Source organism: Haliotis cracherodii, unplaced genomic scaffold, assembly GCF_022045235.1.
Source record: "Haliotis cracherodii isolate W230 unplaced genomic scaffold, xgHalCrac1.p SCAF_9, whole genome shotgun sequence".
Taxonomy (NCBI): domain Eukaryota; kingdom Metazoa; phylum Mollusca; class Gastropoda; order Lepetellida; family Haliotidae; genus Haliotis; species Haliotis cracherodii.
The window spans coordinates 41434621-41501972 of NW_027266343.1; the positions used below are offsets into that span (position 1 = coordinate 41434621).

Below are 67352 nucleotides of genomic sequence, written 5' to 3' on the forward strand. Positions count from 1 at the left end.
ACACACACAAATGTACGGCGCAATGCAAGTGATAATAATTGTGAATGGGATTTTAAGTCTCATGTCTGCTACTTCAAATAATATGATGCATATCTATCAATCAGTTAACTACAGGATCTAGACTTGGGTTGATAATGAGCAACAAACAAAAAATCCCCCCAAAATGCGTGATATCTGTGCTTTATACACAATCTTCGAAAGCAGGGACATTAATGCTTTAATGAGTACGACTACTAAGACATAAATTATCTACTGTCACATTAACCACCTGCCATCTACACGACTTTGGGATTGCCTGTAATGAAATACTGATAACAATGCGTCTGTCCTTGCTGTACTGATACGGTAATGCAATTGTTTATAACACTAAACGATCAAAGTCCAGAGTGACTGATAATCAGTGGTACGATATCCACCATGGTGAAAGGCTGCTTCCTCTTGCTCCTCTACTACACATGTCTCGCAGCAAGTTACACTAACCCGAAAGGAGCAGCTCCTCCAAACTTCATATTTATAGTGGCAGATGATCTGGGCTGGAATGATGTCGGGTTCCGGAATCCACAGATGAGAACACCGAACCTGGACCGTCTTGCCCATGAGGGTGTCATCCTGAACTCTTCCTACGTCCAGCCTGTCTGTTCTCCCTCCAGGAACTGTTTCATGACCGGGTACTTCCCCTACAGGACCGGACTCCAAGATGGCGTTGTTAATGTTGAACAGCCGAAGTTCTTGCCCCTAAATTTCACAACACTTCCCGAAGCGCTGAACCAGCTTGGATACGTGAGTCACATAGTTGGTAAGTGGCACCTGGGGTATTGTAACTGGAGCTATACACCAACGTACAGAGGTTTTCAATCATTTCTAGGGTACTATTCAGGAGCTGAAGATTATTACACCCACTGTCGTAAAGACACGTTTAATTACACTGGCCTTGATTTCCGAATGGACAAGGCGCCTTTAACTACCCGCAGAGGTGAATATTCAGCTAATATTTTCGCAAAAAAAGCAATTGACATCATCCGGTCACATAAACAAAACCAATCGTTATTCCTCTATCTGCCGTTCCAGTCTGTACACGAGCCTTTGCAGGTGCCAGGGGAGTACGAGGACAGATGTAACCACATACAAGATCTTCACAGGAGAATTTATTGTGGCATGGTAAATGCTTTAGATGAGGCTGTTGGCAACATCACGGATGCTTTAGTTGAGACTGGCTTGATGGAGAACCTGCTCATGGTGTTTACTACAGATAACGGGGGTCCAACCTATATTGCGGCCAATAATCTACCACTACGTGGTGCTAAGACAACACTATGGGAAGGGGGCACAAAGGGCACAGCATTCATCTACAGCAAGAACCTACTTAAAAAGAAGGGATATTTGAACACTGGGATGATGCATGCGGTGGACTGGTACCCTACCTTGCTACAGATTGCTGGAGGAGATCTTAGGAATATTATTGACAGAGATGGAGTAGGTCAGGCTGACATGTTGTTGAATGGTGGTCCAAGTAAAAGGGATGGTTTTGTGTATAATTATTACAGCGGAAAAAGTAATGGTTCAGCAGCGATTCGCTATGGTCACCTAAAGTTGATTCAAGGATCTCCTGGCAAATACAGTGACTGGACACCTCTGCCCAAATTAGGGCAAGAGCCACTGGTCTTGGCAGAAGAAGAATTCCCACCGTACATGCTCTTCAATATCTCTTCAGATCCTACAGAGCACTCTGATCTGTCGGCCAAATTCCCTCAGCTTGTGGAAGAGATGAAGGTTAAACTGGAAGAATGGAGAAAACGAGGAATACCCGCCCAGGATCCACCAAAAGATCCGAAGTCAAATCCAGCCAACTATGGGGGTGTATGGAGTCCTGGTTGGTGTTAGTGAAATGAACACTGTTGTTTGATACAGGGTGATTTGTGACGGCTTCAAAACATGCTCTACAGCGAATCAGGGAAAAATGTTCGATTCTGATTTGTCAAGTAGATATTTAAAGTAAGGATAAGTTTTATGGATGAACAACTTCTTTATTACAATTAGGAGCGACGTTTCAGTGTAGGTTCTAACATCGTAAGCAACACAACACATCAAGCAGGTGATGTACAGAGTATGATTGACAAGTACTAGTATATATACAGGTAGGAGGCAGTGTTTACACAGTAGAGTATAGGCCTCTTGAAACCCGAATTAAAGAACATCAAAGCTCTGCCTCCAACGATAACTCCAAAATAGCTCTATCAGACCATATCCGTGAAAAAGAAAGACAAAGCATCCAATGGGATGAAGTCCCAGCCCTCACCACCAACCTCAAAGACTTCAAGATCAGAAAACTACAGGAAGCAATCAACATAAAATAAAAATCAACCGTGATCAGGGCTATTACATACCCCCGGCGTACCATCAACTCATCAAAGATCCCAATCAAGCATTGTTTATGTTACTGACTTCGCCGGTCAATATGTTTACTACCTTTTTTGTGTACATAACAGGTTTCTCCACTCCAGTGTAACTACATCTGATATCTACACTACTGTATAAACACTGCCTCCTACCTGTATATATACTTGTCAACCATACTCTGTACATCACATGGAATGTCAATAGGAGATGATATATATGTGCCAGGCCATAAAATATCATGTCAGTCATATTTTGTCTGTGCGTATGAATGAAAGAATTCGTTCGGTACGTTGCCCGTGTTTTGATAAACATCTCCAGGCATATTTGTAATGTTCGAATGGGTTGAACAATGTACATACAGTAGTAAATCCAATAAAACTTTGTACACAACTTCCTAAAAGTTCATTCCCCTAACACGCGTTGAGATCGCGTGTAACACGCATGTGACACGGATGCACATCGGGTTGCACACGGGTTGAGCACACATTGAACACGCGTGTGCAACCCGTTGACCACGCGTGGGTCACTCGTGTAACATGGGAGCGGGTTTCAGTTGAAGTAGGCAAATATATCAAATGAATAGTGAGATAAATCGAAACAGTGAGATGTGAATCTTGAGTTAATGAGCGGCCATTGACCTGTGTTCACCAGGCCATAAACACAAGATCGGCCCGTCTTAATTAGTGTTCGGTTGCTGGACTTTTATGGCATGAACCAATCCACGAGGGTCCAGTCTAGTCATTGTGGCTACCCGCCAGTAGTACAGTAGTGTTTGGTAGGGGAACCCCCAAGTTGACACGATTGTCGCGGGTTGGTAAATGTTCGCCATTAATGAAGTGATTGTTTGTTGATTGCGGACATATTCGTTTTACGTTTTGTCCACGTGAGTCATTCCAGGTGACTGCAAATATAACTTTTTCCGTTCGCCAAATTTAAGCTTTAGAAAGTACAACTATGATACAACAGTCACCACTACTTATGTCTTATTATTTCACATAGGAATATGTCCCATTTCCCCACACCCAACTTTCTGTTTGGTATTTTGTAAGTATAGGATAAAACACGTCCGAGGGTTGTTATGATATTTAAAACCCGCATCCCCAGGGATTTTCCGAGGGGAAAGGGTTTTAAATATCATAACAGTCCGAGGGGAAGTGTTTTATCTTACTTATAAACCGATTTTGAACCCTAAAATTATCCCCAAACTAAATTTCAACCCATTATAAGAGTACAATAAAACACACTTAAAACACGCATCCCAAGGTTAACGGTTTTAGATATCATAAAAACCCGAGGGGAAGTGTTTTATCTAACTTATGAACCGAAAAAAGACACTTAAAACAATATTTATCAACATTTTTATGTTTCGAACATACTTTCCATGAACCTTAGGAAACGGGCGTAAAATATCTGTTGCTGGCGTACGGATCTTGAAAAGGACATTCTAAAAAGCAGTGCGGCTAATAACACCTCTGTAACCTTGTGGTACACACGCTGGGCTACAAATATGACGGTTACAATTTCGATCCTTGGGAATATAAAGAAAACATTTGTCATTCGATTTTACATTTCATTGCATGTTACAATCTGAACAGAAGTTATATTAATAAAATACCCAGGACATTATATAATATCCCTGGAATATTATAACACATTATATATCAAATATGACTTGAATATCCTATAAAATCCCGGGGATATTATATAAAATCCAAGGGACATTACAACGTCACTGTTTATGAAATTTACCCCTACTGGAGAACAATAGGATGACGTCACCGGAGGTTTATAAGAATTATTAAGAGAAAGTTTTGTGTGGGACTCTAACATGTATCACTAATTCTAAGAGGATATTGGAAATGAATATGAACAGCCATGTTGTCCCACTGTTAATAGAATTTGAGATCTTCAGAATTAACCTGGTGTGACCATGTAGACACATGTAGGGTTTTTGATTTTTACATTTGCCCAATGACCATGGTGAGTATTGCTGGGGATACCAAAGGTGCCAGTTTACTATTAGATGAAATTGGTTGTGAGTACTTATACCGTGTGGGTAGGATATCTTTAGGATTTTCATCCTTTCTTTCTCTGTGGGTAATCATTTCACGTTGATGGATGGAAGTCACTCAATCAGGTCATGACAATGGTTATGCGCAAGGCTCGGGATCGCGAAAAGATCACTGGAAGAGTTGATGGAGGCTGGACGTGCAGCATACAACATTTCCAGTGTAGGCTAGCACCTTGTCTTTGTTTCACTCGGTTTAAAAAAACCTTGATATACAAGGCTACGGCCACCACGGCATTCACAGGTGCATTGGTCTATTTACAAGGAAGTTGTTTTGCGTTCCCAGCACTTAAAAATCTCTATTACTGATTACTTGTTAACTGGTCACTGCAAGTGCCTTAATTATTGCAATTTCAGTGAACTGGGTATATTCACATGTAAGCTTTCATAGGTTGTGATGGATACTTGTAAAATCCTCAGCTGAGTTTACTCACAAACTACTGTGAGCGTTTTTGCATGACTGCCTAAAGAAGCGGCGTAAAACCATGCTCACTCACAGTAACTATTCATCCTCTGCATTGTGCTGGCAAATTGGGGAAAAACCTGTGACAATCAAACTTAGTTAGAATCCTTGGTTATCTGTGGCATCTTCAAACTGGTGACATTTGAGTAAACTTGAAAAGTGATGAAGAATTTTAATATTCATAATAATTATTATTATAGTTTATCAAGTTGTCATAGCGACTGATTTACGACTACCATCGCCTGAAGTACATTTGATTCCAAAGGCTAATTACCCTGTAGCCATGACATGTATATGTCTCCATAACTTAATTGTCATTAGACCCGTGAAGATTCCGGGGTAGAATAGGTCTTCAGCAACCCATGCTTGCCGTAAAAGGCGACTTTGATTGTCGTAAAAGGCGACTAACGGGATCGGGTGGTCAGGCTCGCTGACTTGGTTGATGCATGTCATCGATCCCAATTGCGTGGATCGATGCTCATGATATTAATCACTGGATTGTCTGGTCCAGACTCGATTATTTCCAAACCGCCGTCATATAGCTTGAATATTGCTGAGTGCGGCGTTCAACAACAAACCAACCAACTAACCAACTAATTGTCATTATTAATAAGACACTAATCCCCGTTGTTAATCCTCACCAACATTTCATTGTATTTTGACTGTCAGTCTGCCTGGACTACCATATCACTTTCCGTTTACTACTGCTTTTTAAAGTATGGCATTTATTGCCTTAATAGATCATCCCCTGAACTGTGTCAGTTCATCCCGCCCATATGTCCAATGTCCAAAGCAATGTCATTGTCTCTTTGTCTGTCCATTGTTGTTCGACCCGTGAAGATTCCGGGATAGAATAGGTCTTCAGCAACCCATGCTTTCCGTAAAAGGCGACTATACTTGTCGTAAAAGGCGACTAACGGGATCGGGTGGTCAGGCTCGCTGACTTGGTTGATGCATTGCAAGCTTGGTATTCCGAGCATGGGTGTAAGGACGACTTCGAGCAGGATGTGCCGCTCATAGGAAACGTCCTGAGTTTGAGCTGGAGCTCCGGTCAGCTCAGGTATGCCTGAGCTGGAAGGTCCGGTCATCGCTGTGTTTGTGTTGTCAGAGCAGGTATTCCGCTCATTGTGCAATTGTTGTTTATTGTTTACATGTTGTGCATAAAGCTTTCCGGGACAGTGATGTCGATTTTGTCATTTATTCCCCCAAGAGCTAATTACCCGTCAACATAAGCGTTGACAAAAGTGTAAATAAAACTTTAATAAAATTGTGCGACACTCTCTCGAAAAATGTATTGTCTGTGGGTAAGTTTAATGTCACGTCACATCAGCATTGTTTAAGTTGTATTGCGGCGAAATAATTGCCAGCGTTTTGGACTGCATGTAACATGGCTGCTTTTACATTTCTTATACAGGTGCTTGACTGCCTCGGTCGTAGAATTTTTATAGTGTAAACAAATCAGTCAAGTTGGCAACAATAGATGAATAAGTTGATAAATTTGGAACGCAGCTACCGATTAACAACTTGAGACATGGAGACAAACATTATGGTCCTGTTAAGACGATTGACAGTAATTAGAACGTTGCAGTAAATGACTTTATATTGTAGGGTCAATCGCTTTTGACATGTTTAAACTCACCTGCTGCCTATGTAACTTAAACATATTTATGATCTTCAAATGCCACGGTCTGTGGCCAAACAGTTATGTGTTTTGACCTCTATTATCCCTACTGACGCTATCATAATGTTCAATTTCAGTCTGCCACGCCAAACGTGAATAAGCGTTATACACGTGTTTATAAACGACACTGACGCATATACATTTTTGAATGTATGAAACATGCTAGTTAATTGTGGAAACACTGGTCACATAAACATAACAAAACCCCGTGACCGATGAATTGTTGCCTTGATATCCAACGAGAAAGAATCTTGTTTATTTTCAGGCCATCCTGATCATCGTTTACTCCGACTACATGCATGGTTAGAGGCAAGATCAAAGGCACCGCCCAGCATTTATTTATGATTACAACAAACAGGGTTATCCGTTTCGCTTTAAACCACCATCCCCTCCCAGTCGATAGGGGTTATGCAAATAACTGTGTCCAGTCTACCCCGGGGTTTGATGCGGTGTCAGTGTCAAATGGTTTGGTGATAGCTGTGCAAATATTCCTTGTATATCGAATATTTGTGTTACTAACTATCTCTATTTGCTGAAAGAAAACGGATATTACCAACAGTAAGTCAGCCAACTGGAAGATCCACTGCCTACTACATTCCTTAAATAGGCTAAATGGTCCTAATGTGAAACCCCAAGTGATTGTTAAGATTACAAATATATCTGCAGTCAGACAACATGACAGTCTGTATGCATTTCCAAGATCCTCCAGTAAATAGTGGGTAATGTCAGAATGACACCCTCTGGAAAGATACCTCTAGCCCCCCACCAAACCTCCTCTAATTAACTTTTACCAAAAACAAACAAAAAGTGGGTTATGGGAAATGTCCAGCATTGAATATAAAGAGAACTATTTTTTTTTAACGAGTAACGGTACTTCACTAAATACCCTTTTGGACCTTCTAATATAAGAAATACCTCTTTTTGTAGGCATTTTAATTTCAACGGTTATATGCTACTGACGTTTAAATGTATCTAATTTTACCGTTAAAAAAGGTGTTGAAATATGTTAATGTGTCAAATGTATATTAATTTATCTTCACACGCAGCGCTTGGTGCATTAACATTCATATATTATCATCATCAACTTTTAGATGTTACGTCAACTTCACAGTCCTGCATTTTTTTTAAACAATATTTATTTCCACTTGGTACAGTGAAAGGGGATTGATAAACAGGCAGAGCCTAGCTATATACATATATTTCTCCGAACAAGCAGCAGTAGTATAATTATACAGTACATTATAGACTTGGTATTAAGTCACATGTGGTACATCAAGGGTAAACAGTTTTTAGTGAGATTTATATACATGTAAGAGTGCATGTTTAGACAAATCTTTTGCTCATAGAGAAGAAATAATGTACAGTGTTAACGATATTCAGCAGTATTTCTTCGTCTAGGCTGACGTTATCAAACAGGACCGTTCGTAGGTCATATCCGTTAACATAATAATAGCTTTCAGATCTAATCTAAGTATAGTAGTGTAAAGCACTTTCGTTGAAAAAAACACATGAACATTCAGCGTTATCGCTAATAAATCTTTCAAATTTGTGACCGTTCAGATCACTACATCTTAGTCTTAACTTACATTGGATTATCTGATTTACGCATGAACCAAAATTTTTAAATATGTCAGGCACTTCTGATTTAATACACTTATACGGTGTTTTAAACTGAGATAAAGAAGCGGCGTCTCTCAAAGTAGAATCTAGTACATTCCAGTCGGAGACTGTGGAAGGTAAAACTGATTTTTTTCCACAATTCAGTTCGGCAGTTAGGCTCATAGTATTCGTTTGTGTGACGTGTTTCATAATGTGGTACCATATCACATAAATAATTTGGCGTTGTCCCACTTTTCATTTTATAAAAAATGCATAATTTGTGAAAGTGTCGTCTCTCAGCCAAGGAGGATAGACTGGTTTCATTATATAAGGTTGTATGATTTGTGCTCCTCACGGCACCACATATTGTCCTGTGCATCTAGATGTAACATTTCCAGGGACAATTCTTGACCCTTTGTTCATTTATTTCATATATGGTCACAGTAATCAAACAAGAGTTATATGAATGAACAATAGAGCGTATGTAGACTGTGTCTGTTCAAAAAAAAATTCAGACTACGAAAGCAATTTATCAATGGGCTAACCTTGGCAGTTAGATTTTCAGTATGTCTATGACAATGCTCAGCACTTTGTTAACTTAGCCCGAAATGTTTGTGGCTATTAACATTCTTTATTTTTACATCATTCATGAACAGATCAAGCAAGACAGTGACGTTACGTTTTCTTGAAAATTGAATTGATTCTGGTTTATCGGGATTAAATTTTACTTTCCAAGTTTTAACCCATTGAGAAATTCGTTCCAAATCACGATTAATTGAAATACTTGTTGGGGGGTTCTTGACGTTTGAAGATAGTCTTTAATTAGTCGCCACCAAGTGTTCTTACCTTGTGTAGTATTTACAATATCGTCAATTTTGGAATTAAATTCAGATTTGCATTTTCGAATTTCAGAGATGACTAAATTACGCGCTTTAAATTATTGCTCCCAGTGACCTGCTACATTTGTACCTTTTGGCTTCTTGTGAATCCTATTCCGCTTCATTATAAATTTTCGAATATATCCGTTCATCCAGGGTGCATCTGTTGGGCGCATTCGTAAATCTTGTTTGGTATACACTGTTTAAATATTGTCCTAAAAATTGTCCTGTTGTATAAAATTCCAAGAAATTTAAGAAAATGCAAACTTTGTAAATTAGACTGTGTTGAAACCGAGTACCACTTCCTGCTTATTTGCCCATCGTATGTCAAGTCACGGAAACTATATCTCAAAGCAAAGTTCTATTGTCATCCTAACATTCATAAATTTAACATGCTTCTGTCATCAGCAGATACATATATTATTACAAATCTAGCCTGTAACCTGAACCCAAACCGCTTCATGACCTGGCAAGTTAGTCCTGCGCAATAAGTGTAAAGTATCCCTACGTATACTGCAACTCCACTTCCTCTAGTAGGGCGGTCCTTATGTAGAGGAAGATGGTAACCAGGTAGTGGAATATCCTCGTCTCTAATGCCACTATTCAGCCATGTTTCGGAAATACATACAATATCATAAGTTAGGCCCTGATTAAATCGACTTTACCTGGTAGGTTACAGACATTGATATGAACAATACTTAAATCTGAATACTCAGGGCCTGGATGGGGATTATTATCTCCACAACATAATAATAATAATAATAATAATAATAATAATAATAACGCTAACTGGATGCCTCCGATGCCAAAAATACAGCATAACAAAGTAAGAATATAAGAAAAGCCATCCAATCCACATTTAGCATTACTGAGTACCTTCAGATTAAATGTCCCAATCCTTTGATGATATTATGCTATATCAACTCCCATGAGAGATTATTTCGTAGAGATTATGTTTATCTGAAAAAAGGACTGGGTGTGAAGTGGCAATGATAATTACAATGTTATTCTGCGAAAATAACTGTAAAGCCAGATTACCTGTTTGAGGTCTAACTAAACAGTCATACTCCCTGCTGCATAGATACTGATCGACCAGCGCTAAATGATCGTAAACAAATATATACTTGCTTTGTGTCTACAAAGCAAAACATAATTAAATTTACACAATATACACCTATCCAATATTGAGACAGATGAGACATCAATGTAATAATACTATTTAATAAACAGAAATTGGTCAAATCTGTATAAATATATATTGAGCATAAATTATGATAGTACATAATACGCATTTCTGTGTAATGGACACTCAGAGTATTGCTCAGTTAAGCGTTAAACAAGACACGAACCAATCAATATCATTCTACAACATGTAGCTTAAAGGGCATTTGGAGGACATACTTCGCGTGAGGAACATGGCAAACCGCTGCTTCTTGTTGCTCTTTTCCTATGCATATCTCTCAACAGTTAACTCTAGCCCCAAAGAAACATCACCACCAAATATAATATTTGTAGTGGCAGATGACCTGGGCTGGAATGATGTCGGGTTCCGGAATCCACAGATGAGAACACCGAACCTGGACCGTCTTGCCCATGAGGGTGTCATCCTGAACTCTTCCTACGTCCAGCCTGTCTGTTCTCCCTCCAGGAGCTGTTTCATGACCGGATACTTCCCCTACAGAACCGGACTCCAAGATAGCGTTATTACTGTTGACCAGCCGAAGTTCTTGCCCCTAAATTTCACAACACTTCCTGAAGCGCTGAACCAGCTTGGATACGTGAGTCACATAGTTGGTAAGTGGCACCTGGGGTATTGTAACTGGGGCTATACACCAACGTACAGAGGTTTTCAAACATTTCTAGGGTACTATTCAGGAGCTGAAGATTATTACAGTCACATTAGACATACCTCGTCTAATTACACTGGCCTGGATTTCCGAATGGACAAGAAACCACTTAAGTTTTATGATGGTGATTACTCTGCCAATGTTTTTGCAGGTAGAGCTGTTGACATCATTCGTTCGCATGACAGATCCCAATCTTTATTCCTCTATCTGCCTTTCCAGTCTGTTCACAAGCCTTTGCAGGTTCCAAAGAGGTATGAGAATATATGCAGTCACATTCCACATCGCGACCGGAGAATGTATTGTGGGATGGTAAATGCTTTGGATGAGGCTGTTGGCAACATCACGGATGCTTTAGTTGAGACTGGCTTGATGGAGAACCTGCTCATGGTGTTTACTACAGATAACGGGGGTCCAACCTACATTGCGGCCAATAATCTACCACTACGTGGTGCTAAGACAACACTATGGGAAGGGGGCACAAAGGGCACAGCGTTCATCTACAGCAAGAACCTACTTAAAAAGAAGGGATATTTGAACACTGGGATGATGCATGCGGTGGACTGGTACCCTACCTTGCTACAGATTGCTGGAGGAGATCTTGGGAATATTATTGACAGAGATGGAGTAGGTCAGGCTGACATGTTGTTGAATGGTGGTCCAAGTAAAAGGGATGGTTTTGTGTATAATTATTACAGCGGAAAAAGAAATGGTTCAGCGGCGATTCGCTATGGTCACCTAAAGTTGATTCAAGGATCCCCTGGCAAATACAGTGACTGGACACCTCTGCCCAAGTTAGGGCAAGAGCCACTGGTCTTGGAAGACGAGATAGAATTCCCACCGTACATGCTCTTCAATATCACTTCCGATCCTACAGAGCACTTTGATCTGTCGGCCAAATACCCTGAGCTTGTGGATGAGATGAAGGTTAAACTGGAAGAATGGAGGAAACGAGGAATACCCGCCCAGGATCCACCAAAAGATCCGAAGTCAAATCCAGCCAACTATGGGGGTGTATGGAGTCCTGGTTGGTGTTAGTGAAATGGGCACTGTTGTTTGATACATGGTGATTTGTGACGGCTTCAAAACATGTTCTTCAGTGAATCAGGGAAATGTTTGATTCTGATTTGTTAAAGAGATATTTAAAACCACAAAAAAACACCTTTGATTGAAAGCGCTGATAATGACTTGACGGTCACATCACCGTGGATGTTAATATGTATAGACTGCTTGAAATAAAGAGAATATGTGGAATTATAAATTACAAAATCCAGAGTTATTATTGCTACTTTCTCAATAGTATGTGAGAGTGTATTCCAAGTTATGGGATACAGGAACCTCAGGTTTGGCGCTCTTCTATATTCCGACTCTGACATCATATTGTTTTCCTCCTAGTGACGTCATGCAAAGTGCCTTTCTTTGTGTGCGCACATCATAGGCAAAGTAGTTGTGTTAAACACTCTATTGCCGGTCACATAAGCATGTATAATGTAGTAAATAGCATAGTCAGAGCAACACTTGTTTTCAAGGAAATTATATGTGTTTCATTAATTAATACAGCTCATGTATTTGACTTATGTCAGCAATGTCATTTTTTCTATATTATCAACTGACTATGTATTTCATGTCGGTGATTTCAGTACACCTACATGTATATTACATACCTGACAGTAATAGTATTTGATGGCAACGATGTCTTTCATCCTATTTTACCTAGCGTACTTGGTGATTCATATCAATGACCTTGCTGATTATGTGTTAAATTTAATCCGTTTTTGCTCTTTTCTGTGGGTAAGCTGACTTGGTAAAACCATGCAAACATGAATGGAAACTAGTCCTGGCTAAGGGCATGGTCGATTAAGGCGTTGCCCATTAGCCGTGGCAGGAATCTAGAACTTGGGTTCAAATGTGAGATTCGCTCTGATCATGGCCATAGGTTTGTCTGCACCATTCCCGCGCTTCTGGGCTTTACCAAAGTGGTAAACAGCTGCGACATGTACCTTCTGTTCGGACTTTCATCCAACATCAACATGACACGTCGTGATATAACTAAATACCTTTCAAAGTGACATTAAATCAATCTCAAACTTAACTCGCTCACTCTTCTCCTCAAACTATAAGTGTATCGGTCGCTGGAATATGAATTGGAGATGATATATATGTGCCAGGCAATAAAACATCATGACAATCATATTTTGTATGTGCGTATGAATAAAAGAATTGTTTCGGTACGTTGCTCTTGTTTTAATAAACATCTGCAGACATATTTGTAATGTATGAATGGGTTGAACAATGTACCTACAGTAGTAAATCCAATAAAGCTTTGCCTTGACGTTCATGTTGTATACGAGGGCAGGTGTTACATATATTTACATTCACACATGTTGAAAAATCTATTCAAAAAGGAGTTTCACTTATTGTGGGCTACACTTATTATTGCATTTTCTTTTTGATATATTAATAGATTACTTTCGAACAAAAAAACATAATTAGATTGACACAATATACATCTATCCAATGAAGGATTGACTGTTTACGCGGATTCTTATAAAAGTTTGCACATTGGTTTTTCGATTCATACCTCAATGAACCGAAAAAATTACACAGTCAATGCTTAAAATTAAATTTGACAACGTAATACATGTTTTATCTACACTTGTAAAACCAAAAACAGTTGTATATATCAAAACAGACAAAAATGACGAGATTGAAAACATTCAGGTGTTTGAATACATACTGTGGCGTGACATGAATCAGGTGATTATTTAATTTATGCACGTAACTTGACACGCCTACACAGTCAGGAGCCAATCAACGGAGAGCAGGATCAAAACCTTGTTCATTGGACCCGCCAATCAAGGCCAGAGGCGAGAAGAACTGCAACAGCCAGACTGTAACGAAGCGAAAGAAATATGACCGGGTGAGTGAGTGTGTGAGTTAAAGTTTAACGTCAGCAATATTTTAGCCATATCGTGACGAACAAAAATTTGAGATTGGCAATATATTTTAAACTGTATAAAATTCTGCCGACGAAGGGCAGTATAATAACTAGAATATCACCGATTTACACATAACTAGTTAGAGAGCATGTAAAAAAGTATTATCATTTTGCAACACAATATAAAAACAGGCTATAGATCGCCAACAACTGAAGGTAGATCACCACGCTAGGGTCCATGCGGACTTGCAGTACTTTTGCTACCTACATGGACCCCAGCTCGATTTACATCATCCAAAATATGTCCGGGAGTAAGGCGGCTGTTTAAAATGACATTGTCAGTCACCACCAGATTCGAACATAAGTTCCCCGATAACGGGAAAACACAGTTGGAAAATGCTAGTTAGAAATGAAACCCGAAGACATGAAAGTTGTGGAACCGAGGCGAGCAGGGAAAAAAACAGGCGAGCGAGCCTGCACGTTTGCTGTTTCATTCCTTCTCGGCCTTCGGTTTCAAATGGTAGTTTGAACAATGGATATGCATGAAAGTCGCGAAATGTCGTGTGCATGAGGATACACATGAGCAGAAAGGGAATTCCCTCGATTGTAATATTGGGATTCCCCGACATCTAGTAATAAAAGTAGTGCGCCTCGGTGGGCGTGGCTTAATCGTTTACATTCATTTGGAAATGAATGCAAGAACATGTGACCAATTCAGGTAATCAGAATGCAGGAAGTTCAATGAAGACAGCGAAAATTTAATTATTATTGAATCAGATGGGACATCACTGCAATAATAGTATGTAATAAACAGTAATTGTTCAAATCTGTACAAATATAAACTGTGCATGATACGTATTTCAGTGTGGAGGTTACTCAGAGTATTGCTCAGTGAAGCATAAAACATTTGTTTTTTTTGTTTTTTTGTTGTTTAACGCCGCACTCAGCAATATTCCAGCTATATGATGGCGGTCTGTAAATAATCGAGTCTAGACCAGACAATCATGTGATTGACATCATGAGCATCGAAGCGTAAAACAAGACACGAAACAAGCAATGTCATTCTACGATATGTAGTTTAAAGGAGATTTGGAGAACAATCTTCGCGTGAGGAAAATGGCAAAACGCTGCTTCTTGCTTGTTCATCTTTTCCTATGCATATCTCTCAACAGTTAAACACTAGCTCGAAAGAAGCATCACCAAATATAATATTTGCAGTGGCAGATGCTCTGGGCTGGAATGATGTCGGGTTCCGGAATATGTCATATGTCCAGCCTGTCTGTTCTCCCTCCAGGAGCTGTTTCATGACCGGATACTTCCCCTACAGAACTGGACTCCACGATAGCGTTATTAATGTTGAACAGTCGAAGTTCTTGCCCCTTAATTTCACTACACTTCCCGAAGCGCGGAACCAGCTTGGATACGTGAGTCACATAGTTGGTAAGTGGCATTTGGGGTATTGTAACTGGAATTAAACGTCGACGTATAGAAGTTTTCAATCATTTCTTGGATTTTACATAGGATCTGAGGATTATTACAGTCACATTAGACATAGCTCATCTTATAACACTAGCCTGGATTTCCGAATGGACAAGAAACCTCTTAAGTTTTATGACGGTGATTACTCTGTCAATGTTTACAATGTTACAAAATGCAGAGTTACGATTGCTTCAATCTTTACAGGATGTGAGACTGTATTTCAAGTCATAGGACACAGGAGCCTCTAATTTGGCACTTGTCTATATCCGGACCATAACGTGTTTTTCTTGTTCTTCTCAATCATGTCATACAAAAAACCACTCCGGTTTAGATCTAATCTTTGCGAGGATGCTTTTCTGTGTGTGCGTAACATGTGTTACGTATCTATGCCACACACTTCAAGTGCCTGTCATATTGCGAGTAAAAGTATTATGTATTACACATCATATTCAGAACCATACCTGTTCTAAAGGATATTATCTGTGTTTAATTCATTCATCCAACTCAAATATTGGACTCAATATCAATGCCTAATCACAAAATTGTTCACGTTTAATTTTGGCATGGATTGCATTGAGATAAGCATTGTGTGCGTTCAATGTGGAGATCTATTCACATTTACATTCACATTTACATTCACATTTACATTTACATTTACATTCACATTAACAATCACATTCACATTCACATTTACATTTACATTCACATTTACACTCACATTCACATTTACATTCACATTCACATTTACCCGGGGGTTGGGTTCCAAATTCAGTAAAGCGCTGTTAAATCTACAAGTAACCTAGGTCTACACTGAAAACACGTTTTTGATTATCGCCTTACCGGTTGTCTCGTCATTTATCAAACGTCAAACGTGAGGTAGTTAAACATCCTAGATATGACATATAACGCATTGTTTATTAAAAATGCTTATGACATGAACAGAGATTACTACACGAGTGTCGGTCAGATACCATTTAACTCACAGCGAGTTGTTTCAAAACGTATTAAATGACGATTGTAGTTATTCCGTGTTTGCGGGGCACGGGTGGCCCAGTCGTCTAAGGTGCTGCGAGTGCAGAGTTGCCTCCCTTGGGCTCGCCAGAAACCTATTATTTAGGGTTCGAATCCCGGATCGTCCCAATTATGTTTCAAGGTTTGTCAGCACCATACCCGTGCTCGTGGGTTTCACCGAAGTGGTAAACATTAAGTTGACACGCCGTGACATAACTGGAATGATGTTATAAGCGGCGTTAAACCCAACTCACTCACTCACTATTCCGTGTTTGCACAATCCGGTACCTTAAGTTATTGAATGATTTAGCAGAACTCTTCACTTTGCTGGTGGTGCTAGGTAGAAAGTATGTGAGTGAATGACATTTCGGCTTCATTCAACAATATTCCAGCTTTATCACTGAGGTCTGCGAATAATAACAAACCGGTAGCTGCAATTATTCATGCTACAAGCACTGATCCGTGCCGTCGACGTAGGATGACCAAGATGATACCCAGACACATAGTGTGACCATCTGAGCCTTGCTTCTGTCGAGCATTGGTTGCCGGGAACCTATATATTCTCATCCGGAATCACCACCGGTTGCTAGATTATGAGTGGGAAAGTTTGGTGTTACGCCGTTTTTAGCAATACACCAGCAGGGGACATCATAAATTGGCTTCACGCATTGCACGCATCGAGCCCGAACCAGCGAGCTTTCACTAATAGGCTACCCAGCCGCTCCAAGCCAGCTACAAAGAGGTGCCTATGAATGCATATAGATACATGGAAGACGAATTCTTGTAGCAGCAGTGTTATTTATTTAAACGATTATTACAGTGACAGAGACAGATATTGAAAATGTCCACACATTCATTTACATCGACGATCAAGGTGACGACCGATTTTAATTCTGATCTGTCGAAATCACTAATTTCAGACTGAGTTCAAACCATTGTGACGAAAAACGTCTCTTCACATGTTACATGACTTTGTATCAAGCAACAAGAAAGTTCATATTTTCATATTTATGTATAAAGTTGGTTGGTTGGTTATTTTACGCAGCACTCAGCAATATTCCAGCTATATGACGGCAGTCTGGACCAGACAATCAAGTGATAGATATCATAAGCATCGATCTACGCATTTGGGATAGATAACATGCATCAACCATGTCAACCGTTAGTCGCCTCTTACTACAAGCATAGTCGCCTTTTACAGCAAGCATGGGTTGCTGAAGACCTATTCTACCACGGATCTTCAGGGGTCTCATGTATATAGAATCACAGTGACAAAACACTATCCACAAGAATTTATGACAAGAGGGACGAATTCAACTTTCCAATGGTCAACTTTATGTCGAGCAGTATTCATGCAGCTCCAGCCCTTGGCGTCTACATTTCACAGTTTCTGAGGTACAATCGAGAATGCTCTTTCTGCCAAGATTTCAAAGAGCGTCATGCTACTCTTGGTCAGAAGTCAAGGTTACAATACTAAAGGCCTCTGCCAAAATTTCAAAACGTTTTATGGAGACATGTGGAGGACATTTCCAAATTTGTCGCATCAGTGAAAAGAATTATGTACGATGCAATTCCCTGTTTGACTTGTACCATATGTTCCTGTGTTTTTGCAGGTGGACAACTGACTTGCATTTGCATGTGGTTATGACGGGTGCAACACTTCGCGAACACTTGGTATCATTACTATTGAATAGTGATTCATAAACACAAGCTCATAATATAGTCGGACTAGTATAATCGACTCTGCTTTTTGCAGAGATTTCTTATGAATATGGAAAGGGTGTTGTCATTTTTATTTACTGTACGAGTTACCACGAACCCTACACTTGAAGAGCCAAACTTCTTGGATATATCTCATCATATATCTCTTCAAAGTAATGATACCCGTGAAGAACCGGGGTAGAATAGGTCTTCAGCAATCCATGCTTGCCATAAAAGGTGACTGTGCTTGTCGTAAAAGGCGACTAAACGGGATCGGGTGGTCAGGCTCGCTGACTTGGTTGATGCATGTCATCGATCCCAATTGCGTGGATCGATGCTCATGATATTAATCACTAGATTGTCTGGTCCAGACTCGATTATCTGCAGACCGCCGTCATATAGCTGGAATATTGCTGAGTGCAGCGTTAAACAACAAACCAACCAACCAAACCAATCAAAGTAATGATCTTAGCGCTGAGGTGGTCCCTCTCATACCTTGACAATGACTTACGACAATCGTAGCGCTGATGTAGTTTTGTACAACGGAACCAAGTATTGCAATGAACACAGAAGACATGTTGAACAAAAAACAGTAGACGAAAAAGACCCATAATATTTCAGTTATAAGTAAGCTTAAGCTTTGCAACTCATAGACATACGGCCAGTTGCTCATGATATTAATCACTGGATTGTCTGGTCCAGACTCGATTATTTGCAAACCGCCGTCATATAGCTGGAATATTGCTGAGTGCGGCGTTAAACAACAAACCAACCGACCAACATACATCATGTGTTTTTGTTACGAAGTGAATTGTTACCTTGACTTTGTATCTTATGAAATATGTTATGTAACTCCGTTGTATATGGGCCTGTGGCCTTTCATACAATAAAGAATTGAATTGAATACCCATCCCATCTTCATCTTCCCGAGGCAAGAGAGTTAACTGACTTTAAAAGTCCAGTTTCCACCCTTGTCGAACTAGGCTGGAATTCCTGGGCTCGATCGTAGCGCCACCAGTGGCTATTACGAGTAATGTCCTTTCTATGCCTCTCCTATTGACCAATCAGATTCAACCTCTCGTATCACTTGCATTTGCTTCAAACAAAACGGTGGCGCCCAGTCAAGACAATCTTATCGATAATCAAGAGCTATAGTGTTATCAAACGATTCTTACATCGCCAAGTGCATCAAATCACGTGAGCACCTTGATAAAAAACATGAAAAGATATAGAAAATATTTGTTGACAACGAGTTAGCGGTGCAAATGCTTTGCAAATCCTGCAGTCGACCGAAATCTGCATGCAGTTTCGGATTTCGATTTTGGTGCGCGATTTTGATTGGACTATGCATAGACTCGTTAGTCCAGCCAAACTGTAACTCCATAATACCAGCCTAGTTCGGCAAGGGTGGAAACTGGACTTTTATAGTCAGTTAACTCACTTGCCTCGGGAAGATGTCCCATCTTAATTAAGCACAGGGGGAGACAATATTTGAAAACAAACATATCTCAATTTCGACCAAATGTGTACTTGGCAGTGTATTCAAACAGCTCTACTATTGCTCACCGGGTACTTGTTCGGAACGTCCTTCTGTAAACACACATAGAACCAAAACACTATGTACACCTTCATGATCCGCCTGTGGACAAAGAGAAGAAAATGAAGAAGAATGACATTTCCTAAATATTATCTCCCTGTATTTTATGGAAACCGAGGCTACGGAGAAAACTGACTATAAAAGTGAGAACTACACTCTTGTTTTTCGTTATATTTTGGTCGGCCTAACGACTCCAGCATTAGGCATTTATATAACAATAAACACATGTAATGTAATGAATTTTAACTTAAAGTAAACATTTCCGGTTTGTTAGGGCGGATTGTGCAGTTCCTCTATCTGACTTAAAAGGGGGGAAGATCCGGGGTAGAAAAGGCCTTCAGCAACCTATGTTTGCTGTGGCGACTATGCTTGTCGTTAGAGGCGACTAATGGGATCGGACTGACTGACTTGGTTGATGCATGTTATCGATCCCAATTGCGTGGGTCGATGCTCATAATTTAAAGACTCGATTATTTACAGACCGCCGTCACATAGCTGGAATATTGCTCTGTGCGGCGTTAACAACAAACAAACAAAATAAAAGGTGTTATGTTAAACCCGATGGTCAGCGGTGGCCAGTGCCACTCCTAGCAAGTACTGTTACAATGTTAACTTATGTTAACCTTTGGTTTGATCAATGTTAACAAAACAATAGCAGCTTGACACAAGCTCGACAGAGTTTTCAAAGTAAATAACGTTTAAGTCCAGAGTCACGCTTCAGTATTATAATGGAAACTTACTGAAAATTAGGAAAATCGATTTCTCGAGTTTTCCACAAAATGTTTTGCAGAACCAACCAAGAACTGAATAGTTCACAGTTAAATAACGTGTGCTAATTCAACAATACCACCACGGCGTGTTCACGTCAAAACAAATGGTTCAAGCTGTAGTTATATATCCAGCAGGAAAATGAGGTCTTACAATTATCATGTTATGGATAGTGGTATTGATGCGATAGACCAGTTCGATAAACTTCCTATCACGATCCAATAAACATGCAAAAGATGTCACCAAGAGGATTGTTTGGTTTGTTGTTTAACGCCGCACTCAGCAGTATTCAAGCTATATAACGGCGGTCTGTAAATAATCGAGTCTGGACCAGACAATCAAGGTATTAATATCATGAGCATCGATCCACGCAATTGGGATCGATGACATGCATCTACCAAGTCAGCGAGCCTGACCACCCGACCCCGTTAGTCGCCTCTTACGACAAGCATAATCGCCTTTTTCACCAAGAGGAACTACTTTTAATCTCCATATATCAATTCAGTGTCTCCTTCCTCAATATACTATTTGCTAACGTTCCCACTAAATTTAATCTAAGGTGACCTCTGAATTGATTATTATGTAGACAAACATGCACAAACAAAAATATCATATCATTGATACAGTGAGTAAATGAGTAAGTATAGTTTTACGCCACTTTGAGCAATATTCCAGCAATATCGCAGCGGGGTGCACCAGAAATGGGCTTTACACATTGTACCCATGTGGGGAATCGTCTTCGGCGTGACGAGCATACACCTTACCCACTCTGCTACCCACTCTGCTACCCACCCTCCCGTATTAAGAATACAAATTGTATTATACGAGCTGCAAATTTGAATATGAATGCACAATATGTGTACTTACATTTTCTATGTCGCAAGACAGCTGGAACCTTTCGCCAAGTATGTAAGAACACAAGTTTATAAACCTGGTATTTAAAAAGTTAACAAAATCGCTGATTTTCACTTTACAGGAAGACTGTTTATATTTGGGCGTTTGTTTTACCCTTGATGGATATGGCATTCCGTGTCTTACCCATGTCAACGTGAATCCCAGAGTGACCATCCCGTGTCAACCATATGTTATTTTGTGATTTATCGAAGCTGATTGAAAACCTCATGGCTTTTCTCAATCCAAATTGCTGTGATTTTACTTTAAATAAAACCTTGGAATGAACATCAGACATGAGCTGTCAACGGTATTAGTTCTTAGAGTAAAGGTTGCAGTCGGGTGCATAAAGTGACTACATGTGCCACTGTCAACCTTTGTCGGGTAACGTGGTTGCATTAATGAATGGATATTGATTTGGTATTTTTAATCGACGTATTACGATTTCTCACATGATATTCGTCATGAATTTAATTTATTTTTCTCATCATTACTTTCGGGATGAACTGCCGGAAGAGTAAAGCAAATAGTTTGATATGAAGTGTGTTAAATAGCATTAACTATAGCACTGCTTCAAAGTTATTCAAATTCCGCGGTGCAATTTTGACAGATTTCTGTTCTGGTGAGGTGAACTGGGGTGTAAAGTTGCGTTTAAGATTGTTTGCACTACTATGGCGTGTGTGTGTGCGTGCGTGCGTGCGTGCGTGCGTACGTGGTATAATTTATTAAAGTTGCAGAAGTTAAACATACAAACTCACTTGTAAATCATAAAGTCACAAGGTATGTTTAACAATCTGCCATGTATAATGCCTTATGATAATATATTATACATAGTGAGACAATGGGGACAAAAACAATTAAAAGAACAGTTGACGTCTAAATTATATGTTTTCTATTTTAATTTGGGTTGGTTGATTATCACTAAATACTTTAACATTATGTTCTCTTATGTCAGAAATACCATAAATTGCATAAAATTGTTATAGTATGTCAGATCTTTAAAAATGTTAAACGAAAATGCATTTCTCTTTCCACTATTCCACTAATGCAAAAACGGCACAACCTGTGCTCTAGCGGGGTGGAGGGTATACTGTGTCTCCATGTTGGTTGGTTTGTTGTTTAACGCCACACTCAGCAATATTCCAGCTATATGACGGCGGCCTGTAAATAATTGAGTCTGTACCAGACAATCTAGGCATTGATATCCTGAGCATCGATCTACGCAATTCAGACCGATGACATGCATCAACCATGTCAGCGAGCCTGACCACCCGATCCCGTTAGTCGCCTTTTACGACAAACATAGTCGCCTTTTACTGCAAGCATGGGTTGCTGAAGACCTATTCTACCCCGGATCTTCAAGGGCAGTGTCTCCACGTGTCGGGGTAGCCATCCACAACGTAATCCGGAAAGGTCACTGACAAGGCCTCAAAATAACATAACCATTAAATGTAAGCATCACAATATTAATTGTTAGCCCAAAGCTTCTTTTGTTGTTGTTGTTGTTGAACGCCGCACTCAGCAATATCCCAGCTATATGACGGCGGTCTGTAAATAATCGAGTCAATCACTGGATGAGTATCGAGCCATGCATGGGATACGGGGGATACTGTGTAAATTACCATCAAAGACAATAAAAAGATCTTAATTGTGCACCATCCCCCCACCCCCCTTTTCAAAAAAGCTGTATCCGCCCATGGCCACGATTATGTTTCTAGGTTTGTCAGCACCATAGCCGTGCTCGTGGGTTTCACCGAAGTGGAAAACGTCAGAGACCTGCATCACTTCGGGCTTTCCTCCCACATTAAGCTGATATAACTGGAATACTGTTAAAAGCAGCGTTAAACCCAACTCACTCACTATTAGTATTTGCACATCGTTTCGGAGCTTCACGTAAGTTCCTATCTAAATAAATTACGCAACATACATCACCATATTAACCCAATTCATGTTGAGTTACTCGCGTACAAATACACGTAAAAAACAACAGTGCAACAACACTCTGCGTATTCACTGATCGAATGCAGGCATCACATACACTCCAGAACTACTCCACACAGACGAGATACTGACTTGTGATGCCATTTTCTCAGAGACTAGTGTTGTGTTTCACTTTAAGAACACTTGACACTTTAATTTCAACCTTGATGATCCGTTTTACCAAGTTTCATCTTTTTAATATGTCTCAAAGTATGCTTACAGTGTTTGGACCGATAAGGTTTCTCATATATCTATCCATGGTGACGTTTCTTTTGCGGTTCAGTATATATGTACACCCATCAGTCCTATCCCACAACACAGAATGTAACTGAACATTACACACATGCGAAGGCATGAAACAAAAACTTGTCATGCAGTGAAATCAGAAATAAAAGTCAGGTCCATTTGCTGTAAAATGCTACCTAATATTACAAGCAAAACATTAGCTTTAAATCGTAATGGTTCAAAGCTCGACAATAGTCTTGTATTTACTTTGCTCTGTAGTCAGTCTAACGTCTCACATAACTGTAGGGACTTACCCCGAACATGATGAACCAATGCATGCCTATCAATTGATCACAACGATTTGTCCTTCCGCCCATTAGATAGGAGATCCGCCGATTAAAAGGCTGACAGTTTCCTGTGTAGTCATGCTTCTACTACCTGCCTGTACTCATATTTCCAGTTTCATAAAACGGACATGTCTACTCTGAATTACCAGGTATTATTCACAGAAATATCACATACATTTGAATGACCCAAACCCTGCCTTTTCACACATTTCATTTATCCTCGTATTAGCATCATGTTTACACGCGAAGTGATGTTAAGTTCGTACGTTAGAAGTTGTGTGAATTATGACAGTCAAGGACCTGGCACGTAGTCCTGCATTCCTCAATGACATGACAAACATCACAATTACGGACGCCTTTGTTTAAAGGATTTATGTAGGGTATATTTTTACCGGATTCCAAATATTTAAACCAGCCTGCATTCAGGTCGAGCCGGCAGTTTACTGAGATTTGACAGCATGTACAACTGACGGTGAGTACAACTTAAAATTATTCGTATGTTTGTGTTGCAGTGTAAAACTCCAATCGTCATTTTGCCATTCAGCTTCTTTACGGGGATGCACGGGTTGCCCAGTCGTCTAAGGCGCCGCGATTCGCTGTGCAGAGGTGCGTCCCTTGGGCACGCCAGAAACCTATGATTGTGGGTTCGAATCCAGGTTTGCCACGATTATGTTTCTACGTTTGTCAGCACCATACCCGTGCTCGTGGGTTTCACCGATGTGGTAAACGTCTGAAACCTGCACCACTTCAGGCTTTCCTCCCACATTAAGCTGAGACCGCGATGAAAGTGGAATACTGTTAAAAGCGGCGTTAAACCCAACACACTCACTCACTCACTCTTCGCGTGCACATGTATGCTAGTCACTTCCTGTACAGACCCGTGAAGATTCCGGGGTAGAATAGGTCTTCAGCAACCCATGATTGTCGTAAAAGGTGACTATGCTTGTCGTAAGAGGCGACTAACGGGATCGGGTGGTCAGGCTCGATGACTTGGTTTGATACATGGCATCGATACCAATTGCGTGGATCGATGCTCATGATATTAATCACTGGATTGTCTGGTCTAGACTCGATTATTTACAGACCGCCGCCATATAGCTGGAATATTGCTGAGTGTGGCGTTAAACAACAAACCAACCAACCAACCAACCAACCAACCAACTTCCTGTACATGTAACCACAAGCCTCTGTTCACCATGAGCTTATCTCATGGTTCTCTACCTGTCGCCCGTCCATATATCTGTCGGTTCGCCCTGTCCCCCTTTGATACTGAATCTCACTCTAAAATATTTATGATGTGAATATCAAGTTCTTTGTGTTTGGGGGTTAAAAAGAATAGACATGCCCGCTATATTAGGAAAATGTAGCGAATACTAAAGTGAAATATTGCCTGAAACCATTGAAAGCATAAACTGTTTGATTGGTATTCTGGAAGTTGGCATAAAAAGTAAGAAAAACGTACAACTTTATGGATGACAACTTCTGGTTTATTGCATAAAGCGACGTTTTGATGTAGATTCTTATACCGTTATCAACGTCGCAATACTTTCTTACTCATTGAAAGTATTACTGTATACGACTTCCTCAAAAATGACACAAGGTTTTCATGTTGTCAAAGTAAACATAGCTGTCGTGACACATATCAACAGAGGATGCATGAAATACACAATCAGATCTTGACTACTGTGTGATTAGTCACGGGTTAGAACTGGTCTTCGGTAACCCGTGCTTGACGTAAGAGGCGACTAACGGGATCGAGTGGTCAAACTCGCTGACTTGGTTGATGTATGTCATCGTATCCAAAATTGCGTGGATCGATGCTCATGATGTCAACCACTGGAGTGTCTGGTCCAGATTCGATTATGTACAGACCGCCGTCATATAGCTGGAATACTGCTGAGTGCGGCGTTAAACAACAAACAAACAAAACGAAACTACTGTAACATATACAGGCACATCTAGTTTCGCATCGATAATAATTTTCGTCGGTTTTTTCCCGTTTCACTAAATTGTTAAATAAATGCCTGCGATCTGAATAAGCTTTGACTTTCCTCACACATCAAGCTGACATGCTCTGATATAATTGAAACTGTCGGGTACATTTAACTAAACAATTACAGACGTGGTCAAACAGTCTGAAAACAGTCGCCGAAACAATGCAACATGTATTATGATCCAAAACATATCTATGATACCCATATCAAATACAAAACATTTTTTGTTTTTGTTCAATTTTCAGCCACCATCAAACATGGGTGTGTTCATGTGTACTTTGTTTGCCCAGCAGTGTACCTACCTCACTCGCCCACTTTAAAATATGAAACCGTATAGCCCGGAAGTATTCGTCAAGATATTCGTCAATATCTGCACTCTTAGTGTAGAATAGGTCTTCAGCAACCCATCCTTGCCGTAAAAGGTGACTGTGCTTGTCGTAAAAGTCGACTATCGGGATCGGGTGGTCAGGCTCGCTGACTTGGTTGATGCATGTCATTGATCCCAATTGCGTGGATCGATGGTCATGATATTAATCACTAGATTGTCTGGTCCAGACTCGATTATTTACAGACCGCCGTCATAAAGCTGGAATATTGCTGAGTGCGGCGTTAAACAACAAACCAACCAACCAACTGTGTTTCCATCTGAAGACCACTCGGTCAATTTTGACAGTCCCAAGATTTCTCTGCAGTGAGCTCCATGGTTGTAACTCGTGTTTAACATTGCCTTCGCAGTTGCTGGAATCGTGTCATCATGCTATCCTTAGTCTCCGTTCTTTGTATAGCAAGCCGTGCCGCGTTGACTTATTTGCCACATGTCGGTATGTATAACTTTCATTCAGGTTTTACGTGCAGGCAAATATCCGTTTTGTCATGCAGTCTTGTGGAGAGGTTTTATTTTGGTGTTTTGTTTTGATTGCTTGTTTGTTTGTTTCTTTGTTGCGTAACGCCACACTCAGCAATATTCCAGCTATATGACGGCGGCCAGTAAATAATCGAGTCTGTACCAGACAATCAAGGCATTGATATCCTGAGCATCAATCAACGCAATTGAGATCGATGACATGCATTAACCAAGTCAGCGAGTCTGACCACCCGATCCCGTTAGTCGCCTCTTACGACAAGCATAGTCGCCTTTAACTGCAAGCATGGGTTGCTGATCATGAAGACCTATGTATTGTTTTGAAGGCTCAAAGCAAGTATATATTTGTTCTACGAACATTTAGCTCTTGTCAATCAGTTTCAATGCAGCAGGGAGAATGCATTTTTAGGTAGACCTCAAACAGATAATCAGGCCTAACAGTTATATTCGCAGAATAACATTCAATTTGTCATCATTATTGCCACCTCATCCCCAGTCAAATCTTCAGACGAACATCATTTCTATGACATAATGTCTCTTTGGAGATAATATAGCACAATGTCGCCAAGACCCGTGAAGATCCGGGGTAGAACAGGTCTTCAGCAACCCATGCGTGCCGTGAAAGACAACTATGCTTGTCGTTAGAGGCGACTAACGGGATCGGGTGGTCAGGCTCCCTGACTTGAAACAAACTACTGATCCAAAACATATGTTTAACTCGTATAATGTACAGCAGATACATGTTGACACAGAATATCTGAATAACGAGGCTCTTTCCTTCAGTGTCTGCGGCAATCACTACTGCTCCTCCGTTCGTTTGCTTCAACGGCGGAGTGCGTATCGTGAATACAAATTGGTGTCAATGCTCTGATGGATACAGTGGAGAACGGTGTGAAAGTAAGTGTATATATGGCAGCGTTGGGTAAGCATTAGCTGCCAAGTCGTTGTATCTGATCAGACCCGTGGAGGCCTAACGATACAGTGGTTACAATGGCGGAGCAAGCCATGCCTACCCTTTTCGCGAATACCTGGTGTCGTTACTGATTGTCAGTGATTCATTTATATAATTTCCTTCACTATTTTGCCTTTTTGTTTGTTTCTCTGTTTGTTTATTTTTAAGGCCACCCTCAGCAATATTCCCGCTATGTGACGGTGGTCTGTAAATAATCGAGTCTGGACCAGATAATCCAGTGATTGACAACATGAGCATCGTTCTTCGCAATTGGTTGTTTAACGCCGCACTCAGCAATATTCCAGCTACATGACGGCGGTCTGTAAATAATCGAGTCTGAACCAGACAATCCAGTGATTAATAGCATGAGCATCGATCCACGCAATTGGGATCGAGGACATGCATCCACCAAGTCAGCAAGCCTGACCACCCGATCCCGTTAGTCGCCTCTTATAGTCCATGAGCCAGAGAAAATTTGACTACAAAACAGAGGGACAAATTACCAATATGATTTTCAGCTAGCTTGATGTCTCAACTGTATAATTTCATGTGATGGACATTTCAGATGCCCAGCTAAATACGATTTTTGCGGCCATTTTCCAAGATGGCGGCCATTTTTTCACTTTTTCTACAGATTTCAGAAATAAGCTTATAACACAGAATTTATTAATTTCAGACAACTTTTATTTACTGATATTGTTTCAGCACTACATTGCACACATTCTGTTATGCTTTTTGTATATCACTGAGTTATAATTCTTGAGTTAATGTTGAAATTATATAAAGATATTACCCTTTTTTAACATTTTACTTACATCTTTTCTTTCCAATGCAACGTTGTTGAGTAATAATTGACACCTTATGATAGATAAAAATTGTCTAATGTATTTTCATATATGAAATACCATTTGGAAGTTAAAACACGCTAGTGCATAAACATAAGCAGCCATTTTTAAATATAGTGCACCTTTTCACAGATAATTAAAAAATTAAGAAAGTCATTACATATTGCAACCAAAACTTGTTTTTATATTTCCTAGCTAAATTTCCAAGAATCTAAAGTGTTTAAAGTTAAAATATACACATTGTGATATTACATTTATATGTGTTTAATAATAACATCCAATGTATACATATAAACAAAATTCCACTTTCATTCCAACATGACCCTTCTGCAATTAAATATAACTTGTTCATAATTCAAAAGCCACCACTGTCCTTCTATTTCACAAATCTTCTACTTCTTAACAATCAGCATCTAGTAATATCAACTCACCATATTAAACAGGAGACAGTTTGCTTGAGTTTTATGCCGTTGACATTAACATTGTAACACAATTTAGCATGAATATGGCCAGTACTTGTAACAGTTTCAAGAAGATGAGGATGTCTTATATTCCGTCCCAAAACCAGCTGTGTGATACACATCCAACTGTCAAATTCAGTCATCTTCATCGCTTGAGTCTTCTGCATCTTGATCTCTTCATCATTGTCATCCATGTTGGAGCAGGGTGACAACTTGCAGGCAGAGGTACATTTAAGACCATTTAATGTACATGTGCACTCACGTGGTCAACAAGTACGAGAACATCTGCATGACATCAAAACCAAGGACCACTTCTGGACTGCCAGATTTCCTGTGTCGTTTATTTCCCAACCATGGCCTGCAGAGGGATCTGGTAAGTCTGGAGAATTTTCAAGGCTCCTCCTGCAAAATGCTGACTGGTAATTGGCACGAAGGGTGTGCTGGAAAAGCACATCTTTACATGGTGGGAGCTGTTCAGATTCAACATCCCCGCCTCTACCTTCTTAAACACTTCAGGAGAAAGATGCCACTCAGTACCAAGATCTCCAAAAGCCTTTCTGAAAGTTTCATCTCTTAGAAGCAGTTTTAGAGCCCTCAGATTGCCGTCGCCAGCCAATGCACTCAGAGAGTCACATTCAGTCCATGCATGTAGCCCCAATAATGCTGTGCAAGCCTCACTCTCTAAAGCTTCAGCAAGTTTTGTTATGTCCACAAGCCTCAAACGAGCTTTTGTACCTCGTCTGATAATGATTCTCCTGTTGATCTTTGTGCTGAGAGCAAGACAGATAACTAGCACATCTGTGTCATCTGTGACAAGAACCAGATCTGAATGCACATACTTCCATGTGTAACAAACATAGTTTTGTTACCGAGCTGTTCACGTCACCTTAGCTCTTTCCAACTCTGTGCCAGAAATCTAGTGAGGTTGTTCTTACTCTCGGTACATGCAAGAAGTCGTCTCCAGTTTTTCAGTTTGTGTCCTTCTCTTATCTGCGTGAAGATAATGCCTTCAGTTGAACCCCGATTCAGACGCTCAGCTGACTTGATCACCACATCAATTCTGTTACATCCCCGACCAGCGTGCAACATCTGGGCAAACACTCGATCAGACAGCTCATCAAATGTGTGATTTACGCCGTGGATTTTCTGAATGATGGCCATAGCATCAAGAAGAGCAGCACTTTGGGTGGGGTACCATCTGCATACGACACTTTAGTCTCCAAGTGTTTTGCCAGAGCAGATTTATTTGTCTTTTCATTGTGCCAGACCATTTGCAAGATACCAGGGTAGTGGTCCAAAATGGTTGCTCAGCACATCACGCATGTCTAACTTTCTGTTCTGGGCAATGAGAACCATATTTGCAAACACTCTTCTGTCAGCTTTTAGGATGATTTCTGTGATTGTACACTTGCTTGTTTTCTTGTTAATGTACGTAAATGATTTCAAATTCATCTTCTTCACGGTGCTGTAGAATCCTTCACCCTTCTGATTGGAACACCTGATAAGCTTTCTCTCCCTTTTGCCTTGATGTCAAAAGATCGGCAGAAACTTCAGGGGAGCCACTGCTTCAATGGATATGCAAACAAAATCTGAGTCTTCAGAAAGCGGGTTTGTCCCGTTCTCTAATGTATCAACTAATGATCTGATGTCAGATTCATCCCTACGAATGCGTGGCCTGTCCAGTTCTGAATGGCTAAGGGAAGGTGACTGGACTGAAATTTGTTCACGTAGTTGTCTCAATGCAGCTGCTCTGTGTTCAGCAGTGAGATAGTAGCGTGACACGGTCCCTGGCTTGAGACTGAACCCTCTAGCGTGACACGGTCCCTGGCTTGAGACTGAACCCTCTAGCGTGACACGGTCCCTGGCTTGAGACTGAACCCTCATGTCCAACCAGCAGTTTGGGTGTCTTTGTTTACAGTTTCTTCTGTGGTCTGATCAACTGCAATACTGCCAAAGGGATTCATTTTCCTCAATTGGACAGAGAAACCCTTGTTGCGAAAGTGCTCATACATCCATGGACTTGTCTCCTTTAACCGAGTATCTGAGCAAAGTACACAGGAAGTAACCATGCATAGTTGGTTGTGTTCATTGCAAAGCACCAAGGTATGACATTTCTGATGCAAGCAACATGAAGATGCCAGTCTCCTTCCCTGTCAGCACGAAGTAGGCCAAGCAGAACATCCACCATGTCAATGTAAGTCATCCAAAAGGCTGAGAGTTGACCTCTTTCATGGCGCAAGACATTTAGGTGACTGTTGAACATTTCATGTCATCCATGTCATCCATGTCATCTCTTATCAGTATGTTATATCCTGTCCAAGAACTTATTGTCTGATTTGATGGATCATGCATTCTGACAAGAATCCAGAGTGAGTGTTGCTGGTGTGCACTTGCTTTTGCGACTTCAAATTCAGTAGAAAGGTCAGCTGGCACAATTGGGGGTGGACCTTCCCTTTTCCCCACAGTGTAGATAGGAAGTAGTTGACCAGAAGGCTCAATTGTGGCATACATGTCAGAGAAGTTGGCTGAACTATTATGCCACTGACACAATGTGATGTCCCTGATCCACTTAGTACTTCCTCTTGTCTGTCAATGTTGTCAAAAGCAAGTACAGTTGGAACAGACTGGTGGATGCTTGCTGGAAGAGGTACTTTATCAATGTCTACATGTTCCATCTTGTCAATACACAGCGCAGTGTCAGTCTCCTCCAAGGTGTAATATGAACAAGAGTGTCCCAAGTGATTTAAAGTTTTGATCAGCTCAACATTACCTGTCAGAGTTTTTATTACCCATGGAAGAAGAATGTGCTTTGGCGTTATTACTTTGCCAGCAGTAACAGCAGCAACAATGTCCTGGGCGATGGACCATGAAAGTCTGCTAATGTGAGTTGAGGGTGTCTCTTTGCCACCAAGTAAGACATTCAGAAACCTTATGACACTACTGGGTAAAGAAGAATATGTGGAATTCAATTCTTCAGAATGTGGAGGCCAAGGCTGTTCTTTGATTTCACTCTTTATTTGTCCACGTAAGAACATCGCTGTATCACTGACTAATGTTTCATATTTATCATCTGACTTTGTATTCAGTTTGTCCTTCAATGAAACGTAATCAGCAGCTATAGTTTCAAGCAACAAGTTGTGAGGTCTGATGTATACCCTCCGTCCCACAGTGAAAAAATGCAAAGATTCTTTAAATTCAGCCTCAAGTTTCCCACGAAGATGATATCGAAAGGACAAGTCATTGCATCAATTTTATTTCCACACAGATGCATTGTATTTATCCATTTACTGACAACAGACAGCAGTTTCAGATGTAATTGGGGAATTATATTTTTCGTTACACAATTTTAGGTCTCATTGTGAGTAATTAAACTCCATATGAAAGAAAATATTGTTCTTTTTTTTCTTGCAGGGTTTTAAATAGATAATGTTTATTTTAACTATTGTAATATCTGCAAAATTTATTTGTTTTTTGTATTTAACTGAAATGCAGAGATTTCATCACACATGAGCACTCGGAAATTTGTGTGTAAATTTGGAGAACATTTTGAGCAAGGAAAACAGGCTTTGCAGTGCAAGAAAACAATGTAATTTCTGTGATCACTTATTATTACAAATACAACAAATAGCTGTTATCAATCACAAAAGTTAAATGCTATGTAAAGTCATAACACTGAAGTAATCAATTCTTAATGTCTTTGCATTATGAAAAATATTTTAAAAAATTGATTTTTTAATATAATTTGATAACAGAGAAACATTTATTGCAGAAAACCATACAAATTGTATATCAAAATGTGTGGAATTTAGTGTCTGACACATTTCATTACACAAAAGTTGCCTAGGAATTGTAAATTCTTTTTTTCATGCTTATTTCTGAAATTTGGAGCAAATTGGAAAAAAATGGCGGCCATCTTGACAATGGCGGCCAAAATGACATTTAGCTGGACATGTGAGATGTCCATCATGTGATTTCATGAAGTGTGGACATCAGGCTATCTGAAAACCACGATGGAAATTTGTCCCTCCATTTGGTAGTCAAACATAAAAATCAGGGGTCTGGCTCATGGACTATTACGACAAGCATTGGGATCGGGTGGTCAGGTTTGCTGACTTGATTGATGCATGTCATCGTATCCTAATTGCGTAGATTGATATCATGAGCATCAATCTACGCAATTTGGAAAAGATGACATGCATCAACCAAGTCAGCAAACCTGACCACCCGATCCCGTTAGTCGCCTCTTACAAACGTGAAGATTCCGGGGTAGAATTGGTCTTCAGCAACCCATGCTTGCCGTAATAGGCGACTATGCTTGTCGTAAAAGGCGACTAACGGGATCGGGTGGTCAGGCTCGCTGACTTGGTTGATACATGTCATCGATCCCAATTGCGTGGATCGATGCTCATGATGTCAATCACTAGATTGTCTGGTCCACACTTGATTATTTTACAGACCGCCGTCATATAGCTGGAATATTACTGAGTGCGGCGTTAAACAATAAACAAACAAAATAAGCAAATCTTACGACAAGCATGGGTTGCTGAAGACCTATTCTATCCCGGATCTTCACGGGTCATTTTACCTTTTGCGTCAATGGAATCTGCGTGGGCAGTAATTGAGGCCGATTACGTTTGACAGTTATTATTAACAGAGTACCGATTTTAACCATTTTGTCGAGAGGAAATTTGATGATGTTATTAAGCTGCATTGTCTTAGGTGATGTGTCGAGTAAATGATTTAAGAAGTATCAGTGTTTTGGGGTCTATTTTCATCGAAACATACATTCGTGGACAATGAGTACATAGTTATCAATTTATTTCTTAAGAGAACTGAAAGAAGTGATTTTCGTTAAAACCGTGAGTATGGTATAAGGCCGTTATAAGCGATATCCCAACACTATCACGGCAGGGGGCACAAGTGGGAACAATGTTATAGTTGTGGGTTTGAGACGGGAACAATGTTATTGTTGTGGGTTTGAGACGGGAACAATGTTATAGTTGTGGGTTTGAGACGGGAACAATGTTATAGTTGTGAGTTTGAGACGGGAACAATGTTACAGTTGTGAGTTTGAGACGGGAACAATGTTATAGTTGTGGGTTTTAGACCGGGGCCAACCCGACTTTTTTGAAGAATAAGTTCAGCCCCTGGCAAGATAATTGTCAACGGTCCAATTGTTAACACCGTTTTTGTGGGAAGGAAAAAAATATGTATGAAATGAGTCGAGGTTCCAAATCAGGGTCTTGAGGATATTATTTATGTGTAAAACTGATTGCATAAGTAAACGAAACTGCAATGTTATGTATGCTTTTGTGGTGATTTGGTTGGTTTGTTGTTTAAAGCCGCACTCAGCAGTATTCCAGCTATATGACAGCCGTAAGTAAATAATCAAGTCTTGACCAGACAATCCAGTGATTAATACTATGCGCATCTATCCACGCAATTGGGATTGATGATATGCATCAACCAAGTCAGCGAGCCTGACCACCCGATCCCGTTAGTCGCCTTTAACGGCAAGCATTGGTTGCTGATCATGATGACCTTTGTTTTGTTTTAAAGGCTCAAAGCAAGTATATATTTGTTCTACGATCATTAAGCGCTTGTCATAAGATGCGACTAACGGGATCGGGTGGTCAGGCTCGCTGACTTGGTTGATGCATGTCATTGATCCCATTTGCGTGGATCGATGCTCATGATATCAATCACTGGATTGTCTGGTCCATACTCGATTATGTACAGGCCACCGTAAAAAAAAATGGAATATTGCTGAGTGTGGCGTTAAACAACAAACAAACAAACAAACAAACAACTGATCCAAAACATATGTTTAACTCGTATAATGTACAGCAGATACATGTTGACACAGAATATCTGAATAACGAGGCTCTTTCCTTCAGTGTCTGCGGCAATCACTACTGCTCCTCCGTTCGTTTGCTTCAACGGCGGAGTGCGTATCGTGAATACAAATTCGTGTCAATGCTCTGATGGATACAGTGGAGAACGGTGTGAAAGTAAGTGTATATATGGCAGCGTTGGGTAAGCATTAGCTGCCAAGTCGTTGTATCTGATCAGACCCATGGAGGCCTAACGATACAGTTGTTATAATGGCGGAGCAAGCCGTGCCTACCCTTTTCGCGAATACCTGGTGTCGTTACTGATTGTCAGTGATTCATTTATATAATTTCCTTCACTATTTTGCCTTTTTGTTTGTTTATTTTTAAGGCCACCCTCAGCAATATTCCAGCTATGTGACGGCGGTCTGTAAATAATCGAGTCTGGACCAGACAATCCAGTGATTGACAACATGAGCATCGATCTTCGCAGTTGGTTGTTTAACACCACACTCAGCAATATTCCAGCTACATGACGGCGGTCTGTAAATAATCGAGTCTGAACCAGACAATCCAGTGATTAATTGCATGAGCATCGATCCACGCAATTGGGATCAAGGACATGCATCAACCATGTCAGCAAGCCTGACCACCCGATCCCGTTAGTCACCTCTTACGACAAGCATTGGGATCGGGTGGTCAGGTTTGCTGACTTGATTGATGCATGTCATCGTATCCTAATTGCGTAGATTGATATCATGAGCATCAGTCTACGCAATTTGGAAAAGATGACATGCATCAACCAAGTCAGCAAACCTGACCACTCGATCCCGTTAGTCGCCTCTTACAAACGTGAAGATTCCGGGGTAGAATTGGTCTTCAGCAACCCATGCTTGCCGTAAAAGGCGACTATGCTTGTCGTAAAAGGCGACTAACGGGATCGGGTGGTCAGGCTCGCTGACTTGGTTGATACATGTCATCGATCCCAATTTCGTGGATCGATGCTCATGATGTCAATCACTGGATTGTCTGGTCCAGACTCGATTATTTTACAGACCGCCGTCATATAGCTGGAATATTACTGAGTGCGGCGTTATACAATAAACAAACAAAACAAACAAATGTTACGATAAGCATGGGTTGCTGAAGACCTATTCTATCCCGGATCTTCACGGGTCATTTTACCTTTTGCGTCAATGGAATCTGCGTGGGCAGTAATCGAGGCCGATTACGTTTGACAGTTATTATTAACAGAGTACCGATTTTAACCATTTTGTCGAGAGGAAATTTGATGATGTTATTAAACTGCATTGTCTTAGGTGATGTGTCGAGTAAAGGATTTAAGAAGTATCAGTGTTTTGGGGTCTATTTCAATCGAAACATACATTCGTGGACAATGAGCAATGAGTGCATAGTTATCAAGTTATTTCTTAAGAGAACTCAAAGAAGTGATTTTCGTAAAAAACGTGAGTATGGTATAAGGCCGTTATAAGCGATATCCCAACACTATCACGGCAGGGGGCACCAGTGGGAACAATGTTATAGTTGTGGGTTTGAGACGGGAACAATGTTATTGTTGTGGGTTTGAGACGGGAACAATGTTATAGTTGTGGGTTTGAGACGGGAACAATGTTATTGTTGTGGGTTTGAGACGGGAACAATGTTACAGTTGTGGGTTTGAGACGGGAACAATGTTATAGTTGTGGGTTTGAGACGGGAACAATGTTATAGTTGTGGGTTTGAGACGGGAACAATGTTATAGTTGTGAGTTTGAGACGGGAGCAATGTTATAGTTGTGGGTTTGAGACGGGAACAATGTTATTGTTGTGGGTTTGAGACGGGAACAATGTTATTGTTGTGGGTTTGAGACGGGAACAATGTTATAGTTGTAGGTTTGAGACGGGAACAATGTTATAGTTGGCGGTTTGAGACGGGAACTATGTTATATTTGTGGGTTTGAGACGGGAACAATGTTATTGTTGTGGGTTTGAGACGGGAACAATGTTATTGTTGTGGGTTTGAGACGGGAACAGTGTTATAGTTGTGAGTTTGAGACAGGAACAATGTTATTGTTGTAGGTTTGAGACGGGAACAATGTTATAGTTGTGGGTTTTAGACCGGGGCCAACCCGACTTTTTTGAAGAATAAGTTCAGCCCCTGGCAAGATAATTGTCAACGGTCCAATTGTTAATACCGTTTTTGTGGGAAGGAAAAAAAATATGTATAAAATGAGTCGAGGTTCCAAATCAGGGTCTTGAGGATATTATTTATGTGTAAAACTGATTGCATAAGTAAACGAAACTGCAATGTTATGTATGCTTTTGTGGTGATTTGGTTGGTTTGTTGTTTAACGCCGCACTCAGCATTATTCCAGCTATATGAGAGCCGTAAGTAAATAAACAAGTCTTGACCAGACAATCCAGAGAATAATATTATGAGCATCGATCCACGCAATTGGGATTGATGACATGCATCAACCAAGTCAGCGAGCCTAACCACCCGATCCCGTTAGTCGCCTTTTACGACAAGCATAGGTTGCTGAAGACCTATTCTACCCCGGAATCTTCACGGGTATTTTTGTGGTGAATATTTGTAAGTGTGTCACACCTCTTTTTCAGAATGCATACAATGTCACAATGCTGCTGAGTGTTCAAAAGACACCAAGAACAATACCATATGTTCCTGTTACCCCCCAACCAGCGGAGACCGCTGTGACAGTAAGTTATTTACACTGGCCTGTTGTGTATTAAGTCTTAACAGCTTCCTTGTTTATTCCTTTCCGTCTCCAAGCAACGTCCTAGCTTTGACCGTTCCTTGTAAATTATCGAATTTGGAACAGAGGAAAGCTGTGATGGATATTTAATTTTATCAAAAAATGTAATGGATGTGGTCAGTCTGTTAAAACAAAGAGTATCCCCACTTAGACATAGTCAGATACTCAAATATGTAAGTTTCTGGATTTTCTGGTTGACCGTATCTTTGTCAACTTTGGGTTTTGGTTTGGTTGGTTTGTTGTTTAACGCCGCACTCAGCAATATTCCAGCTATATGACGGCGGTCTGAAAATAATCGAGTCTGAACCAGACAATACAGTGATTAATATCACGAGCATCGATCCTCGCACTTGGGATCGATGACATGCATCAACCAAGTCAGCGAGCCTGACTACCCGATCCCGTTAGTCGCCTCTTACGGCAAGCATGGGTTGCTGAAGACCTATTCTACCCCGGAATCTTCACAGGTCCTTTGGTTTGGTTTGGTTTGGTTTGTTGTTTAACGCCGCACTCAGCAATATTCCAGCTATATGACGGCAGTCTGTAAATAATCGAATCTGGACCAGACAATCCAGTGATTAATATCACGAGCATCGATCCACGCAATTAGGACCGATGACATGCATCAACCAAGTCAGCGAACCTGACCACCCGATCCCGTTAGTCGCCTCTTACGACAAGCATAGTCACCTTTTACGGCAAGAATGGGTTGCTGAAGATCTAATCTACCACGGATCTTCACGGGTCGTTAGTGACATGATTGTCACGGGAGTTTCCCATTACGTAATGTATTAACATCTTGGTAAATAGTCACGCGAGGTACGTCAGTGGTATCTCTATTTTATGATAATTTAACGAGGATATAACTTATATTTCTCACTGGATGGGATGTAACCCTAGAATCCCCACTGGGGGGACGGGTTGAGTTGGGAGCAAATCAATCATTCTGACGAGGACAGTGCATACATTTAATATAACATTTTTACGTATTTAGATCTTTTAACCCTGTGTAGGAATTCTGTTCTTTTTCAAGCTGCCACAATTCAGGTTAAGCGGTATTCATTAATAAAATGAAGAAATCGAGCGATACTCAAAGCTGGAAGACTTAAAATAACACTTGACCTAACCATAGCTACGTCTCGATAGTATACCTAAGGAAGCCTTTTAGGGCCATTTGTTTTTCTATTTTTTTTCTTGAAATTTCAAGATGTTATGTTGAAATTTCAAGATACATAGTTAGTTGAAATTTCAAGACAATCATCTTGAAATTCCAAGATGATAACTTGTAATTTCAACTTGGTATCTTGAAATTTCAAGAAAAACATAAGTTGAAAATTCAAGATACATAAGTTGAAATTTCAAGATAATGATCTTGAAATGACAAGATACTAAGTAAAAATACCAACAAATGGCCGTAAAAGGTTTCCGTATATACCTTTTTTGAAAACCAGTGATATTACAACCAGTACAAGATCATAATTGAATCTCTCAAAACAATGGCTTAATGGTAGAAAAGCCCGTTACGGTATAAACAGTACAATGATGAAAGCTTCGTTTGGGATTAAGCAGTGCTTGGAATGAGCGCACTGTGGCTACCTATATTAGGCGATCGGCTAACTGGTTGTATTCAATGTGTAAGTCTATAAAAGTTCTTTGAAACAATTCTGGATATATTACAGGAACCACAACAAGGTCAATCTCAAGCAACATTGCCAGAAATAGGAAAGCGTTCCATTGCAGAAGCGGCGAGAATGGGACAAATTATGGCGACGATACCATCTGGACTGGCGATGTCTGCTATGATCTTCATGTGAATAATGTTATCATTATCGACCTCGGTGGACAGTATCAAGTGCAGACAGTGCATCTTAAGAAACATGGCCATCAGAATGGTAAGCTATTCTCATAGTTAGATTCTAATAGGCCGCGTTAGATTATCTCTTGAAGTTTGCACTTGATCATGCCCACATCTTTCAAGTGAGTGAGTGAGTTGGGTTTAACGCCGCTTTTAACATTATTCCAGTTATATCGCGGCGTGTCAGCTTAATGTGGGAGGAAAGCCCGAAGTAATGCAGGTCTCAGACGTTTACCACTTCGGTGAAACCCACGAGCATGGGTATGGTGCTGACAAACCTAGAAACATAATCGGGGCGAACTGGGATTCGAAACCACAATCGTGGGTTTCTGGCGTGCCCAAGGGACGCAACTCTGCACAGCGAATTGCGGCGCCTTAGACAACTGGTCCACCCGTGCCCCACATCTTTCAAGTGTATGAGTAGTCATCAGTAATATGTACGTACGCCCAATAATGTTGCCATTAATATGGGCTGCGGGGTAGCCTAGTGGTTAAAGCGCCGAAGGACCGGGCTTGATTCCCAACAAGGGTAAAATGTGTGAAGCATTTCTGGCGTCCCCTGTTGGAATATTGCTAAAAAAGGCGTAAAACCGAACTCGCATATAATATATTAATGTTTACTATTTCCAGTGGCCAAAAGCACCGTTATCAAGCCTTGTCGCGTACGTTGAGATCCTTTCGCCCCACATGTTTTGAATCATTGTAATTACGAACTGGCCAAATTGGATGATTCTTTGGTGACATAAGTTACCATCATGTCTTATAAACTTCTGCAATGTTGCTGTGGAACTGTTCATGGCAACAGAATGATTATATTGTATTCTGTGACCTGGTAGGTCAAAACTTGAGCCTTTTATGTACAAAATGAAATATAATCAAATTATAATACGTTTTCCTTAATAATTTATGTATTGACTCAATTAGTATTTAATATATCCTTACACGAACATATGTTATGCTCTCTGTCTCATGGCATTCATTCACCTCACTTGTACATATATTATGCTCTCTGCCTCGTGGCATTCATTCACCTTACATGTACATATATTATGCTCTCTGCCTCATGGCATTCATTCACCTTACATGTACATATATTATGCTCTCTGCCTCATGGCATTCATTCACCTTACATGTACATATATTATGCTCTCTGCCTCATGGCATTCATTCACCTTACATGTACATATATTATGCTCTCTGCCTCATGGCATTCATTCACCTTACATGTACATATATTATGCTCTCTGCCTCATGGCATTCATACACCTTACATGTACATACATTATGCTCTCTGCCTCATGGCATTCATTCACCTGATGAAGGAGTAACCATATACTCCAAAACGTTGTGTCCCTCATAATAAAGAAGGTGACATCCATATATTCTCTTCCTTATATGTATCACTTCTAAATGCCCTTCAATGACCCGAGATTCCGGGGTAGAATAGGTCTTCAGCAGCCCATACTTGCCATAAAAGGCGACTATGCTTGTCGTAAAAGGAGACTAACGGAATCGGGTGGTCAGGCTCGCTGACTTGGTTGATACATGTCATCGATCCCAATTGCGTGGATCGATGCTCATGCTGTCAATCACTGGACTGTGTTGTCAAAACTCGATTATTTACAGACCGCCGTCATATAGCTGGAATATTGCTAAGTGCGGTTAAACAACAAACAAACAAACAAATCAAAGACCTGGATTTATGTTCCAATGTTTGTTCACAGTTAACCTGACCATCCGAGTTGGCTTGCACCCTGCGGATCAGTGCGCCGTCATGAGAGGGGTAAGCTGCACGGCATACAACGGACACTGGCCTAACGGAACTGAGAAACCCTTACTTTGCAATAAGACGCAAAGTAAGCCAGGACGATACATTGTCATTGAGAACAACGTGCAGGCAAAATCAATCTTCTGTATCGTGAACGTGGAAGGTGTGGCTGCATCTGTTTCAAAACGCACAGGTAAACATTTGTGGAACCTTATTATCAACACAAGTTAAATTGCTTCAAAGATGCAGCAACAAACTGATATGTATTCACCCAAATACCCATAAGGTTGCAGGAATTTGACTGAATGTTGGTTAATAAAAACTGACTCAATCTTTTATTTCTCTGATCTTATGAAAATTCGACTAAAAGCAGATTCCGACTACATCATAAGTATGTTTTTAGGAATAATATCAACTAGTCATGATACCATGTGTTTGCGAAAAAGGTACGAGTGCCCTGTCCCTCCGGTGGCACCGTCACAAACACATGCAAAGGCAAGCAAAATAAAGTTTTTTAGTACGGAATCAGGACGCACTTGTCAGGCAGGCCAATGAAGCGTGGGGTGAGAAAGAAAATCTCACCCATTTTCATTCCTATTGAGCTGACGAAAACGGGAAAATGAATATAACTAGATATTTTACAATAAAGTGGGTAAATATAAAAACGCCATAGAAATCGGTCTCGAATATCTGCGCGATTTTAGGCCAAACATTAGTGATGTAAATTATACGATTAGATCACTTAAAATCAGTGATAACACCAGGAGTTCGCGAAATGGGTAAGTATATCCTGATCCAATGCTAGCAACCGCCACCCGTGTTGTTTGTATGAAAAGGTAAGTGTATGTTGCCTAACGCCGCACTCAGCAATACTGCGGCCACACGATGGCGGCCTGTAAACAGCATGGACCAGACTATCAAATGATTTGGAGTCTGGACCAGACAATCCATGGCCAGTAACGCGTTGACTGATTTTATTGAAACTAAAATTGACATATATATATACATAAATATCTACTTTTGATTACTTCTTCAGCGAATACATAGTTTGGGAAATACAATTGTAAAATTTTAATTAAAAATTAAAAAATCAAACTCTTTAGATTATTTTCATCTGCAAAGAAAAGGGTAGTTTTGAGTTATGTCCTTCAGTAGATTGATAATATCATAAAAACTGATTACATGATAACAGCTACCTTTTCAAATCTTTTACTGCAGCCATCTACACAAACGCAAACGCGATCTCACATTTCACGGCTGTCCCATCGTTCTCCACCATAAACACACAGACCAGGTTGGCATGCGCAGTATCCTGTCTCCAAGAACCAAAATGTCTGAACTTCCAGTGGACCGACCCAACCTGCTCTCTCTACGGCGGAACTACCTGGCAAGGGCTTAACAACAGAGACGTATATCGGTTGCAAAATTTCAATCAGACTTGACATTTAAACGTCAATATCTGAGCCTTGTGCTGCGGAATGAAAAGGAGTTACAATGATAAGCTGACTGATTTCTAACGGTTTTAAACATGTTTAAGGAAACCCAAGAGAATAACTCGTACCCTAGTGATATAAAGTATATGGATTTGAATTTGTTAAGTTCCCTTCTCTCTAGGAGTGAGTGAGTTACATTTAACGTCACATTGGCAATATTTCTGCCATACCGTGACGAGAACTTGGACATAATAAATATACAAATAATAATATTTATATGGCCTTAAAAGCTGTCAGCGATTGACAGTATAAAAACTAGAGCATCACAGTTTCGATTTTTAAAACAAGTTGTGAACATTTAAAAGAATACATTTTCAATCAACAATACAATATAGAAATGGACTATAGATCACCAGCAACCAAAGTTAGGCAACCTTACAAGGGACCGTGGGGACGTACGATACTTTTGCTACCCCAGCAGGATTTACACCATCCCTTCAGCTGCTGCTGAGGGTACGCAATTAAGCCATTAGTTAAAATAAACAAATATACTACGTTAAATATTGAGGTATGAATAAATGTACTTTGAATGATGTGGTCTTACATATCCTCTCAGGGGGACAATAATTTAACGCTACGTCAACCCCCTTTGAGGATACAGCCACGTCACAAGTTATACATTACCAATATAAAATATAGCTATCTACACAATTCAAAATGTATCAGTATGTTCAATTTATTTTAAGAAAAGTTAAATTAAATGAGAATAGATACTACTAAAAAGATCCTATATTGATGATGAGTTGAAATATTTATCCCTTGTGAGGAAAACCTTTCTCCTGGAACATAATGTATTGGGGACCGGTCACTTCATATTCTGGGCGGAGTGATCACGGGGTGTGTGTGGATGTCCTTAAAATATATTTTGAGAATATATATTATGTCCCCTGCTTATTCTGTATTATTTGAGTTTTATCATTAAAATATGCACTGCAACTGAGATTTTGTCGTTTAATAATGTTATTGTCATTTTGTCTTGACTGTATTTTAGTACAGCACAATACATTATCAATTTGTCGATTATTTGCTTTTCTCACTCACTACAAGCCAATTATACTTGTGTTGATTCATTTACAAATACCATTGATTGCAAATGTGTTTTTTTTAAATAATAGTTGAACTGATTTTGAATATGCCAATGGTGAACCCATATCTTATAAATGATTATACTTGATCACCAATGAAGATATTTTCAAGTGTATTCAAAGATTTTATTCCCCTTCCAGTTGTTCTGGTCATAAGCATTAGGCTTGTGTACTCAATAAGGGACCCTCCGGGGTAGACAAGACTTCAGCAACCCATGCTTGCCGTAAAAGGCGACATTGCTTGTCGTAAAAGGCGACTAACGGGATCGGGTGGTCAGGCTCGCTGACTTGGTTGATGCATGTCATCAATCCCAATTGCGACACACAATGATTTGCTGACACGTTCAAGTAACGAGTTAATACCACATGTACAGATAAGGCGACACAGACAAATATACAAGTCTCAATTATCTGCCGAATAATGCATTGGGCGTATAAGACAGAAGTGAGGTATAAATTATATGAGTGGATCACTTAAAGTCAGTGATGACACCATGTGTTCGCGAAAAGGGTAAGCATGTCCTGCTTCACCGGAAGCACATACATTGAAGACTAGTCCAACTTAAGATATGCAGAATTATCCTCAGTGATATATATTTACAACCCATTTCGTGAAGTGAGGACAGCCACCGTGGTGTAGTGGATAGAGCATCTGCTCGGAGAACGGAAGGATAGAGGACACGGGTGGCGATGTCGCTGGGTCGAGTTGCGTCCCTTGGGCACGCGAGCAACCTGATGGTTGATTCCTCCCGATTGTCAGCACCATATCCGTGCTCGAGGGTTTATACAGTGGTAAACGCCTGAGCCATGGATCACTTCGGATTTTTCTCCTGCATTAAACTTCTACGGCGTGTTATTACTAATAGATAATACTGTTCAAGCGGCGTTAAAATCCAGCTGACTGACTCACCGTTCTCTCTAGCAGCGTTATAAAATAAGACGACAAAAGATGGTACTTAATGTTACCCAGTTTGGCGCTCGGCGTCAAGGGGATAAAAGATGGACTGATCAACTCCCGAGTAAGTATAAGTGTCTGAGTGGGACATCGAATCTCGATGGGCTAGCACTATAAAACCGACATTAGTCCGGACTAATGCCATGCAGAAGTTCCTATAAACACAAACACACACAGGCACGCTCGCAACCACGCACACATTCAAGTACGCGCGTCGCTCTCTAAGTGCAAATTTTTTGAACGCCATATACATTGGGTATTTATATGCTACCGTACATACAATATCAAAAGTCTAAATTAAGTAAGAGTCAGTATTCAAGGGAAGAGGTGGAGATATTTCTGATCCTGATTTGGGCTGTGTAAGAGGTTTGAAGATATAATTCACAATCACAATGTGTTGTATATTCAAGAGAGTATACACTATGTGCAAATCTCTTTCCACCCCTGTGGTTCTGAATCGAACTCGTCTTCTAACAAGTCCAACGCCACAAAATGCAACCCATTCACTCAAACAATCACCTCCCCAATAGTAATCAAATGGATGCACCCTAACGGATCTTGTCAGAATGCCATTCTTGGGAAAATTAAATGAGACGATTCTAATTATTTATGTACTGTTTTTTTATAATTAATAATCCTGATGACTATGGGAATGCGTCGTATTCATATAGACGTCGCAGATATGCGCACCAACAAGAATTTCGGACCCGTGATTCCGGGGTAGAATAGGTCTTCAGCAACCCATGCTTGCCGTAAAAGGTGACTATGCTTGTCGTAAAAAGCGACTAACGGGATCGGGTGGTCAGGCTCGCTGGCTTGGTTGATTCATGTCATCGATCCCAATTGCGTGGATCGATGCTAATGATATCAATCACTGGATTGACTGGTCCAGACTCGATTATTTACAGACCGCCGTCATATAGCTGGAACATTGCTAAGTGCGGCGTTAAACAACAAACAAACCAACCAACCAACAAGAATTTCTGCTCTTGACTTGCTTAAACACCAGGAGGATAACATTCATAATCTAAAAAACATTAAATATGTAACTGGCCATATATTTTATTGAACAGGCTGTATGACTATCGTTAAGAAATGTTTGTTTTCCGAAAGAAAAGAAAAAATATCTTTAAGATAAGATAAGACTTTATTATCTCAAGGGAAATTCACATTTCACAGTTGATTAGCACTAAAAATGAAAATGAAAATATATGATATTAAAAGATGTACATAAGAAAATAGGACACTTACTAATATAACCACGAGTAAAAACATGCAGACAATTGAACACTAGAAAATTAAACACTATCAGAAGGAATGGTATTTTAAAATATATGTATTTATATCACAGCCAGAGTAAACGTTAATAAAAGGCACAATGACAGGATAAGATTTGTGTACAGCGAACTGTTAAAAAGTATCAAACAGATAAACATTTACTAATACTTGGTATGAATGATTTCCGGGCCCTGTTTGTTTTCAGCATCGGCATGCGCAGTCGGCGGTCGGCGAACGTAGAAAGTGATATTCGGAATGAAGGATATGACTACGGTCATTTAATATCTTACGCGGCTATTTGACAATTTGCTGCTCATAAATTTCGCCCATGTGTTGAAATTAAACGTTAAAAAGACAAAGAACACCTCCAATTTTAATTCTAGAAACCCAAAAGTCCAGAAACTCTACGGTCTTTTCCCAGTCTCGGTCAAAGGTATTTACAAAAATAAGCATGCTGTTTTCATTGGAACATACTAAGGAAGAAAAAATGAAAACAAAAAGTTAAAAAACTCAATATTTACACCATCTCACCCATGGGCGAGAATATTTTCCTTTACACAAAACTCATGTTTTTGTTTCGCAAATACTTAACTTGTATTCCATCAAGTATCATACACAAAATGTAACTCATTTTAACTTAATTCAACGATTTTATAGCGATATTGAAATAGTTCGCCCATGGGCGAGGAAAAGGTTTGGCCCATGGGCGAGAATATTTTCCATTACACAAAACTTATGTGTTTGTTTCGCAAATATATTTGCATGCATTCCTTCACGTATCATGACACAAAATGTAACTCATTTTAAGGAAATTATTATAGATTGAGCTTTTGCTTGCTTTTATTAAAATTGTATGTATATTAGACTTGTTTTGAACAGACAGGCTCACATACCAGCAGTTAACAGTTCCCGTACATATATAAATGTCACAAATGATTTGATACCATTTACAGTCACAAACTGTGGTCTGTTTACAAGAAAAGGTTCTATCCATTTAATAATTGTTGAATTAACAGACATGTCACATCATTTTTGCGCAAGCAGATGAGGCTGTATGGTATTAAAAGCAGAGGAAAAGTCAACAAACAGGATTTGTACAAATGAATAGGAAATTTCATGATGTTTGTATATATTGTCAACAGTGTAAGCGTGGCATCCCCTACTTCTCTGCCGTATCTGTAGGCAAACTGGAGAGGGTTAAGTAAATGTTCTGTCTGTCTAATACGTAAATTCTTTATAATACGTTCGAGGCATTTCATAGGTATGGATGTTAAAGCAACGGGTCGGTCATCGTTATTAACAGGATTTGGAATTTTTGGAACAGGGATAACATTAAGTTGTTTGATAGGCATTACTTAGAAGTTGACGGATGACAAGATAGACACAATTTTATGGATAACAACTTCTTTAATACTGTGAAAAGCGACGGTATAGATCCTTATAGATCCTTATACCGTTGTCAAGCAAGACTGAATGAGGGTGTAAGACCCTCATTCAGTCCTGCTTGACAACGGTATAAGGATCTATACCGAAAAGTCGCTTTCAGAATTTGTTATCCATAAAATTGTGTCTATCTTAGGATAACATTAGATGTACTCCAATGTAAAGGAATAAAGTTAGTATCGATGTAAGTTTGGAATATATTTTTGAAAATATTACAGACTTGATCACGACATTCCTTCAACACCATCCCAAACATATTATCAAGACCTGTAGCTTTGCGGACATTTTTTTTTGAAAATGATTGTAGCACATCACAGATAATTACTTCTAGCATTTCGCAATCTGATAAAGCATTTCTGAACATGTTTCTTTCTTTACTTAAGTCTGTATTGTCAAAGCGCGCGAAGAACGTATTCAACTCACTGGCAAAGTTCACGTCCTTTGAACGAGTCTTCTGAATGCATCTTACGAACGATGACCGAGTACCACATAATCCATGATGGGTGTAGTCCTAAGTAACATACGGTTGTAAACATTCACTAAAATGAATAGTATATTCAGGCTCGGTGACTTGCTTAATTCTCTGTTATTTAACACCTGTGGCGCAGGATACGCCTATCTTTTCGCGAACAGCTTGTGTCATCACGATGTGATAGTGATTAATAAACACATGCTCATGATTTGGTCAGAATCGTACCAACGACTCTGCTTTTAGCAGAGATTGTTACGGTGCTTTTGACGCTTTTATGTACATGTACATTCTTCTGGAGCAATCTGTGTGTGGAACCACAACAAAAAACACTTCTATTCTGACAGTTGGACATCATCCGACGGTATTATCCCAACTGACCTTAGTCATGCGTTCTCTGATTTTGGAATAATTTGCGATTTGATATAAACAGAATTCGACAAATAATATCAGCATTAACTACGGCCTGTTGTAGGGATAATCTAAGAACTAATCATAATATCTAGAGTTATAAGATGTACCAAAAAAAATACTTTTGCATATACCTGTACATGCATTGATACTCGTTCGTTTCAGTATGAGCTAAAGGTACTCGGTAAGGAATATAATGTATTTGCGGGATACCCTTTATTTCAAATACAAACAAATCTCATTTGCCTTTCTGTCACTCTTCAACGTCGATGTTTTTCATATCCACCAGCGTTGCCTTTGCCTTTCTCTGAATGTTTTCCACCTCATGAGACTTCAGATTATCGGCAACATTCACGAATGGGTTGGCTGGGTCAATCACTGCAGGTGGGTCACTGCAATCAAACGATGTTCGATCACAGAGCAGCTCAAAAGTTCAATGTCGGAAAAATATGTATCTGATAAAATTGTTTGTAATATTGTTCTGGTTGAGATTATTAACCCAGGAAACAATACATACTATCCAGAAGCTTAAGCTATTATCTGTCATACGAATATGTTTTTGTTTTTTTATAAATTACAATAAATAAATTATGTATATAAAAAACTGTTTGAACGTTTAATCACTCACTCTGAAATGCAAGACTAACTGAACTCTGAAATACAATAACAGTACTCTAAAATACAAGACTGACGGCACTCTGAAATTCAGGACGAACGATACTTACTGAAGAATCGGGTAATCAGACACACACTGCTCTGAAAGTGATGTCATCTTCAACGATCCAACACTGCTAAGTTTTTCCATGACTTTCCTGAATCCTGTCCTGATATCAAAGGTTTCAGGCTCCCCCCATTCTTCCCACAGTCCAATGACAATCAGCTCGACGCAGTACGATCGAATATTGACAGCTTCAATCTAAAAGAAACCATTAGAGTACTGTTTCAAACCAGGTACTTTCAAGGTGAGATTCATGATAAATGGAGGCAGTGAACTATTTAGGCTTCAAGTGAGCTCAGTGTAGCTTGGCGTGTAACGTAATATGTTATTTGGCGGGACTGCGCGATCACAATGTAATGTTCTTCTATGAATACCGTTATGTAACAATAAGCTTGTACAGTAAAGTTCCTGAGATGAAAAGTATTCATTTCCATAACATTTCGTCAAATCTAGACCCTGTTTTGTTTGACATGTCACAATTGGATTTCATCTTTCTTTTTGTGAACAGAGACTCAGTAATATTTGATTTTACGGAGCCTGACATTATTGTTGAATATCAGGGCTTTCCGTTAGGTCAGGGGGGAGAAGCCTAAAGTACATGCATGTACTGGCTGACGATGAACATCGTCAATTACCTTAAGAGCTAAATTAATTGTTTTCACCTCACCTCTTTCCAGTATTTCACAAGACGAATCAGCTCCTTCACTTGTGGTGGTTTGTGTTTCACAAAATCGATCTGATCCTGTGTGAGGCATGCTGAATAGAGAGGCCGGGTTGTTGGGGAATTTTTCATCTCCAGAAAAATACTTCTCCGGTCTAGTAGCAAGGGAATAGAAAGAATATCAGACGCTAGAATGATGTTTTGATTGTTAAAAGCAGATCAACATTCATAATGTTGTGAAACGGCATACACTTTGAATCAGACATATATACATGCACATATACGTGGAATCAATGTAAACATTGTTTGTGAACAAATGAATTTCACACGATGGCCATTTGAAAGACACTGCTCTTCTTTCGGTAGGAATACATGAGGTGAGGTGAGGTGAAATGGGGTTTAACGTCGCGTCCAAGATTATTGCACTTATATAGCGACTTGCATGCACGTGTGTGTGTGTGGCTGCTTGTACTAGACCGGACTGATGCCGGTTTATAGTGCTAGTTCACTGAAATACCATGCCGCAGTTTAACATGAATACCCCACTCAGACACAGTATACTGACTCCGAGCCGACCAGTCCTTGTTTTAGCCCCTTAATGCCGAGCGCCAGACAGGGTAACAACAAGTACCATCTTTTAACGTCTTTTGGTATGACGCGGCCGGGGAACGAACTCCGGACCTTCCGCTCTCCGGGCGGACGCTCTACCACTAGACCACAGAGGCGGTCAACATATTGAGTATCCAGGTGACTGATAGTTAATCAATGTGGCCATGATTCAAGAAACAGATGTTTTCAGCTTTTACTCGTAGTCGTTATACCCCTTGTCTCATATCAAATGAGGGAAGAGTGAGTGAATGTTGTTTCGCACTAAGCAATATTCAGCCACATCACGGAGTCGAAGATGCCGAGGACGTTTCCAACCTGTGACCCCACTGATATCTTGGTTTCTTCATAGTTTCAATCAATTAATGTTTGTTGTTCACTATTTTCAAGTATAAGATATCTAATCATAAATATTTAAAGTTAAATATACAGTATGCGCGAGACTATTCTCAACAGTACTAATACATGGCGTCACGATTGTGCCCTTAAATTATGAAAGGCTCAAAGAAAGAACCTGTTGGCATACCTTTTCCTAGATCCACCGCTGGGAGAAGATCAACATCAATCAATTCTTCTTCTTCGTGGCCAGTAATTTTGAACTGAACTGAGCGATGTGTTTTCCGGGTGAAGAATTTATCCTTTGCCCACGTTATGTCGCCATGATCTATATGCTCTTCTAACGTATCGAGTACACTGTCTATATTGTTGTCCAGCTCTTCCACCGAGTCAAAGTTGTTGATGAAGGCAACCAGATCAACGTCAAACGTGTCCTTGATATTAGTGCCCTTTTCCAGAGAACCTCCCTTGAAAAATAGAACATAGATCAAGTGTTACATGACACGGACAGACAGACACATCTTGTCCACAATATTCCAGCTGTATCGGGATCAGACAAAGTTATTGACACGTCCCACAACTTTGGTGTACGATGGAACACAGACAAGTAACTGTGCCTGACCACACGATTCTCATGCATATTCGACTCCTACGACAAGCATGAAGTTTTGGGAACCTTTTGTCACCTGGAATCTCTACACGTACGCTGTAAAAGACATATCATTTAATTGCATTTTAGACTTAGACGGTGCACAGGATTCTACGTGCTGAAGACGTACTGATATGACTGATACTGTTTAATAACGCAGCGATTAAGAGCTATAACAATGTATAAGGTATTCACTTACTTTCACAAATTTGCCAATGATGTACTTGGTGTTGTGTTGCATGAACAGCATGAGCTTCTCTACAGCCTCGTTGCATCTTTTCATCTTTTCTTGGTTTGGATGGATATACCTTACCAAGGCATCGAAACCACCACAACGACGCAATTCGGAAATAAATGCGTTTGTACTTGTGGACGAAAATCCATGACACATCCTGGTATGATTGGCACGACCAGTGTCAAGGAAAAATACCTTTGGGCATTCTGTGCACTTATAATTCATATGCTGTGCTTTCATATGAGACCTTATTTGTTTCACACCATGAAAACTGTAGCCACAGTAGAAGCATTTCTCACATTTGTGTACCTCATGGCTATATATGCCATGGTCGTTGCAGAACGTCTTACTGCAAACTCGACACGTTAAACTCATCCTGTGTAAACAATAGAAGATGCAGATGATATGTATATCAAATATGTCATCAATATCATGTCACCACATCAATGTAGTCATCAATTCAAAGATTGGCATAGTAATGAATAGCAAAGTACGTGTACTTATACTGGCTCTTACGCCAATGACTATTTGAGCCCGATTGATTGCGAATTTCCTCAACGTAGCTGAAGAGTGTTTTATAAGATGTCTGGGCGACTAATTAATCTTGGTAAGGTGTGTGGATTGGTTTTAATGACAGTCTCGGAGAGAAATGGGTACCGTTATGTGACAGTATGGACTTGGAATGCACAAACAATAATTTTTAGGAATTAAATCCAATGCCCATAAAGAAAATATGTCATCAACACATGACAAAGACAAGAACCAGTTAATGAAACACTGGCCAAAAGAAGAAAAAGGATAAATAACTCTACTAGGACAGATATTAGTTACTAAATCTTCCCTCTTCCCTAGTTCATATATTTTCTGCCCCACCTTACACCCTATAAGTATTAGAAAAATCCATTTTGACTTTTGTTTGGAGGATGATAGACATTAGGTAATGCATTAATATGTTAAAAATATCCCAAGTTTGCTGATCCGGTCCAGAATCATGTTTACGAGAACATACAAAAGTACCTCATACTTTCACTGTCGGAAGAACATTGGGGAGATATACATGCCGTGCCGAATTGAATTCAGTTTCAAATGTTACATTTAGCGCGTGTTGGATATGCAGGTATTCCAGCTGTGCATTGAAAGCGCTGTATATGCATTGTTTACATTATACAGTACATTATACTTGCAAAGATGACAGGCATTTTCAAAAAGACTGTGTTGCTTAGCGGACACCTCTGAAGCAACTGTAGCAAGCCATTCAAGTTTTTGTTCCACGTCGTACATCAAGATTATGACGTTACACTGTCCATTGTGCTACAAACATTCCGATATAGGAAAGCGCTAAATTATAAACTCTCTGCTGTCCATAAGACTTTATACACTTTCTGAGTCGTTTTATGTCATTTTGTCGCCATACTTTTCATGTAGTAATTACCGTAACACTTCCCTTAGAGTATCCCTGTATCCAGATTGCCACTTAACACACATCTCAATAGCACAAGCCCGAATTCACTTCACAAAGGCAGAACGTAAAAAAGGTGCGATTGAAGTTCAATTATTGAAACATATTAAACAAATACAAAACAATGTTTTGATGGAACATTTTACGTATACCATTACTTTTTTTCAAATGTTGAACCTGCCAAATAAGATTTTTCTGCGTCCCGCCCACCACCCTGCTGAGTCCGGAATGCCCTCCGAATAGACCCCCGAATCCCGCGTACCAGAAGGGGGGTGTCCGCCTCACACTTGCCTGTCGAATTTCGTATCAAGTAGGTATACCGCTTAATGCGGCGTTAAAGAACTAAGAAGTAAAACAGTGGCTGGACGTTATCTACCATGTGTCGTGTTCCGCTTGCACTATGTGAGTTTGCCTTCATATCAACACACGTAATACACCTACCTGTCGTTACTACAGCGGGTCCTTGTTAACATCGACGTTGATTTGAGTCGTAGTTCCATGGTAATTACATGGTAGTTTTTCCTCCAAACGTAAATCACTTTGCCTGGTGGAGTCAACAGTGCTCCGTCAGATACCCATAGAAGGATAGTGTGTTGAGGAGCCGTCATTGCTATTTTTACAAAGCCTGGTTTTTCCTTTGACGTCAATTCGCATTCAGCATAATATTGCGAGGCTTTATATGCATTTAAAGCAAAGCTTGTTCAATGTCGTACCTACTTATTTAAAAAGGGAAGCGAAATGGGTTTAACATCGCGTTCAGGATTAATTAACTCGTCCGGACTTGTGCCGGTTTTATAGTGCAGTTGGGCTGTGATATTTTTAGAGATAGGATATGTTTTGGTTCACTGCTTCAAAACACACAATTTGCCTCTCTGAAAAGAAGGGCCGGACAATATTGTTATTTCTTTTCACAACGCAGTCACGCCATCCACACAATTTATTGTTCGGTAATACCCGAGGACCCCGCATGTCAATGCCTGTTAGTTCAACGTATACCAACCCGTGAAGATCCGGGTAAGAATAGGTCTTCAGTAAACAATGCTTGCTGTAACAGGCGACTATGCTTGTCGTAAGCGGCGACAAACGGGATCGGGTGGTCAGGCTCGCTGACTTGGTTGATGCATGTCATCGTATTCAATTTCGTAGATTGATGCTCATGATGTGTCACTGGAATGTCTGGTCCAGACTCGATTATGTACAGTGCTGACATTCTTTCAACACCCCACCCATAATACATAACACAACATCATTCAGGGGCTGTTCGCCAGTTGCCATTTTTTATCGACTATCATACAACGGCGTACCACAACAAACAAACCTAAGACGACAGACAATGTCTGTGTATTTGTTAATGTCAAAAGTTGCACGTTGACTCGATTATTTACAGACCGCCGTCATATAGCTGGAATATTGCTGAGCGCGGCGTTAAACAACAAAAACAACAACCAACATATACTCTGTGTGTGTTTTTGGGTTAATCACATTGTTAATGATTACCATATTCCAATATCCACTAACTACAACTGATACTGATATATTGCCAGTCCAGGCTCCAATCTACGAATGTGAATAGATTCGCCGGTCGCAGTAATTTGTTTCGTGTTACATGTCATACATAGAAACATGTATCCTTTATCATGTGTGTAACTCCTTATGGTAATATTACGAAAAGATAACACTAAACGCTGCATAAACTACAGGGCAAAAGAAAGTATACACCCATGTTCCTAAACACTTTTTTAAAATGTTGAATCTGCGTACCAAAAACGATTTTCTGCGTTCCGCGCACTACACTGCTAAATCCAGAAGACCCTCCGAATAGACTCCCGAATCCCTCGTACCAGCATGGGCTGTCAGCCTCACACTTGCCTGTCGTTACTACACCGGGTCCTTGTTAACATTTAAGTCGATTTGATGCATATATCCTTGGAAATGACAAAGTAGACCTTCCGCAAAAAAGTTCTTACCTGGTTGCAGCAACAGTGCTTCGTTATTAGAATCCCATTACAATGATAGATAACAGTGGTTTTCACGTTGACGTCATTTCTAATTTAAGCGAGACCGGTTTTCCCTTTGACGTAATTTCTATTTTCACCGCCATCGTTTTCGCCTCGATCTCATGTCTTGTTCATCACAGAATTGCGTGCCTTCATGTGTCGATCAAGGTAGATACGTTTGTTGGAGCCTGTGCAATGTCGTGCTGAGTGTAACAGGTGGGAAGTACACAATTACAATACTGAGGTGGGGTTGAACGTCTCGTTGTAAAATATACTGTGTGGTGCTCAGTTGACCATTCTGTTTCACAAGAATCCCGAAAACAGATTTGTACTATGGGCCTGAGGCCTTTCAGTATGGAATAAAACTTATCCTATCCACAAGAATCGAGGGATATATTTTTTATATGAACCTCTTTCAACCAAATGCCAAGCGAAATATGTAGTCAACTGTGTTATTGATGTTGTAATACCGAAATCATGTTTACGAGAACATACAAAAGTACCTCATACTTTCACTGTCGGAAGAACATTGGGGAGATATACATTCCGTGCCGAATTGAATTCAGAATTGCGTGCCTTCATGTGTCGATCAAGGTAGATACGTTTGTTGGAGCCTGTGCAATGTCGTGCTGAGTGTAACAGGTGGGAAGTACACATTTACAATACTGAGGTGGGGTTGAACGTCTCGTTGTGAAATAGTTCACTCTTAATGCCTACAGTGTATACTGTGTGGTGCTCAGTTGACCATTCTGTTTCACAAGAATCGAGGGATATATTTTTTATATGAACCTCTTTCAACCAAATGCCAAGCGAAATATGTAGTCAACTGTGTTATTGATGTTGTAATACCGAAACCAGGTACAGATAGACCCAGTATGTGAGGCCCCACATTGTGCAGAGTTTCGTCTCTTGGCCGTAACATGATTCGCTGATTGCGACTACTATCCTTGTTTGTCAGCGATGTACCTGAGCTCATGTCGTCCGCTATTATATAACACCTATTATATTTTACTGCACCATTTCTGTCGTTATCTGCATGTGGTAATAGTATCGTCAGATAAAAAAACTCACTATACCAAGATTGTAAATAAAAGCGACCAAGGTCATTTCCATGTATTCATCATGAGAAATATCTACTCAAAGCATAGTCCATCTTTCTAAACAAGAGTCATCAGAAAGATGACATATCCCCCCGGCAGCTGTCTGTAAAGAAACCACAAGTAAATGTGCAATTCTGTATGTAATGAGTCAAGAGTTGAATGTTCTTTAAGAAGCATACATTGTTTACCAACAAAAGATCCACCATGGTCGCATCCATATGAAATGGAAAGTAAAACATGTGTGTTTCTGTGTTATTTTTTAAGCAAACAAATGGCAAATTACAAGAAACAATATAAATGTATAAAATTCCTAAGTAGCAAAAGGCACCAGTTCAGTATGTGCCTGGTGGACATGCAAAGTTTTTGTAAGAAAGTATTTAACAGTTTTTGAGTTACACTCCGGAAACGAACACCACCATTATAGAACCTGAGTCCAACTTGTTGCCATGTAAACGTAAAAAATAAACATTTCTAAAATTCATAAATAGCAAAAGGCACCAGTTCAGCATGAGTCTGATAGACATGCAAAGTTTTGTTAGAAAGTTTTGAATGGGTTTTGAGTTATGCTCCGGAAACGAACTCTACCCTATAGAACCTAAGTCGAACTGGTTGCCATGGAAATGTAAAAAAAATGAAAAATGAAAATTCCTAAATAGCAAAAGGCACAACTTCAGTATGTGACTGATAGATATGCCAAGTTTCGATCAAATACACTGAATGGTTTTCGATTTCTGTCCCGGAAAAGGAAATGATTACAGACGGATAGACGGACGGACAGACTGGCTGATCGCTATATCCCCCCGCATTATATGCTTGGGGGATAAAAGCTATTGAGAACAAGTTAGTTTTGATCTTGCAACGACATTAACACAATCTCTTCGAGTTTACCACGTTGTCAACACGACTAAACCGCAACAGGAATGGGACGGAATTTTGGGGCGTTTGATTGGTATTCGCAGCCTAAACAACACAGTGCTTATCGCACCAACATGTCACACCAGCAGCTGACTGTTGATTTCCGGAACAGAAGGTATGTGGTTGGGTTGGTTGCGGCCACCATTAGCTTGTCCGCAGACGACAGCGAAGGGAAGAGGAGGACCGACGCCGCGGTCAAGTCCAGCGCAAGGTTTGGGTGAGGACTTGGCTTCTACACCTTGCTGCAGGAGCTGGCACCAGAGGACATGACGGTGTTCCAGGATTTCCTGGGGATGGACCCGGGGTTGTTCCTGGAGCTGCCGGATCAGGTCGGTCCAAGGATAGAGAGGCAGGTGACCTTCATGAGGGAACCTTTGGGGCCAGCTCTACACTTGAACATCACTCACCTTGAGTCTGGGTTCAGGATGGGCAACAACACCGGATGATTGTTTGGGCGTGTATTATGCTGAGGAGTAGGATGACAATGCCGAGATAATCATCGCCATGCTCCTCGACGACCTCCTCTGCCTCCTAATGTTCCTCCTCCTCCTGGTCCCTACCCTTGCCCCTGAGACTCGTCCTGAGGGACTGTAGTTGGTCCTCGGCTGGGTCCTGGTCCTGATTCTGTGTGGTTATGGTTGTGATTCATCTCTATAAACTGGGACTGGGGGTGGGGGCCTGTCCTGAACCTGGTCCTGGCTATGTGTGGGTGACCTCTCGCTCCCCTCCTCTGCATTGTGTACATAACAGGCTTCTCCAGTCTACACCCCAATCTACTCAACTGTACAAACACCACCTCATACATGTGTATATGCTTGTCAACCATACTCATCCGTTACACCGAAACATCACTCCTAATTGTACAAAAAGCTGTTCATCCATATCTCTTATCCTTACATCATTCAGTCTCTACATCTAAACATAAACGACAACGTCTCTAAATGTGCACACGTTTACTTCATGATCACCGAAGCATGAATGACTTTTCAACCGTCACAATCATAACGCCCCTCTTTCAAAGGTAACAGTAACATACACATGCTAAATAAAGAATGCCCACCCTAACAATCAGTATGAAGAAGCACACGCGATTACTGTTATCATTACGTGACAAACTCCACTCACAGCCGTCCCCTCACATACGACATGCTAGGTCATAGTTGTTTCTATCTGAACGTAGCGGTGTTAGATGTTGTTTTTTATAAAAAAAAAATTCTAATTTGAGTATATGTTACTTATCAGTTATTTTGTGCTATGAGTATATTTCAAGTGAACAATAAAGACCTGAAGACATATATATGTTCACTTATCTTGTCTCAAAGAGCCACCTGTAGATGGGCTGGATCGTTGGGAGAAACATTCCAACCGCATGACCATTAAGTGGGGTCTCCCTACTTGCAAAAAATACATTTCGTGGTGGTAGAATGGAGATAACCCTGGAACATTTAGCGGGTTTTTTTAATCAACGATTATTCACCCCAACATTTAAAGCAGAATAGGTTTATCTTCTAAATGAATTCTAATAACAATACTAAAGAAACGAAACAGTCTCACCCTGTATCTTTTTCTGTGTTAAGATATCGGGCCCGAGTCGATTGAAAGTGCACAGTGCAAAGCTGTAAGTTCTATATTTAGCTTCACTGGGTTTTTTCGTGTGCGGTCATGTCGATTGTCTGTTTACCAGTTTTGAATTATGGGGTTAGGGTTTGTGCCCGACTTTTCACCAAGTGTCAATTTCTTGGTTTTGGTTTGTGCCGTTTAGGATTTTGGCCACTGTTTTGGAAACCACGTTTTGTTTGAAAGTTGTTAGCTGTGGTTATTGACAAAATTCGACTTTTTGTGGGGATTTAAGGCACCAACATTTTGTGAGTATGAACGGAGAATGCTTTGTTTGTAGCCAATATATTTTTTTCTGCAGCCTTCATATTGTAAAACGGTAATTTTTGTATATTTTAGGCGAACGATTTCGATCGTTGCAACTGCTTAAAATCCGGAATATCCAACAAAAATATACTTTTTTAACAATGCTGTCTGCATTATGTAGTAACAACATGTTATTTTCAAGCTATTTTCACGTCCATGTATTATGTCTTTTGTAGATTTATTTAATTTGGTTTGAGCTATATACTTATTAGGCTTTGTTCATTTTATTACAGCTGGTACCAGTCAATGTACCAGTCTCAGTCATTCAGTCAAAGTCAACTTTGTAAACCAGTGAACATTATGACGGTCGGTCTAGATCTGTCGGTCAAGTTTGTACAGTCAGGACAGTCGGTCACCAACAATATGTTGTCTGTGTTGAACTGGTCAGCCAAACTGTTTGAAAGGTGATTTGGAGTAATGTGAAAATTGTGACATTTGTCCTGTCTGTGGTCAGTCGGAATTGTGACATGGTTCGAAAAATGTGCTTAACCGCTGCGGTTGTTGAATAAATAACTGCGTACAGAAAAATTCCTTTCAATTTCCTTACACTAAAATAACAGCATGCTTGTACTGTGGCCTCGTTACACCCTACATGGGGTGTTTGATCATCGGAGAGAGGGGAGGAACATCAAGGCTATTGCCTAGCGCAAGGACCACCAGGTGCACACCGCATGCGAAACACTGCATATTGCATGTGATATACAGAATACTGCATGTGATATACAGTATATTGCCTGTGATATATTCTATAATGCGTGTGATACTGCTGTTCAAAGAGGTGATACGCCGAACTCATGCAGTCATTCCAGTGAAGTCGAATGCAGTTAGGAGAATGGAAGATCAGTACAATAGTTTATTTAAATACATAATTATGTATGTAGTCTATTCATGTTTTGTGTTATGAATAATTATTATATGCCCTAAAAAGTAGAAACAGCGACATGTAGCTCTAATGAATAAGCTACCATGGACACATTGATTTTTCTTTGATGTTTATCGCCACAATAACAGCAATATTCCAGCTCCAGAAATGAATACGACTGATCGTAACTAGACAAACCAATGACTGGTGTCATGAGTGACGACTCATGCCTTAGATGTCTCATGACCAACACTTAACAAAGTCATGACCACTCAATCCATCTATATGCGTTATAAATCAAAATAAAACTGACATGTAAGTTGCCGGTGCAGAATCTTCTATTATCTTAGGTAAGTATGAAATCCAAAAGCCTAAAGTCGTCATAACATTTCAAAAATAGAAATATACAAATAAAATAAAATACACCACTGAATAAAATACAATTCAATTAGAAAAAGAGATTAGGAATTATTAGCATGACGATTTCAAAATATAAATCTACAATATCACTATGCAAATACATGATAACTGCATGTCTATTTATAATAAACCCATTCATGTTACACGTTAGGTTACATGAACGAACGTCAAGCCCACACCACAGTGTATTAAAATTATAACAGAGTGTGAAAATATATTGTCTTTAGTTGTGTACAATAGAGCTAGAACCCAATGGACACACCAGTGGACAATAGGCTCGGGCCACAACATAAACTCATTTTAACATTCTGTTCAAGAAACCATGAAAAAGGAAACATGCACGTCCAGTGACAAAATGATTTAATATTCAAATGTCCTTCGTCTACTTCAAGGCTGCAATCGTGTTTCTGGCTTTCTCCTTGATTTCGGCAACATTCGAGATCCTGTCAGCAGTGTTCTTGAATGGGTTTGCTGGATCCATTATAATGACTTTGTCGTCTCTGTAACAATTGATAATGATGAGATGCTGATGCAGCTTTAGTCATCTTGGCACTCAGAACAAGACAAGCAAAGCCACTAGATAACTCAACTGTACTGTGTATCTGTGTTGAAGGTTGAACATAAAAATATTTTCGAAAATAGTACCTAACAATTTATTTTTGAATGACAAGGTTATATCGGTCAAAGGGGTCAAATATACTCACGGGAGTCCTCCGTACTTTGAGACATCGTAACATTCAGGCCACTCTATGACCATGGTGTCAATAGCAGCGATCTTTTGGAGGACATCTGTGAATCGTGTTTTCAGATCAAGGTTTTCCGGTTTCCACGACGTTTCGCATTCCTTGATGACAATCAGTTCGATAGAGTAGGATACCAGCTCATCAACATCTTCTGTCTGTTAAACAACGCAAAGAAAAGTATAGATCAACTTATCTGGTAATTTTAAGAATAAAATGATGTTAAATATGATGCATTGTGAATACACTGTTTATCAAGATAAAATGCAAATAAAATCATATTGTATCGTTTCCCACAAAGAACTGTATGAAGAATGCAGTGGAAAATAGACCTTCCCGAATATTATTTCCCCTCAAATGTGTCCATTCATGGTTCAGCTAATAACAGTGTCAGCAACACTCAGGTTCTGAACTCACACTTGGTAAAATACGTTTATAATTCTACATACACATTTCCAGTGTTTGACTAGTCTAATGAGGTCCTTTACTCTCGGGGGACGCGTTTTGACGAAATCTAACTGTAGTGGCCCCAGGCATACGGACATAAAACTCCGTTCGTGTTCCCCCATTTTTTCCATTTGACGGTAAACACTCCTCTCTGATCCTGTAAAGGTAGAAACATTGAAATAAACATTCGGTCAATAAGTTACGTGTTTCATGTCCATTTTCGCAATAAAACATAGCACCGTGTACACATATACGACAAAAGTGAGTTCCTGTTTCTCAATGTTACATGTGTTGCCGAGAATAAAAAACAGAAATCAACACGCACGCACGCACGCACGCACACACACAACCTACATTCCCCGAATATCGTATAATTAAGCTCTACCTGCACTAAGTACATCCACAGCAGGGAGAAGATCCACATCGTGAAGTTCATCATCAGGATGGCACTTCAGTTGGAACTGGATGCTGTGACTGGTAAACCTAGTAAATTCAATCTTTTCATCCCGGTTAGCGTCTCGGAGGAGATGTTCTTTAAGGTCCGCCAACACAGTTTTCATGTTTCTCTGCAGATCCTTTACGCTCTTGTAGTCGTTCAGGAACACAGCTATGTCGATATCATTCTTCTTTTTTATGCTGGTTCCTTTTCCCATTGAGCCTCCCTGAGGTCAGACAGATAATGCATCACTTATTAATTGAATTAATTGATAGCATATGACCAGAAATTGTAGTTATAAGTAGGATGATAATTATGGGCGATTTTCCAAAGCACAAGTCTCCACGCCAAGGAAGGATTTACATAAGGCATTATTGTAGATCAGTGGGAAAAGGAAGTGTACAACTCATTCAGCAAGTTATGCACTAAACTGTGTTGCCACCAGTCCATTCTACCCCCCGGTACCCATTTGTCAGGGATTGATATTGTGAGCAACGGGGTCACCCGATCCATACAGTCGCATAGTTTGCTTTGGACCTATTCAAATCATGGTAACCCACGGGGAACAATCATAAATAAAATAAAATAATTTTTGAGTCTAATCTTTTTAAGTGAAATGGAAATCTATTCTTATAAAAATCGTAATTCCATAGAATGTTTAGTTATCATTGTCTCAAATTTACAGAGGCTTGAATACTGAATACTGTTACCCCCCGACTCCAGCTGCAGACCCGATGCTGTTGTTTGAGAATTGGTACCGGGTTCTCACCTTGACCACTTTGGCAACATCATAAGACGTTTTGTGCTGAAGAAAGCGCATCAGATAATCAACGATCTCGTTGCATTTTGTCAGGTGACTCTGATCGGGGTAAACTTCTTGTTTCAGGAAGATTTCGAAGGTCGGGTACTTCTCCACCTCTGTAACAAAGGTTGACTGCAAACAGGATTGGGACTGGTTGTGCCTTGAGGATACATTTGTCTTGTTACTCTGATCGGGGTACACTTCTGGTTTCAGGAAGCTTTTCGTCCTTTTCGATTTGGGTTTACGTTTCCGTTGCTTCTTGACATGGGATGACATCTCCATGTGTTGCTGCAGAGACCGAGCAAGGACGAAGCCCCTGGTACATAACGTACAATTGTGAATCTTATGAGTACGCATGTGTTGTTTTGCGCCATCTCTGGATGAGGGGGTACTTCCACAATGGTGACATTCATGAAGCGTTTTCAAATGATGTTGATAAAGATCGTTGTCACTTGCAAATGACAGATTGCACTCAGTGCACGTTGTAGCCATTGTCGAATTCTGAAAATCAAATGGAGAAATGAAACGTAATGAGGTTTTTATGTCGAACTTGAAAATCCACTTCCGGAATCAACAGATTCGAGTCAAGCTGAGTCATATTACTTGTTTAGAATGCACGTTCAGAATCACAGAAGTGTCGATCCAACGCGAGAGTTGCATGCGGAGGGTCGAATGTCGTACCAAGCTGGTATATTATATACCGCTGAATGCGGCGTTAAAGAACTAAGAAGTAAAACAAATGATTGGACGTTATCTACCATGTGTCGTGTTCTGCTTGCACGATGTGAGTTTACTTCCATATCAACACACGCAATACACCTACCTGTCTTAACTACAGCGGGTCCTTGTTAACATGGACGTTGATTTGAGTTGTATTTTCATGGAAATTACATGGTAGTTTTTCGGCGAAACGGTCACGTTATCTGGTGGAGTCAACAGTGCTCCGTCAGATACCCATTGAAAGATAGTGTGGTGAGGAGCCGTCATTGCTATTTTTACAAAGCCTGGTTTTTCCTTTGACGTCAATTCGAATTCAGCATGAAATTACGAGGCTTTATATACATTTAGCAAAGCTTGTTCAATGTCGTACCTACTTATTTAAAAAGGGAAGCGAAATGGGGTTTAACGTCGCATTCGGGATTAATTCACTCATATCGTGGCATGCATACACGTGTGGCATGCATATACTATGTGTGTGTGTTTGTGGGTTAATCACATTGTTAATGATTCCCATTTCCTAAAATCCACTAACTACAACTGATACTGAGATATTGCCAGTCCAGGCTCCATTCTTCGAATGTGAATAGATTCGCCGGTCGCAGTAATTTGGTTCATGTTACCTGTCCAACGTAATAACGTCGACCTCCCTGTAGAAGAAACATATCCTTTATCATGTGTGTAACTCCTTATGGTAATAATACGAAAAGATAACACTAATAGTTAAATAAACTACAGGGCAAAAGAAAGTATACACCCATGTCTGATGGTTCCTAAACACTTTCTGCTTAATCTGCGTACCCAAATTTTTTTTGCTGCGTTCCGCGCACCACACTGCTGAGTCCCGAATACCCTCCGAATAGACCAACGAATCCCGCGTACCATAAGGGGCTGTCAGCCTCACACTCGCCTGTCGTTACTGTACCGGGTCCTTGTTAACATTGAAGTCGATTTGATGCATATATCCTTGGAAATGACAAAGTATACTTTCCGCAAAAAGTTCTTACCTGGTGGCTTCAGCAGCGCTCCGTTATCAGATTCTCACAGAATGATAGTGTGTGGTGGAGATGTCATTTCTATTTTTACCAAGCTTGGTTTTTCCTATGACGTCAATTCGTATTCAGCATGAAATTGCGAGGCTTCATGTATTGATCAAGGTTGATGCATTTAGAACAGCTTGTTCAATGTCGTACCGACTGATTTAAAAAGGGAAGTGAAATGGGGTGTAACGTCGCGTTCAGGATTTATTCACTCATATCGTGGCATGCATACACGTGTGGTATGCAGTTGTACTCGTCCGGACTTGTGCCGGTTTTATAGTGCAGTTAGGCTGTGATATTTATAGAGACAGGATGTGTTTTGGTTCACTACTTCAAAACACACAATTTTCCACTCTGGAAAGAGGAGCCGGACAATATTGTTATTTCTCTTCACAACGCAGTGACGCCATCCACACAATTTATTGTTCGGTAATACCCGAGGGCCCCACATGTCAATGCCTGTTAGTTCACCGTATACCAACCCGTGAAGGTCCGGGTTAGAAAAGGTCTTCAGTAAACAATGCTTGCTATAACAGGCGACTATGCTTGTGGTATGAGGCGACTAACGGAGTCGGGTGGTCAGGCTCGCTGACTTGGTTGATGCATGTCATCGTATTCCAATTTCGTAGAGTGATGCTTATGATGTCAATCACTGGATTGCCTGGTCCGGACTGGATTATTTACAGTCCTTCGTGACATAGCTGGAATAGTGCTGAGTGCTGACACCATATCCTTTCAACACCCCACCCATAATACTTAACACAACACCATTCAGGGGCTGTTCACCAGTTGCCATTTTTATCGACTATCAAACAACGGCGTACCACATCAAACAAACCTAACACGACAGACAATTTCTGTGTATTTGTTAATGTCAAAGTTGCACGTTGTGAGTTTGCTTCGATCTTAACACAGGCAGTACGCTTACCTTTCGTCACGTCACTTCCTTGTTCACATAGCTTTTGATTTGAGTCATATTTACTGGGAAAATACAAAGTAGGTCTTTCCGCGAAGCGGTCAGGTTGTTATTTCTATTTTAAGCCTGGTTTTCCTTTTGACGTCAATTCGAATTAAGCACAGACTTGTGAGGCTTGATATATTGAAAACAAGCTATCTTGTTATTACGCATGTACATACACATATAATATACAGCTTATGGGTGAGAGGTGAAGTGCAATGGGGTTCAACGTCACGTTAAGGATTAATTCACTCATATAGTGACATTAATATACGTATGTTTGGCTGTTTTACTGGTCCGGACTGTTTTACTGGTCTGGACTTGTGCTAGTTTTATAGTACATTTAGGCTGAACAATGAAGAACGAGGCGGGGTCTATTTCACGATAAAACATTGCTCTATCATGACTTTATTTCTAGGGAGATACGAACATACGCTCGTAACTTGATGACGTCGTAATTTGGAAGACGTCATTTTTGAGAGTGAGTGAGTGAGTAAGGTTGGGTTTAACGCCGCTTTTAACATTATCCCAGTTATATCGCTGCGTGTCAGCTTAATGTGGGAGGAAAGCCCAAAGTGATGCGGGTCTCAGACGTTTACCACTTCGTTGAAACCCACGAGCACGGTTATGGTGCTGACAAACCTAGAAACATAATTGGGGCGAACCGGGATTCGAACCCACAATCATAGGTTTCTGGCGTGCCCAAGGGACTCATCTCTGCACAGCGAATCGCGGCGCCTTAGACGACTGGGCAGCCCGTGCCCCCGTTATTTTTTAGAAGGATCTGTCTGGTGAGTTGTCGATAGATGTAGCTGGGCTACGAGGTAAACGCAATACCCAACTGATCACATCTAAAAGGAGGATAGATATGATACTCGGCATTGGGAGAAAAGGTATAGATAATCGACGTGACAATTGTGAGAATATCCGTGAAATACCAAACTTAATCCCCTGTACAATAAAAGGACCTACATTCACGAGGTCGGATTGTATTCAGGGAGTCATCACTTTTAATTACGACCCGTGAAGATTCCAGGGTAGAATAGGTCTTCAGCAACCCATGCTTGCCGTAAAAGGTGACTATGCTTGTCGTAAAAGGCGACTAACGGGATCGGGTGGTCAGGCTCGCTGACTTGGTTGATGCATGTCATCGTATTCCAATTACGTAGCTCGATGCTCATGATATTAAACACTTGATTGTCTGGACCAGACTCGATTATTTACGGACCGCCGTCATATAGCTGGACTATTGCTGAGAGAGGTGTTAAACAACAAAAACAAAAACAACTTATGAATACGGGAAAATATTGTTAAACCTTGTACAAGCTCCTTAAGGAGAGTACACAATATAGATGATATGTCATATAAGTCAGGCGGTCGGGTAGCCTAGTGGTTAAAGCGTTCGCTCGTCACGCCGAAGACCCGGGTTCGATTCCCGACATGGGTACGATGTGTGAAGCCCATATCTGGTGTCCCCCGCCGTGATTTTGCTGGAATATTTCTAAAAGCGGCGTAAAACCATACTCACTCACTCATATAAGTCATGGTTTATTCGCCCTGAAGTATGTACATATTAATAACAAGGAGCTGACTTTGGTAACACTAACAATAAGAGAGTGATGATGTCCATCTGCGGTTGATGGGGTGATTAAAGCAGATTGGAGTACACGATATTGATATATTACTACGCCAAGTTCCATCCATCGAACGTGTATATATTCGCCGCACGGAGACATTATTGTGTGTCACTTGTCATACGCAAAGACCTCTCAAGAAATCAAACATATCCTCTACAATTTAACTGTATCCTTTATCAATTGTGTAACTCCTCGTGGTAATATCGCGAAAAGATAACACCAATATTTACATGAACTGACGGATAAAAGAACATATACACCCTGTCTGATGGTTGCTAAAATGTAACAAAACAAGACATGGTTATGGGACAGTGATAGGATGTAGACAACCTTGCAGTGTTAATAATTTCTT

At 40.2% G+C, this 67352-nt stretch overlaps 3 protein-coding genes and 2 pseudogenes across 3 annotated transcripts; 3 read left to right on the top strand and 2 right to left on the bottom strand.

The window, feature by feature from the left end:
* The first annotated feature begins 417 nt into the window (after window positions 1-417).
* Window positions 418-2797, top strand: LOC139452590 (arylsulfatase B pseudogene; annotated as a pseudogene).
* Window positions 2798-10501: 7704 nt separating this feature from the next.
* On the top strand, window positions 10502-11974 carry LOC139453099 (arylsulfatase B pseudogene; annotated as a pseudogene).
* Window positions 11975-26615: 14641 nt separating this feature from the next.
* LOC139452247 (neurogenic locus Notch protein-like) lies at window positions 26616-42650 on the top strand. The gene is made up of 7 exons (XM_071233646.1): window positions 26616-26682; window positions 27507-27620; window positions 34879-34992; window positions 37431-37529; window positions 39265-39477; window positions 41165-41401; window positions 42427-42650. Exons 1-7 carry the CDS (start codon window positions 26616-26618, stop codon window positions 42648-42650), a joined length of 1068 nt encoding a protein of 355 aa, XP_071089747.1.
* Window positions 42651-48480: 5830 nt separating this feature from the next.
* LOC139453165 (2'-5'-oligoadenylate synthase 1A-like) lies at window positions 48481-53561 on the bottom strand. Its single transcript, XM_071234798.1, has 6 exons — window positions 53448-53561; window positions 51512-51923; window positions 50854-51130; window positions 49728-49876; window positions 49068-49258; window positions 48481-48734 (listed from the first exon to the last, which is right to left on the bottom strand). The coding sequence occupies exons 1-6, from the start codon at window positions 53504-53506 to the stop codon at window positions 48596-48598; spliced, it is 1227 nt and encodes a 408-aa protein (XP_071090899.1). The 5' UTR covers window positions 53507-53561; the 3' UTR covers window positions 48481-48595.
* Window positions 53562-60458: 6897 nt separating this feature from the next.
* LOC139451883 (2'-5'-oligoadenylate synthase 1A-like) lies at window positions 60459-63635 on the bottom strand. Its single transcript, XM_071233177.1, has 6 exons — window positions 63540-63635; window positions 62616-63149; window positions 61796-62072; window positions 61413-61567; window positions 60928-61121; window positions 60459-60723 (listed from the first exon to the last, which is right to left on the bottom strand). Exons 1-6 carry the CDS (start codon window positions 63633-63635, stop codon window positions 60606-60608), a joined length of 1374 nt encoding a protein of 457 aa, XP_071089278.1. The 3' UTR covers window positions 60459-60605.
* Window positions 63636-67352: the final 3717 nt, after the last annotated feature.

What these genes read in the sequence shown, in the direction of transcription:
- LOC139452247 (XM_071233646.1), top strand. Translation starts at nt 26,616, where the DNA reads ATGCTATCCTTAGTCTCCGTTCTTTGTATAGCAAGCCGTGCCGCGTTG. An exon ending in GAAACATGGCCATCAGAATG is followed by an intron (nt 39,478 to 41,164) that starts GTAAGCTATTCT and finishes GTTTGTTCACAG; the next exon opens with TTAACCTGACCATCCGAGTT. An exon ending in ATCTGTTTCAAAACGCACAG is followed by an intron (nt 41,402 to 42,426) that starts GTAAACATTTGT and finishes CTTTTACTGCAG; the next exon opens with CCATCTACACAAACGCAAAC.
- LOC139453165 (XM_071234798.1), bottom strand. Translation starts at nt 53,506, where the DNA reads ATGGAACTACGACTCAAATCAACGTCGATGTTAACAAGGACCCGCTGT. An exon ending in TTGTGAAATACTGGAAAGAG is followed by an intron (nt 49,259 to 49,727) that starts GTGAGGTGAAAA and finishes GGTTTCTTTTAG; the next exon opens with ATTGAAGCTGTCAATATTCG. An exon ending in TCTGATTACCCGATTCTTCA is followed by an intron (nt 48,735 to 49,067) that starts GTAAGTATCGTT and finishes GTTTGATTGCAG; the next exon opens with TGACCCACCTGCAGTGATTG.
- LOC139451883 (XM_071233177.1), bottom strand. Translation starts at nt 63,635, where the DNA reads ATGACGGCTCCTCACCACACTATCTTTCAATGGGTATCTGACGGAGCA. An exon ending in TTTCGCCGAAAAACTACCAT is followed by an intron (nt 63,150 to 63,539) that starts GTAATTTCCATG and finishes TTTGATTTTCAG; the next exon opens with AATTCGACAATGGCTACAAC. An exon ending in ATGTTGCCAAAGTGGTCAAG is followed by an intron (nt 62,073 to 62,615) that starts GTGAGAACCCGG and finishes GTCTGACCTCAG; the next exon opens with GGAGGCTCAATGGGAAAAGG.